At 34.2% G+C, this 60,948-nt stretch overlaps 3 protein-coding genes across 3 annotated transcripts; all 3 read right to left on the bottom strand.

The window, feature by feature from the left end:
• Positions 1-1,323: 1,323 nt before the first annotated feature.
• On the bottom strand, positions 1,324-2,972 carry LOC112030187 (uncharacterized). Its single transcript, XM_065762530.1, has 3 exons — positions 2,695-2,972; positions 1,870-2,040; positions 1,324-1,627 (listed from the first exon to the last, which is right to left on the bottom strand). Exons 1-3 carry the CDS (start codon positions 2,887-2,889, stop codon positions 1,559-1,561), a joined length of 435 nt encoding a protein of 144 aa, XP_065618602.1. The 5' UTR covers positions 2,890-2,972; the 3' UTR covers positions 1,324-1,558.
• A 2,767-nt stretch (positions 2,973-5,739) lies between these two features.
• Positions 5,740-6,450, bottom strand: LOC112030204 (uncharacterized). The gene has a single exon (XM_024062896.2). The coding sequence runs from the start codon at positions 6,389-6,391 to the stop codon at positions 5,924-5,926; it is 468 nt and encodes a 155-aa protein (XP_023918664.1). The 5' UTR covers positions 6,392-6,450; the 3' UTR covers positions 5,740-5,923.
• Positions 6,451-19,074: 12,624 nt separating this feature from the next.
• On the bottom strand, positions 19,075-24,078 carry LOC112030199 (uncharacterized). Its single transcript, XM_024062890.2, has 3 exons — positions 23,944-24,078; positions 21,693-21,963; positions 19,075-19,494 (listed from the first exon to the last, which is right to left on the bottom strand). Exons 2-3 carry the CDS (start codon positions 21,931-21,933, stop codon positions 19,340-19,342), a joined length of 396 nt encoding a protein of 131 aa, XP_023918658.1. The 5' UTR covers positions 21,934-21,963; positions 23,944-24,078; the 3' UTR covers positions 19,075-19,339.
• Positions 24,079-60,948: the final 36,870 nt, after the last annotated feature.

Below are 60,948 nucleotides of genomic sequence, written 5' to 3'. Positions count from 1 at the left end.
AAAGCGGACAATATCTACACAGTTGGGGTGGGGTCGTTATAGATGGTATCAGAGTCATGCCCTAGCCGAAAGTGTGGGCCCCACACGCGAGGATGCGTGTGCCCGTAACGGGGGTGGATTGTAGTGATCCAAAAAGGGGGATCTTGCATTCCATGAAATCCCACATCGCCTAGGGAAGCACATGAAAATGTGTTTATAAGGAATGACCTTCATTCAATGTGTAGAGGCCTTTTTCCCAGCGCAACCTGGGAAAGAACAAAACTGTGAGGGGTATGGGTCTCAAAGCGGACAATATCTACACAGTTGGGATGGGGTCGTTACAGATGGTATCAGAGCCATGCCCTAGCCGGAATTGTGGGTCCCACATGCAAGGACGCGTGGTGGGCATATGGGAATGTGTTTATAAGAAATGACCTCCTTTCAATGTGTAGAGGCTTTTTCTCCCACTGCTGTGTGCTTTGGGAGAGAACAAAACCGTGAGGGGTATGAGTCCCAAAGTGGACAATATCTACACAGTTGGGGGGATTGTTACATGTTCTCTATCTAAACATGGTGCTAAACACACTTTTTTATATTAGGAATACTCTAAATACAGTTTTTTTTTTTAGCACACTTCTTAAAAATAGTTTTTTGATTATTTTGAAAACAAAAATACTAATCCCTTACCAAATGGACCCTAATCTCTTCTTTTAACTTTTTCTTTTTTTAACCATTTCTTGTTCCATCACACATTGTAATTTTTTAAATTGACATAAATAGAATATTCATTTCTAAATTGATATGATATTATCACTGAGGCATGAGAGCTTTTTTAATACGAAATCCCGCTTCCTTTGTAACATGGAAGTAGATGTCATTTTACCAATATCTGTTACAACAACATACTATCACTTGGGTATATTTTGGGGAACACTTAATATGCATGGTGAACAAAATCAAGACATTAGTGGAGGATCACCCATGACGGTCAAACTTTTTGGGAGGAAGCAGGAGAGAGGAGCAAAGCAAAAGCAGACAAAAAACAGTCTAAATGTACAACAAAATTTACAACTGTTGAACAGTTGAAACGATAGCTTATATATTGTCTGTAGCACATATTTAAGCAATATTCCAAGTGTTCAGCCAAATAAAATCAGGAGGAGAAAGATATTTAAGCATACAAATGAAACTAAATGCTTTATTTGAAATTACTTTATTAATTGATCTCTCAAGTCTCAACACATAAACCTACAAACACTACGTAGTATATGTATCAATTTTAATATTGAAATTACTTACCAAAGTCCAAAACTATAAAAGTTCTTCTCAAAAAAAAAAAAAACTATAAAAGTTCAATATTGAATTCGAAGATTCAAACAGTAAAGAGAAGCAATCCTTAAAGGTTTATTCAAATGAAACTAAACCAACTGGGACAGCAGACACCATTTGTAGTGCCTACAGATAAATAGCACTACCTTTTCCACAGCAGATGAAAGCACTCACATACTAACCACCCACTAGGCCATATTAACATATCCAAGAATCAATAAAAGTCATCATCTCGATACATGGAAGTGAATTATTGCCTTGGGAAGTACATTCTTTGCTGAGCCAGTTTTAGTTGTGTTGTCAGTTCATTATTTTCCACCTGGTAGTACATCATAAAACCAAACAATAGTCATCAGACTAGAGAAAATTTGAAAAACAACACGAACAAAGTGCAGGGTTCCAAATCAAAATGAATGAAGTGCACAAATTTTATGAACATTTTCTTTCAAATGCAAAACAGCATATATAGCCATGGAAAACCCTGCTGCTGACATGGAAAACAGGTCGAAAATTCTGTCCAAACATAAAAAGTCAAGAAATTATGGGGTCTGTGAGCTTAACCCGAAGTGCACGCAGCCAATCCTCGTACTGGGACACCACTTGCCTCTGACGTTGCAAGTCCAAGTTCAGATGTTCTTCATACTCATTCAGATGTACATTTTTTGCATCCACTTCTCGCTGGAGAGCAAGAGCTTCATGATCATATCGGTGATAATTCTCATCCAATTGCATCTGTGAAAATTTTAAAACAGCAGAAGAAATTAAACTATATATCTCCTGCTAATGTTGCACAAATAATTTGCGGAGAAAATTACAGAATAAAATACAGAGCTCTTCAAGCCTATAGCTTAAATCCTTTGATGGACAGAAGTTTCTTCCGACATATTAGGGGCCATTGAAATTTAAGTGTAGTCTCCTTTTTATAAACTACTCCTTCCATCAAGGAATTTTCATTAACAAGTCTCACTATATACCTATTCACAAAGAAATTCCTAATTGGATGAGTTTTTATCTATTTCTCACTCTAATTATAATAAAATAAATCTCTTTTTTTTTTTTTTTTTCAGGAATGAATATGATAAATCTAAGTCTAAATGTACCCTATATATATGTGGGTCACATCACATTTTCCTAAAATAGGGAAATTCACAATAAGTAAACAAAGCCATAAAAAGAAACAAGCCAATATTAGAATTAAAGGAAAAATGAAAATTTCTCACTTTTAATCCACAAACTATCAATTGCTACATTTATAACCTATGAAGTTTGGACTGGAATGAAATTAGTAGGGTTACTCTAACATCTACATTTTAATCAAAACTTTAAATGGTCAAATGTAATAATAAAAAATTTGTTATAAGAGGAAAGGAAAGGAAAGAACAATACATCTTTGGCTAACTGAAGATGACTTTTCTCGACGGTGTCTGCATTTGTTTTGATCTCGTTCATGAGAGTCTTGAACAATCTTGTACCATTAACTCTGGCATCACGTTCAGAGTGAGCATTCCATATCTCTCTAACAGAGCAGTCCACCCAATAATCAAGAGCTTTCATTGGAGCGTTCTGTAACCTCTCACTCATGATAGTTTCTTTTTCTTTCTTCAGCTGCCTTCTCGAAAACCAAACAAGAAGTCAAAATTTTAAGCCAATAAATAACATGTACTCAGGTTTTCTTGGACGTTTCTAATAAAATCAAGATTAAATAAGCTACAAGAAAATTATAAAGAAAAAAAGCAATTGATATATATTTTTTTAAGAGAATTTCAACTAACAGCGTCCGCTTTTAACAATAGCTTTTTATCATCAGACCAAGACACCAATTGATTTTTGGAGTAGACAAGGATTAACTCCAAATCACTTATTCAATAAGGAAAAAAAATAAAAAAGCATTAAAGCAGTTGATATAGTGCAAAAAGATTTGCATTCTTTATAATTGGTGGGTGACTTCTACTTGTGAATATAAAATATGCAATTGCTATAAGAGAATCAACAAAAAGTACCCACATGATTACAATATTGAATTAATACTCAAAGAGTTGGAGAGAAATTTTAATCAAACAAGTAAGGAAGAGAGAATGAAGAAAATGAGAATACCTTGAGAGAGAAGTTTGGTTTTGAGAGATTAAGATCTGAGTGCTAACAGTGACTCTGGTTTGAGAATTGAGAAATTTGAGAGCTCTTCGTTTGAGTAGCGGAATAGAGGAAAAAGGTGAAGAAAAGTGTGTCTACACTACAATGCTATAGGCTCTTATAAACCAATTTTTATATGCTGTACCCGGCACTGTACCCGGCTATATGCCGGGTACAGCATATAACACCTCCTTATAAACGGTCTGATCAGTAAATTAGTTAAGTCAGTTATTTTCCGCTCCTTTGGGTTTTGGCTATTTTTTTTTCAGCTTCGGTCAGAGTAAATTAACGGATTGTTCTAGTACAGTGGATTGTGGGTCTTGGTTGGTAGATAAAATGAAAAGGTGAAAAAAAAAAAAAAAAAAAAAAGATAATCACCAATGCTAGGACTAGTTCCCAACAAAATTAGCAATTTTTTTTTCACTTGTTGGGGCAGACAAATTGTGATTTCAAAAATGTTACTTTCACATGGGTTATCATTGAAATAATTTTTATTGTAATTCAACCATAAACTGTCCACTTAATAGTTGTAAAATTGTAAAATTGGGCTTATAGTTATTGAAAGACAACAATTTTACATATCATATACTATTTGATATGAAGGATATAATAATAATAATTCAAAAGCTCCAAACATATTTAGAGCCTTAGGCTTTAACTCCTAATAGGAAAATGATATGTACCCTTAAAAAATGGGTCAATCAAAGGATTATTATCAATGGGTCTATCAATAAGTCTAGTGTAAAAAAAGAAAAGTCATATTGGTCGAAATGACAAGTTATTCTTTTGTAGGTAAAAAAATCGTGTTAATGGTAAATCCAAATGATAATCAGAAAAAATTATCAATTCAACTATTCTTAAAAAATAATTTTGTAGAGTTATTTAGGTATGATTTGTAGTTATGCTATGTTTGTTTTACCTAAAAATCATTTTCAAAAAATCATTTTTCCAATTTCAAGTGTTTGGTGCCATTGAAAATTTTGTTAAATGAAATTTGGGGTATTGTGGTATAAAATGATTTACACCTCTATATTCAAGCAAAAAAATTTACACATCACACAACTCATCAACTCCAACCTCCATCCCACGTCACCACTCGTCTATCTCATCATCAACACTGATTCTTGATTCTCTCTCTCTACTTACATAATTTTTTTGTACTTTTTGGGTTGGAAATTGTTTACATTTTTTTGGGAGCAGACAAAATGTGGGAAAGTAGTAAAAAATATGTTTTCTAAAACACTTTTAGGGACACATATTTAAGCAATATTAATTGTCAAGTATTCAGCCAAAGAAATCTTTATCAAGGTATATTTCTATAATTACTTTATTTGATCTTGAAGTCTGAACACATAAACCTCCTTAACCATTGCGACTATAAAAAGATTCTATTAACAGAAAGAACCAAACATTACTGGAAAACACCTAGTCTGGGAGAGCTGAGATGGTCACGGGCCCCCATGAGACAAAGAGAGTACTAGTAAGCTAGATTATGGGCCCAAGGCTTAAACTATCCGTTTAATAAAGCAGTGGCCCAACAAGTAAACTTAGGCAGTACAAACTTAATATTCCAAATCAATATTTTCCATCCCCTAAACAAAGTGGCTAAATCACTTTTTCAGGTTAAGAATTTATTCTTTTTCACAAGGAAAAATCAAGGTTTAAATCCTCCCTCCCCTATTGAATTGTCAAAAATTAAAATTAAAAAAAATGAAAATAACATCGTCAGACTTGACTAACAATTTCAAGCCTAGGATCTCCACTCCAAATCTTATATTATTTATGTCAGTTTGCTCATTTTTGTTTTAGTCAATAATGCTTCTTTTTCGTCATAGCTTCCCCTTCAACCCATTTTAGCAGTAGTCAAAACCATAACTACAAGAATTTTGAAAAAAAAAAAAAAAACAAACAAACAAACAAAAAAATGCCTCATACCCATTGGTAAGTACACTCATACACTAATTGTTCTCACTAGCTGCATCGATGCAATGGCCAGTTCATATTTTTAAGTACTCATTGATCATTATAATAAGCGCACGCGCGCGCACACACACAAATTTAAAAAAAAAAAAAAAAAAAAAAACCTTCATCAAATGACTAGCACCCATAGCTCCCCCCCCCCCCCCCCCCCACCCCAACAAAAAAAAAAAAAAAAACCTTCACCAAATGACTAGCACCCACAGCTCAATGAAATGATTAATTGCTAAATCATTGAGGCATTAGCCTAAGAGCCTGTGATCAACAAGAGCTAGATAATATCCATTCAAGCAAATTAAGCAATAGTAGAGAAAATGTGTCAAGAATGTAAAGGGCCTGCAATTTGCCATATAACCTTGAATTTGATTAAATTAAAAGATCTTCAAACAACACAGTTAATTCAAAGAATTTTATCATTTCCCGGTAAAAAGTTTGGGAAAAGATGAAAATGAACTATATACAAAACCCTATAAAATTACATAATTTACATTCACGAAATCAAACCATATCAACCAAGATGAATGGCAGAGAAGACACCATTGGCCACCTCCATGAAATGATGCACAACCATGACCGTCGACGCCGGAACACTCATCGTGATGAGTGCAAGCATCCCAAGAGCCAAGCAAGGCCTTGTGTTCATCAAATGTGATTGCAATAACCCCACTAGTGTACAAATATATTCATCATAACATGTGTAATACTGCTTCTCCCACTCCATCCAATCCTCTGGAGGTTCATAGTTCCTTTCAATCATCTTCATCTCATGTATGCGTTTCCTCAAAATGATCATACTTTCATCGACCAAGCATCCTCCATTATAATCTGCAGGCTCGTACGAGTCTCTTCTAGCAGCAAAAACCATGGCTAAACTTGATCTTCTCCCATGCAAGAATCTCACACTCTTACATTCTGATTTGCTAAAGGGAATTGGCTGAATAGGAAGTATTGAGGAAAGTAAAGAAGTAGTTTCCATTGCTAAACAAAAGTGAATGATATCAAAGTGGAAAGATGGATGAGGAAGAGGGACTCTGTTTTTCAGATTTATAGATAAGAATTTCAAGATCTTAGCATTGCAAAACTTTGATGGGTACTCGACACGTGTCCTTTCAACGCCGCCCTTTTAATATTATTTATATTTATTATTATAATTATTACTACTCAATAATATTTTTGGAGCCAGGTGCTGGTTTTCCATTGGCCCTTTGTGCCTTGGAAAGCTGGCTAGCAACAGGGTCGGCGTTTATATGTTATTTAATTGACTAAAACATTATAATAAAAGGAAGACCGAACCGTTTATCAACTAAAACATTATAATAAAAGGAAGACTGAATCGTTATAACTAAGTTGAGTTATTAATCCATATTTGTTGTAGTCTCTGCGTGTGTCTAACATTAATATATGCCACTATTATGCCACTTTACATGGAGATGACATGTGGATGTGGGTACCATATACAATAAGAAAGTGACAATAATGAATCATTAGCACTACCAAATTGATAAAGTTCAAAGTACATGTGAATCAACTTCCTCCCCCGCGCCGCCCCCTCCGGGAGTTGAAAGGACAAAAAGTTTATTGGTAGAGTTCACTTTGATTCCCCTTGAATCTTAAAATTCATTAAGAAAAACCCCAATATATATATATATATATATAAAATAAAAAATCAGTTAATTCAAAGAACCAAAAAATAATAGCACTCGCTCATTGTTTGGGCTAATAACTCTCCCCATTTTCCCTTTTTGTATAAAAAGTTCATTCAGAAACCAAAATAAACTATATTAGGAAAAGGAAAAACAAAAGTTCCCTTGTAAGATCTTTTTCTTTGTCAAGATCTTTTTGTATTTTGAATCTTTGATTACACGTGAAATAGCTAGTAGACTGATAAAAAGCCTCTCTTCTCTCTGGTAAAGGAGTGCTTGCTTAGCTTTTAGTAAACATGGCAAAATGAGCAGGTCAGGTCAGGTCAATCGAGTTGCGGGTCAAGGCGGGTCACAAGTCAAAACGGGTCATTTTAAGCGAGTCAAAACGGGGTCAGGTCGGGTTAACCCGTATTTTTCACATGAATTTTTTTTTTAATTTTTTTTTTTTTTTATAAAAAAACAACATGTATTTGTCATTTGAAAAGTTATGCAACAAATTACTTGATGTAAAATGCATTATTTTAAATTCATCACTTATATTAAGAATAAACTCAGTTAAACTTATTAATACTTATTCAATAATTTTAAAATTATACAAATCCTAACATTGCTATCTAAAACAAAATAATACAAAGATAAGTAAAACAAATACATAAGTTTTATTTCTACATAATATCAACATTCTAAAATATAAAACAAAATTATAAATGACTTATTTGATAACTCATTTGATAAAAGATAAAAACATATAAGAAATTTATAATCTTGAAAATTAATTTTATAATCTATTATCAATTGTGGTTGGCATTCTATTTCAATTGAGATATACATTAAAGTTTGATTGCTTACTTATTTATACATGGACTATTTTATGAATATCATATCATTATTAAGCAACACACACTCTAGAAAATGTCATAATTTATTTTGAAAAGCCGTTTATTTTGGGCATAAACTGTTAAAAAAAAGGTCTAAGCATTCATAATTTATGCTAATTTGATACTTTGGCTTCACTATTTTCACACTTATGAATATTTCTCACACATGTCTACAATTTTAAATTTATGTTCTTAACTCTACTATAACCAGATTATTTTGGCATGTACTTTACCATTTGATATCTAAAATCTTTACTCATTACAGAATGCTCAACCATTTATCTTTCAATTAATTTGCATGTAGTTATGTAAATGTATCAATTGTTTCCTTAAAGCTCACAATAAACAATTAAACCAATATTGTCTTAATTTTACTATTTTTTTTAATCCAAAAAAAAAAGTTTTAAAAAAATGGTTTGGGTTCGGTTAGGCTCGCGAGTCGGGTCGGGTCAGGTTGGGATGACTTGCAAAAAAACATGGGTTGGGTCACAAGTCAACCCGTATTTGCTTCGGGTCAAAAAATCGGGTTTGGGTCATGTATTTTTCTAGTCAGGTCAGAAAATTCTGACTCGTTTTGCCATGTCTAGCTTTTACCTATGGGTGTGCATGAGTTTGATTGGGTTGGGTTAAGGGAATTTTTTGACCCAACTCACCATAGTGGGTCAAAAAAAATTCAACCCATCACATCAGTTCAACCCAACCCACATGGGTTGGGTTGAGTTGGGTTGAACTCATGGGTTGGACAATTTTTTTTATTACTATTATTATTATTAAATTGAGCAAAAAAAAAAAATATCACACTTGCGGCCACTTGAGTTGATAAACAAAACATAAACGAATTAGAATCATAATTCACTTATAAACAAAATATACATAAGTTCCTAACTTAGTTATAAACAAAATATATCTAAAATTTTAAAATTTTTTTATTAATTATATAATATATTTAACTATATATTAAAAGAACTAATAGGATTTTATATTATATATGATAGTAGGAAAAGAGGAAGTGCTCTACAGTTGGTTTTTTTTTTTTTTTAATTTTTAAATATATAATACATTTTAAATATGTGGGGCCAGAAAATCGAGTAGCCAAGGCCTACTTCAATCCAGGCCCAGATGGCCCACGCCGAGGACGCACGATGGGTCCAAGGATGACCCTATCCTCGGTCGTCTGAGACCTCAATACGAAGAAGGGGCAAGCCCTGGGCGAACCGTCACCTTGGCATTGAATACGTTCACCTAACCCCTCTGACCGCATTAATGGGGATGTAACCCCTTGCCAGGGCGACATCGATCAGGGTGAACCACTTGAGCACGGATATGACCTTTGATGGGATAGGTCGTCAGGAGAAATGCCAATAGATGATCAACAGGAGGAAGAAGATGAGCATATATAAGAAATGTGAGCAAAATGTATGGGGGGTCTTCTTTTGAAGGGGGAGAAAAGCCTCCTCGGCCATGGGCCGAGGAGCATCCCCCAGTTGTAAACGGTTCTAAGTATTTTTTCAATAAAAGAGAAAGGAGTTCATGCTTCGTAAACGCCGGCCAGTGCCTAAACCTTCGATCCACTCTCTACAAATTCATTATTCTGGGTTCGTTGGGCCTTTAACCCATATCCTTTGGGCTTAGGCAACAAAAACAGACCCCACAATTAGCGCCGTCTGTGAGAAGGATTAGCGCTCTGGCCGGCGCAACAGGCGATGGTTCTAAGTAGTCGTTCTATGAAAGATTGGTGATGGTGCAAAAAAAAAAAAAAAAACTGTAGAAAGATAAAAGTTCAAGACAGAAGATTCAATAGCAAAGAAAGGAAGCTCGATATTATTTCATAAAAAGAAAAGTACAGAATACAATCAGAGGCTCAGGCAAGCGTGTTTTAAAACTATTCCTACAAGCTAGTCCTACAATCAGAGGCCCAGGCGGACCCGTCCTAAAACTAGCTAGAGGGAAGTGTCAACCCGTACCCTTACTGGCATTAAGAGAATGGGAGAACTTGACAGTAAGGGGGCGGAAGGGGGCTGAGGCTGGCTTGCTTCAAGGCCACCAACAACTCCTTTCTCGGAGCGGCGGAGCTTGAACAAAGCGAGGAGCAGATGCAGGGGCTCCGGGACACCCTCTCCCGTGATGTTCCCTTGATTTTCTCCAATCCCCACGAGTGTTGGCCGTGGGAGACGGCAACACTCGAGCACCGCCCATGACATGAGTTCGCACGTCTCCTCCGTCGGGGGTGCGCTCCGAGGAGAGACATTAGGTACTTCAACAACATCCCTCCGGGCCACCGTGCATGGCGCCATCGGGGTTACGCCTAGACTCTGTCGCACCGGAAGCCCAGTGGGGGCTGCGGCCACAACGGCTTTTGGCACGGATGTCCTCACACCCGCCCAAAGCCGCCCCATATCTACTAACTCCGGTCACAATTCTGGCGGGGTTATTAAAGGGAATTGGGGAGCTGAAATGGTGTGTTCTTTCTGTTTGTGTTGGGAGATTCATGGAGTATGGAGAAACCATCCCCCCGGAAAGCCTTATATAGAGGATGAGGGTTGGTGAGAATTAATTCACGCAGAATTCGAAAAGAGAGTTACCAACGGGGCTAATAATGAAGCTACCAAATTCCAAGGGGGCCGTAGACCGTTGGACTTGTGTTAATTCACGAGGACATTAATGAAGGCGCGTCTCGCGCACCAAAGCATCAAGCGCGGAACACGAACGGTCAAGGGACGCTTCATAAATAAAAAAGATGGGGGCTCGAATTGGAGGCGAGATCAACGCCACGTGTAAGATCATAGTCCGACCCAAGGAGGAATTGTCTCCAGTAAAGCGGTCCGAGGACAAACCCCTACTTACAGAGAAATGAAAGCGTTAGACAAAACCAAGGCACTGCATGGTCCTCGGACTCAGGCCTATGGGGAAACTACTCGCTCCCCTACACCTGGGTACTAGACAGAACCAAGGTATTGCATGGTCCTCGGACTCAAACCTATGGGGAAACTAGATACTTACAGAGAAATGAAAGCGTTAGACAGAACCAAGGCCCTGCATGGTCCTCGGACTCAGGCCTATGGGGAAACTACTCGCTCCCCTACACTTGGGTACTAGACAGAACTAAGCTATTGCATGGTCCTCGGACTCAAACCTATGGGGAAACTAGATACTTACAGAGAAATGAAAGCGTTAGATAGAATCAAGGTACTGCATGGTCCTCAGACTCAGGCCTATGGGGAAACTACTCGCTCCCCTACACCTGGGTACTAGACAGAACCAAGGTATTGCATGGTCCTCGAACTTAAACCTATGGGGAAACTAGATACTTACAGAGAAATGAAAGCGTTAGACAGAACCAAGGCACTGCATGGTCCTCGCACTCAGGCCTATGGGGAAACTACTCGCTCCTCTATACCTGGGTACTAGACAGAACCAAGGTATTGCATGGTCCTCGGACTCAAACCTATAGGGAAACTAGATACTTACAGAGAAATGAAAGCGTTAGACAGAACCAAGGCACTGCATGGTCCTCGGACTCAGGCCTATAGGGAAACTACTCGCTCCTCTACACCTGAGTACTAGACAGAACCAAGGTATTGCATGGTCCTCGGACTCAAACCTATGGGGAAACTAGATACTTACAGAGAAATGAAAGCGTTAGATAGAACCAAGGCACTGCATGGTCCTCGGACTCAGGCCTATTGGGAAACTACTCGCTCCTCTACACCTGGGTACTAGACAGAACCAAGGTATTGCATGGTCCTCGGACTCAAACCTATAGGGAAACTAGATATTTACAGAGAAATGAAAGCGTTAGACAGAACCAAGGCACTGCATGGTCCTCGGACTCAGGCTTATGGGGAAACTACTCGCTCCCCTATACCTGGGTATTAGATAGAACCAAGGTATTGCATGGTCCTCGGACTCAAACCTATAGGGAAACTAGATACTTACAGAGAAATGAAAGCGTTAGACAGAACCAAGGCACTGCATGGTCCTCGGACTCAGGCCTATGGGGAAACTACTCGCTCCTCTATACCTGGGTACTAGACAGAATCAAGGTATTGCATGGTCCTCGGACTCAAACCTATAGGGAAACTAGATACTTACAGAGAAATGAAAGCGTTAGACAGAACCAAGGCACTGCATGGTCCTCGGACTCAGGCTTATGGGGAAACTACTCGCTCCCCTATACCTGGGTATTAGACAGAACCAAGGTATTGCATGGTCCTCGGACTCAAACCTATGGGGAAACTAGATACTTACAGAGAAATGAAAGCGTTAAATAGAACCAAGGCACTGCATGGTCCTCGGACTCAGGCCTATTGGGAAACTACTCGCTCCTCTACACCTGGGTACTAGACAGAACCAAGGTATTGCATGGTCCTCGGACTCAAACCTATGGGGAAACTAGATACTTACAGAGAAATGAAAGCGTTAGACAGAACCAAGGCACTGCATGGTCCTCGGACTCAGGCCTATGGGGAAACTACTCGCTCCTCTATACCTGGGTACTAGACAGAACCAAGGTATTGCATGGTCCTCGGACTCAAACCTATGGGGAAACTAGATACTTACAGAGAAATGAAAGCGTTAGACAGAACCAAGGCATTACATGGTCCTCAGACTCAGGCCTATGGGGAAACTACTCGCTCCTCTATACCTGTGCGCTAGACAGAACCAAGGCACTGCATGGTCCTCGGACTCAGGCCTATAGGGAAACTAACCGCTCAATTAGACCAAGGTGCCGAACAGACAGGGGCATCGCATTGTCCTCGGACTCAGACCTACAGGGAGACTAACTACAAAATACCCCAAGTTAGGAAAGGATCAAGCCCCACCTGGCCCTTGAGACGCAAGAGAGCTGCCCATGTATACGTTCTCTCTCCTTATCATCGTTACTGGCGCAACTGGCCGACATACAATTCAAGCTAAAGTCATACAGATCTAAGGAAGAAAGGAAAAGCAGGCAGCATGTACACAAATAAGCAATTCAAATAAAGGGAAATCAAATTCGCATTACAACAATGAGTTCGTAAAAATTGCATGGCAAGAGCCACAGTACATAGAAGAGAAGTATAACAAAATAAAATGACAACGTGAAAGTAGGACGAGCCGAGACGCCGGGGAGTCTATTCCTCTTGCTCAGGCTAGACAGGGGCAACCCCGGACCCCTCCGAGCCCTGGCCTAAGGGGATGGCCTGCGGGGGTACGGCGGGAGCAGCTGCTTCCTCAGTAGTGGGGGTTGGATCATCGGAAGAGATCTCCACTACCTCTTGGGGCACCTTCTCGCTCGAGGGCTTGCCCAGCTCGGCTGCCCGCACCTCTTCAACAATCTCCCCAACCTTAGGGTCCTCAGGGGCGGCCTCGCGGATAGCGGGGGGGTAATACACGTTCTCTGCCTTCCACAGGTCGGACATGGCCTCCACCCCAGCTTGTTTAAGAGCCTCAGTCCAGACCTGGGAACAATATCGCCTACACACCCCCGGGACTTGAGCCTTGTAGGCGGCCTCTACCGCAGCCACCCCATCAGCATAAGCTGCAATCTCAGCCTCCTCCTTGGCGCGCTCGGCCATCTCCCTGCCATGGTCAGCCTCGTCCTTGGCTCGTTGAGCCTGGTCTCTGGCCCATTCTGCCCCCCTTTAGGCCCCCTCGGCCTTGGTCACCTTGTGCTGCAGATCAGCGATCAGATCCCTCGCGATCTGCAATTGGTCCTGCACTTCGCCCAGGCGCCTCGTTTGCTCATTGGCCTGGTTCTGGGCGCCCTCAAGACCGGACAGGGCATTGTTCCGCTCCCTGGTCACCGCCTTCAAATCCTCTCGGGCCTTGGCCAGGTCAGCCTCGGAACTCTTCAGAGTCCGAGTAGCTTGAAAGCGCCAGTCACGCTCCCGTTTGAGGGTCTCCTTCTGGTCGTTTGCCGCCCCCTCCAACATAAAAATTGCTTGGACAGCCTGCCAGAATAACCAATGTACTATAAGCCCAATAAAAGAAAAAGAGTGGGAGAAGAGTCGAGGTTACAGTGCTTACCATCCCCACATATCGCTTAAGGCTGAGGAAGACCTGCTCGCTCGTCAAAGTGTTAAGATTAGCCATGTCCGCCGGGAGCAACAGGCTCCTCTCCAGCGCATCAGCCACGCGCACACCTTCACCCTTATTGAAGTCCATGAGGGAGGCGTTATCCCTCAAGGGCTCCCCCGGAGCATCGGGGCTCGGAGCCAGGCTTGGACCTCGGAAGAGGTGGTGTCGACGACCTGCCTCTCCTGGCTCTGGTCGCCTATCTTAAGCTACTTGGACGGCCACAGGGTAGTTTCCTCCTCCTGCGAGGACACCGTCCTATCCTCCACGATCCTTTTACCCTTATCCTTCTTCTTCTTGGGGCCAGCAGGCACGGACCCAGAGGGTGAGCGTGTCTGAGAAGGAGAATGAGGGAGCTTCTGCCGAGCGGAAGTCGACCTAGCCTTCGGAGGTGGAGTAGGAGGTTTCTGTTGGGACTCCCCCGGCTGGCCTTCAATCAGGTCCAGCAAGTTGGTGGTGGGCTTCCTCTTGTAACCCATTGACGACTGAGGAGTGGCTTCTGAAGCAAGGAGGTCTGCTTCGGTCAGATTGGGATTACCCAAGTCTCCGGGAAGGTCCTCGAACTGATCAGGCTGGGCGAAAACGTCGAACGCGTCCCCTTCCCCCACTAGAGCTTCCTCGGCTGCCTCAGTGAACGGTTGGGAAGAGGAGGGGACGACTATTGTGACAGCTTCCTAGTCGGAGGGCTCCTCAGGGAACAAAAATCTGTCCTCGGTCACGGTAATCCTCTGAAGCCGAGAATCGTTGGCGAAGATGACGTGCTTCGGAACCGGGAACAATTTCTGGGTAGGTGTATAACCCAAAATTATGTGGGCGGCCCTAACCTGGTTGTCGTCCTCGTTTATGTACACCGGCGCCCTCAGCACCTTTTGTAAATCTTCCCGGTTGACTAGATGGAAGTGACGCTGAAAGGCGTGCGGGTCTGCAAACGAAAAGCACCACCGCGTTAGTAAAAATAAAATTAAAAAAAAAAAAAAAAAAGACGAGAACTTGAAACCCTATCTGTCTCCCATTGCCCCACCTGGTATTCCCTCTGTTGTCGGGCAGTGAAGGCCATCGTGCCACTCCCCTGACACAATGAGGAAGTCCTCGTAGAACCCCTTGCTGGACTCGGGGAGGCACTGAATGAGCCGCACCCTGTCGTCTCTCGTCTTCAGGTAATACGACTTGCCCTTAAGGAGCTGAAGGTTGTAACACCAGTTCACGTCGTAGTGGGTCAACCTCAGCCCCATCTTCTCGTTCAGGGCGTCCACACAGCCCAGAATCCTAAAGACGTTTATCCCACACTGGGTGGAGGCCAACCGGAAGTGCATGAGGTAATCCCTCATCACCGGCCCCATGGGGATCGTCATTCCCCCTTCAAGGAAGGCGACTATGGGAATTACCACCTCGCCCTCCTGCCTGTGTATGCGCCACTCTCCGTCCTCACAATGTCTCAGACTTACATTGCCGGGAATTTTGTAATCGGTGATGAATTTCTCCATCCTCTCCTCAGTATCAACGTATTTCTTAAACCTACCCATCCCGGTAGACGCCTAAAAGAACTAAGAAAGAATAGGCGAAGTAGAAAAAAAAAGGGTAAAAAGAAAGAGAGGCCAAAGAGAGACAGAGCGACTTACAGGAAAGAGGAAGGGCTCTTCGGACAGGCTTTTATGCTGGAGGTGCTAGTAAGAGTGTGGCTGAACTCAGGAGGGGCGCACGAATGTTCTTGATTACAAATGAGGAACCGGAAGAAGCAGTTCGTACGGGTATTTATACCCCAAATCGAGGAACCATACGGGCTTTGCCGCTCATAAATGCAAGACGAATCTCCACCGTTGGATGGGTAACGCCTCATTGGACGTGGGGAGCACAGAGCCGCCTGAATTTAATGATGGACACGTTACGTGCTCCAAAACGTCAGCGACGTGCCCTTGGCAGGTGAATGGACCCCAACACTGACGAGGGGTGGGGGGGTGAGGCCGAGGATGTCAAAATCCTTCTCCCCGCCCGAGGATGCGTGCAGCAAGATTTTGAGGGGCTATTGTGGGGCCAGAAAATCGAGTAGCCAAGACCCACTTCAACCCAGGCCCAGATGGCCCACGCCGAGTACGCACGATGGGTCCGAGGATGACCCTATCCTCGGTCGTCCGAGACCTCAGTACGAAGAAGGGGCAAGCCCTGGGCGAACCGTCACCTCGGCATTGAATACGTTCACCTAACCCCTCTGGCCGCATTAATGGAGATGTAACCCCTTGCCAGGGCGACATCAATCAGGGTGAACCACTTGAGCACGGATATGACCTTTGATGGGATAGGCCGTCAGGAGGAAGGCCAATAGATGATCAACAGGAGGAAGAAGATGAGCATATATAAGAAATGTGAGCAAAATGTATGGGGGGTCTTCTTTTGAAGGGGGAGAAAAGCCTCCTCGGCAATTGGCCGAGGAGCATCCCCCAGTTGTAAACGGTTCTAAGTATTTTTTCAATAAAAGAGAAAGGAGTTCATGCTTCGTAAACGCCGGCCAGTGCCTAAACCTTCGATCCACTCTCTACAAATTCATTGTTCTGGGTTCGTTGGACCTTTAACTCATATCCTTTGGGCTTAGGCAACAAAAACAGACCCCACAAAATATATATTAAAATATGAGTGGATTGGGTCGAGTTTGGCGGGTTTGTAATTTTATGATCCAAACCCAACCCGACCCGCCAAAAAAAAAAAAAATTGTAACCCAACCTAAACCACCAAGCCCTAAAAACGGACTCAACTCAACAGGTTGGGTTGAATTGGGTCAGGTCTGGTTTTGCGGGTTTTCTGCACATCCCTACTTTTACCAATACTTCAGAATATTAACGCCATGTACATGTACCACACACAGAATGAGGCCACTTCATGTACCACATGTCCACTGTAAGAGATAAGTTGAGTTTATTATATTTCTTTACTTTATGCTTTGGTTGTTGTTTTGTATTTTGTTTCTTTTTTATACTTAATGCTTCTTGTACATAGTATTATATGCTTTTGTTTGAATGCACATAGACAATGTTATACACTTCTTTGTGTGAAAAAAAGATAACAGTACTAGTTTATAAATTTTAATATCCATGATTTTTAAAGTGTGAGTAATTTAATGATGAAAATATATATATTTTAAGGAAAAAAAAAAGTGTTCAAGATTGAGTTAATACTTTTGTTGTATTTGGTTGCCCTAAAAAAAATTCTAGCTCCGCCAAAAATAATAGCATTCACTAATTCTTTGGGCTAATAACTCCGATTTTTCCATTTTGTATAAAAAGCTCATTCAAATCCAAACACCAAAAAAAACTATAACAAATTCTCAAATCAGTATTGCTCAAAGAATAATTAAAACTAGATAAACTATATAAGGAAAAACAAACTTGTCTAGATATTACTCATAGAGTCTATAGAATTGATTAGACAATGCTCAAGATGCTGGTATTTAGTATGCAAGAACTGGAAAGAAGTTCATTCAAGAACATAATTTTAATCAATTTTGACCGATTGAAAGTTGAATCTATAGAATCAGTTTTTCAATCCATCAAACGTTTAGGGTTTCAAACTTATTTCACTAAGTATATAAAGAAAACTATAAGGCACATTTTAGAAAACTTTGGAGCTGCTTAGTTTGAGATCTAAAAGGTTTTGTGCATTCTCCTTTCAGATTCACTACTAGAAATCAATCTACATACAATCTAAACTAGTAGATCTGAAATTGCTACAAACCAGTCATCAAATGTGCTAAATCTAAACCTTCAAGTGGGTGATCTTGGAGTTGTAGACTAGAGGTCTATGTTGGAGTAAATCTTCAATGGGATTTTGAAGTGCATGGATTAGAGGTTTACATTGCAACAGATCACTGTAAGGGAAGTCTGTGAGATTCAGAGCTCAGTTGGGTAACTAAAGTTAGATTTATTATGAATAGGGTTATTCTTGTTTGTAAATCTCAATTGTTGCCTTAGGATTGATTAAGTCAAGCCCCCCCCCCCCCCCCCCTGACCTTAAAATTGGTTAAATATTAGGGGTCTAAAACTAATATATATATATATATATATATAAAGTACATGTATTATGTTTTACTATTACATATTTATCAAGTACTTCTAGATGACCTCCTACAAGGGTATCCATATAAGGGCTCATTGGTCTTAGGAGCGTAAACCTAGTAGTCTCAAATTCAATTCACCATATTATTCGTCCATAGGGTTTGTGGGATATCACATAAGCAAGAAGTGAAACAGCCCAAACAATGGCTAGAAGCCTAGAACACCACTTATATCACACACAAAAAGGGTACTTCACTGGGCTTAAGCTAAGATCAAGTATTGTAAATTCTCAAAGTTTTCATATTGCACTTTCAGTCAGAACTCTCAAACTAGCACTTTCAACCTCCAAAATAAGATTATTTGGAAACGCCTCTCAAACAAAGAGACACCGGCTAAAATCAGTCAACAACACAACCTTCTGATTTGTGTCATCTGTTGTCATTTTTTTTTTTTTTGAGCAAGTTATCTGTTGTCATTGTTATTGCTAAAGAGAGGGAATTAATTTTGTGTTCTTAAGCTTATATCAGGGTCCCATTCTAAAAGCTGCTGCAAATCCAAAGGGGCCCAATCCTAAGGAATCCGGTTCACATAAAACAAGATACAATATACGCAAGTCTAAAGGTCATGATACACGGGTTCCGCCTCTCAACCAAGTTTGGTATTTCAAACCCTGACGTAAATTTAACTTGACAGTGCATGTCGATTAAATATGGCTAGTTTTAGTGCAACCAAAACCTACATTCAAACTACTGAATTAACAAAAATTGACCAACCCAAAGTACAAGATACGAAAAAACAAGCAAGAAATGACTATTTTATCTTTTTCTCTTCTTACCAATTGTAACAAACAAGAGTTAGGAACGATTTCTAAAGATAGGAGTAAAAGGAAACTGCAACACAGTTACATCCAATGGGAGAATGGTAACAGTGAATATTAATGTAATGAAATGTAGTGATATCATATGGATAATGCGATTTTATGTTTCTTCTGTACATGTCCGTTGTCAAATTAAGGAAGGTTACCATGAAGATAAACTCTTTCACAAAGCTTTCCAAACTTTTCATATTACATACACCACAACAGCAGAGCAACCAAGAATATATGCCCCAACATTTGGGTTTTACTTTTTTTGAATTTGAAAATCCAATTTAGTAGTGTTACATGATTGAAAAAGAAAAGAAAAACATATGAAAAAATATATATATACCATATACATATTACAAATAAAACATATTAGGAAACAATTGAGAATCTTGGGGTAAAGAAGTGAACCATGTATTCATTGTGAAAGACTTTACTGCATCAGTCATCATAAGAGGAATGCGGAGCAGCAGTACATCCAGGGTCAAAGGGGTCTTCAGAACCACAGCAATGCCAGTATTGAAAGACTTTTCCGGAGTCAGGAGAATCCATGGTGCCTCCTGAGTAAACGCTCTCAAATTTCCTCCTTGTTTCTCCTGAGTGAGCCGGGGATGAAAATGTATGCAAATCAAACTAAACTTCAAAAGACAAGCAAAAGTGAACACCTAAAACAGCAAACATAATATGTATAGTACTAATCAAAAATAGTACGGAAATTTTTTTTTCTATATTATTGGGAAGTTACACACATACCCAATAATTCTTTAACCCAAGACTACACATAAACCATTATTATGAGATGAGGAAGTGTCATTTGAGCTAGAGTTCATTGGCAAGTTCACATTTGTCCTAAACAACTTTTTTTTAATAATTATTTTGGCACAATTTAAACAAAGGGAGGAGTAAAATTCATTTTTAAGGCTAAAAGCCTTTTGCTTACCAAGCTTTCTGAAACAATTCAAGAAATCCATACAATTCTACTACTCCAAACTTCATGTGGAACTTAAGGTATATGCGTGTCTTTAAGTACCACAAATGGAAATTTTCACATTTAGTAATACATCATGAAAATCACAGAAGTGTAGCATAAACAAATTAACCTGTATACTTCTCCTTTCTAATCCCATCAATATTATATGATCACTTAAATTATAGCAATATGTGGATATCACAAAAAGATATGACTCATGACAATTCAAACCATAGCTGCATATACAAAGCCAAATATTTTGCTTTTATCAAACACTATAAACGCTCTTGTCAATTTCTCACATAAAGTTTTCTTCTTTCTTTTGAGGGGTGGCAACATATTTTGAGCAATAAGTTGACAACAAAAAGAATTAACACGTGACCTTTAAAACAAAGTTTTCTCAACTCCTATGGTGCATAATTGTAAATGAGTACACCACCACATGACTTGCTTCTATTGTACAAAAGTATTTGCCATATTCTAGCATTAGAAATCTACTTTTTAACAACATAAGAATTTCCAGTTAGTATGATAGAATAGCTTCATGTTTAGTTGACTCATCATCGTGTTGAAATTTTTCAATCCATTGAAAACACCTTTGAAATAGTCTATTTTCTCAAGATTACTTACCTAGAAATCCGCAACTCATATTAGGAAAAAAAAAAAAAAAAAAACAAATAAAGAACTGGATATATTACAGCACCCAACAACTATCATGTTCATATTTTAACACCTCTGAGTTAATAAATTAAGGAAACATCTTTTGTTGTACATGATGGAGTATGTTATAGCAACCAATAACACGCTAAAAATTGATTGTTATTATTGCTCAAAATATGTAATTTTCAATCACTACTGCATTCTTTTTCACCACCTTTCTCAAAATTGATTGGTAACTCCAAAACACAAGAAACATGGATTTCACATTTCAGTCACTACTTCATTCCTTTTTTACCATGCACCTTGCATAATCTACGCGTAATTTTCCTCCAACCTTTCTTTCTTTGAAATTAAAATTTTGGTTTCCTCTACTTACATCATCAAACGTTGATACTAATTCAAAAGTTGTCACCCACACTAGAAGTATATAGCCTAATACCATAGATAAAGCCTTAGAAAATCTATCCCTGGGAAATAAAATGAAGATGTGACACTCTGTACACTGCCAGATTCAGGAAATAAAATCCTAACTGTGAAATAGACAGTCACTCTCTCCATTTTATGTGAAATGGAGAGATAGAGGATGCCAATTCCCCTATTGAGAATGCATCATCAGGCCTTTACTTAAATCTCTTGGGAGTCTTTGTAACAAACTTCTCATTACCTTGTGTTTAAGGTGAATCTAACACTATTTAAGCTTCAACTATATATATATATATATATGTGACAAAACTTAGGTATAGTTCTTTAGGCATTGTACCTAAGGTCCTAATTGAATTCAACTATGTAGCTGTATTGACTAATGCAGCATAATTGAATTCATTTGTATGGTTTATTGCTCAATGAGACTGCATCACTGAATTTATTTGGGAAACCTTCTTTAATTTTTCATATATATATATATATATATATATCAATTAAGATTTAAAGGTCCATTTCATAAGACGTAACAAGAAAATTATAGACTATATAGACATTTCCTGACTAACAAAATCACTGATATTTCATGGACTAATAATCTTTTAGCAAACAAAGGAACAAATAAATAGTTCAAATGAGTTCTGCTTATGCGTGTGCGTGTGTACACGAAATTGCAAGAAAAAAAAAAGTGAAAAAAAATTAAAATAAAATAGAGCAGGAATGATAATAAAGAGAGGTACTTACCACCAAAGTGAGCAGTGTGGTAGCGACAAGAGCGAGGGTGATTGAGGGCTGGGTCGTATTGGGTCTTGCAATTCTTGCATGTTCTTAGGCTATATTTCTCATTATTATTGTACTGTGTTGCTGCTGGTTTCGTCGAGCATTGAACATTAACGGTTCCCCGCGGTAATATCTTCGTTGCTAGTCCTTGGACTTGAGGAACAATCAATGGGTTTTGATGGAACAATCTCAACCCAACAACCATGGCTCTCTCTCTCTCTCCAAGTCACTGAGTCTGAGAGTGAGAGAAACAGCGTTTCAGTGATAACCAACGGGGTTTGGTTTGGATCAGGACAAGAGACTTTTGATTTTGTATCTTATTAGGGTTCAAAAATTTAACGGGTCTGGTTTCACCTCAGGTATGCCTTAGATTATGTTTTTTTTTTTTTTTTAACCAAAAAAAAAAATATACAAGACTTCCATTCTATAATTATTTTCTCTAGACATTGTTTCTGCAAAACTATTTTATAAAGCAATTGCTAAAAGCAAAAATATTTTTTTGATAAGTAATAAACTCCATTGAAAATAGATATATGGACAAAAAGATAAAACAAGGCACACAGGCAGTGTACCAAGAAAACTAAATACATGTTAATTTTCTCTACAACCAAATTGACAGGAAAATCAGAAAAACAGAATATAATGAAACCATAAATATGAAATTTGAACTCAAAACCCTAAATATGAAAAAATTTAGCTCTAAAACAAGCCCAAAGTCATGCCATAACAAATATTGTCATCTTCATGCCATAGTTGTCATTGACATCAAATTCACAGACCACATAGAACTATAATCATTCCCACAGCCACTTGCAAATTGCCATCCTAGATCTTCACTTGTGGTTGCTCTCTCTCTCTCTCTCTCTCTCTCTCTCTCTCTCTCTCTCTCTCTATTAGTAGAACAGTCAAAATGGCAACAACAACAGTAAAAAATACTCCGCAAATTTAAAATAATAATAATAATGCAAAAGACCAATCCATACTAAAACTCACTCTAGAGATTTTTTTTGACAATTTCAAAGCTAGACTTGGTGCACTTCTGGTGAGACACTCCTACATCATTGATGTGGGTGTCTACTGAAACTCATCAAACTTCAAAGGGACTGTCTTTTTGTAATTTCTTTTACTGGGTCGAATTTTTTGTGTTATTATTATATTTTTTTCTGGCTTCAAGTAGACCTTTCATTCCTGTGTTGCTTTATACTAGTATATATGTTTGGTTAATTTTGATTATGAGCGGCATTATTCTTTGGTGAGTTCTTTTGTTTGGCATAGATAATCCATGAGTTCTTTAATTTTTACATTTTTACTACATATATTTCAAACTGCTACTTAGTGAAAAAATGAACTGTCTTCTTATAATAATGGGTCATATTATCAATAAGAATCCAAAGCCACTCTACTTCCACTTGTTTTCCTTTAGAAAATAACACGGTGATTAAACAATTCACCAGTCACATTGAAGAGTAGAGACCTGGAGCTTTTTAATTTGCTACACAGTAGATCAAAAACCCTCACAAGCATGTGGGCTTATCATAATTGGGGGGAAGAGTGAGATTCATAAAGGGGCTAATTTGTTTGGACTTATAGTCAAGCTCAGATTTATAATCCTATTGTTAGTTAATTCAACGATTTAACCATTCTTGCTTAGGGATTACTAGAATTTGTAAGTTACCCATGGTTTGTTCAACAATCTAGTCCAAAATTTCACACTCTTACGCAGAGTTTGATTAGAACTTTTGAAGCATTGGATTTTCTTTTGAAAGACAGACTCACATTCTTTTAAAAGTGTTTAGTGGCAGACTGGCAGTTGATTAGTTCATCCAAAATTCAATTTTGTGTTTCTTTATTATTTGACTGTGTTTCAAAGCTAGACTTTGAGCTTCATTTATTCATAAACTTTTTATAAGAATTCTTAAACTTTTTTACTGCCACATCTGTCATCAAAGCTTATAGCATTTACATTAACAAACAACAGAAACAGAAACCCAAATACCCACATAAAAAAAATAAAATAAAATAAAATAAAATAAAATAAAATAAAATAAGAAGCAGCAGAAACCCATCAACCAAAAAACTAATCTAACACGCCAAAACAAATTGGACCTCTAAAATCAGCTAAACAAAACAAGACAAAAATGAAAATGAGTACTTCAAAAATATAGGCAATAAAAATCAAAATATTAAATTGAAGGGTTTGAAATTGAATGCTAACCTTTAAACAAACAAAGACAGTCACCCAATTTTCTTCTTCCACTTTCCTTACTCTCTCTTTCAATCTGCAGTGAAAAAAGACGAACTCCGTTTAAATCGAAAAGCAAACAAAGAGATTAGATGGAGTCAAAACAACTCCTTCCGCTTATTATAAATCAAAAGTTTTTAAGGGTAGAAGAGTAAATTCATCTTCACTCAATAAGCAAACCCCAAATGTAGTCCATTCCTGCCGTTTTAACGCTTCCACAGTCGTTTTGCCAACTCTCCTTCTCTTTATATGCGTGTGTGTGTGTGTATATATATATAAGACAAGAAGAAAAAAAAAAAAAAAGAAGATAATCAGCAATGGTAGGACCCAACAAATTTAGCAATTTTTGCTTACTTGTTGGGGCAAACACATTGTGATTTGTAATATATTACTTTCAGTTGGATTATAATTGAGATCACTTTTATTATTCATCAATCATAATCTATTAACTCAATAATTGTAAAATTGGGTTTATAGTTATTGAAAGACAACAATTTTTCATATTATATATTTGATATGAAGGATATAAAAAAAAATAAAAAAATAAAAAATTGGCTCCAAACATTTTTAGAGCCTTAGCTTTAACCCATAATAGGAAGATGATAGATGCTTTTAAAAAATGGATCAATTAATGGATTATTATCGATGGGTCTATCAAAAGTTTAGAGTAAAAAAAAAAGTCACAATGGTCGAGATTTCAAGTTAATCTTTGTAGGTAAAAAAGTCATGTTAATGGTAAATCCAAATGATAACCAAAAAAAACTTATCAATTTAACTATTGTTAAAAATTATATGAAAATAATTGTGTAGTGTTATTTATGTATGATTGGTAGTTAGGCTGCGTTTGTTTTACCTAAAAATATAGAATTTTTTTTTTTTCCAATTTCAAGTGTTTGGTGCCACTAAAAATGTTGGCCAACTTGAAAGGTTGACCATAAAATTTGGGGCATTGTGGTATAAATTGATTTACGCCTCTATTATCAGGCAAAGCATTTTACACATCAAACAAAAGTTATCAACTCCAACCTCCACCCCCACATCACCACTCCTCAATCCTAGAACTCTAGTTCAAGGATTCCTAGGTTTCTAGTCATCATTGATCATGACATGAGAAAACTAAAATCTCTCATCTCAATAGATCGAGTGGTGTCAAGCTTATAGTCAAGATTTAAAGAAGCTTGACCAATTGAGTTGCAATCGAAGCATTAGAAACTCATCTTTTTGAGCATATTCTTGAGCCAATTCTTGTGTCTCCAACATAGATCTTCAAAGCCTAAATTAAACAATAAAAGTACAATTCAATTACATTGAAAACATGGTTTTGGAAATAGTTTTGGCAAAACCATTTCCAAAACCATGTTTTCAGTTGAACAAAATGTTCAGTTGAAAAAATTTTAATAATCAACAAAATGCTTAAGTAAACAGGTGTCTTTAGAGTATTTGTTAATAGATTACTTTAGTTAATTTGTTAACTAATTTCATGGGAAATATATAAAGTTGTAAAAAAAAACCAGTTGCTTATTTCCCATAAAAAATATCTTAAAAAATTTCCTAAACCAATGCTCTTAAGGTGGACGGAAAATGACCGAAGTGGATAGAATAACTCAAATGGGAGTAGGACCAATGTGGATTAATAAGATTAAAATGGACCGAATAGAACGAAAGTGGACTGTATGGACCAAATAAGACCAAATGAACCCAATAGAACCATTGTGGATTGAAAGGACTGAAGTGAACAAAATGGACTGAATAGGACTAAATTGAACCGAATAGAAGAAAAGTGGACTGAATAAGACCAAATAGACCGAATAAGATGAAAGTAGACATAATGGACCGAATAGAATCGAAGTAAACTAAAGTGGACTGAATAGGACCAAAGTAGACAAAATGGACTGAGTGGGACCAACATGGACCGAATAGGATTGAAGTGGACTATAGTACACAACAAAAATATAAGAGAAACACATTTTGTAGTGGTAAAACTTGATTTAAAATCAAATAAATAAAATAATGATGTTGTAAAGCTTTCAAAGTAAGGTAGAAAATATAAGTAAAGAATACATCTTGTAGTGGATTTGGGTTTCGATGTATCTGGCATTATAAAAAAGGGTGCACACAAACATTGTATATGTGATTTTTTTTTTTTTGAAAATATTTTATTTCAAAACAAACTCAGCATAAATTGCAATTATTAGAATTGTAAGCCCTAAAACTAGTAAAATTTCCCACCATTTTAGTATTTCTAAACATTAAGAATTAAAAGTTGAGATTCATAATTTAGGTGAAAGAAAAGAATACTATTCGCCTAATATTGAATTATTATGCAATTGAGAATCAAAATGGTCAATTAAAAAAAATAATTATCTTCATATTATGTCATCTCATGAGTTGTTGAAAACACCTTCATTTTTGGTTCACCACAATTACTTAGTGTGCTTTGGTTTGCATAATAAATGATAAATCTCTCCGTTTATTTTTATTTTTTATTTTTTTGAGAAAGAATCTATCCTTTTAATTAGTTCTTGGTAGAGCAATTCTTTTTATTTTTTAACCTTTGCTTGCTCCTTTAACACATAAGTATCCTATCATTCATAAATGGTTTAAATTCTTTTTATTTATTTTTTTACCTTAGTTTGGTCCATCATGCATTGTAATTTTTTTTAATTTGATATAAATAGATTATTCATTTTTGCATTTTCCATTTTAAAAAAAGATTATTGACTTGTAAATTAATATGATATCAACGCTGAGACATAATAGTTTTTATTTTTATTTTTAATACGAATATCCTACCATCCATAAATGGTTTAAAATCCATGCTTCCTGTGTAGCATGGAAGTAGAAATCATTTTGCCGAGATCACTAACAACGCACTATTAATTGGGTAATTTTCTGTGCACGCTGAACACAACCAGAGCATGAGTGAAGGATAACCTTTTGGAGGTAAGGAGGAAGCATTAGAGATATTCAAAGCAATAACCAAAAAAAAAAAAAAATGTATGAAAAAATTCATTCAGATGATATGTTATGAAATAGATGTATCACAAAAGTGATATATTGTGAAATAAGTTGTAAAAGTGATTGTTTATAGCGTTATTGAAGCAATTCTGCCTTGTATTCATCCAAAGAAAATCCGAAACAGAGAGATATTTAAACAACACTAATCCCTTTATCAAGGTATATTGCTACAATTGATTTATTTGATCTCTGAACACACAAACCTACAAACACTGATGATTCGTATCAATTTCAATATTGAAATTACTTACCCAAAAAAAAAAAAGGATTCAATATTAAAATCGAGGTCGCAAACAGTAAAGAGAAGAGTCTAATAGGGGAAAGCCCACACAAACCAATTGGGACAGTGGACACCATTTGTAGTACCTACAGATAAATTGCACAACCTTTTTCACAGCAGTTGAAAGCTCTCACATACTATTCAGCATTTTTTTTTTTTTTTTTTTTTCGAGAGTGTTAAATTATGATTGTACCTATTAGGCCAAATTAACGTATCCAAGAATCAATAGAAGACATCAGAGTGCAGGGAGGTCGCTTAGCAAAGTGGACATATCAATCATCTTCTCCTGGTAGTGCATCATATAATCAAACAATGGTCATCTTTAGACTAGAGAAAATGTAGAAACAACAGTAGACATATAGTTAATTAAATCATGGAATGGATGTAAAGAAAGCAATGATCCAATCCAAATGACTAATGAAGGAACACTCTGCTGCTGACATGGCAAACATGGCTGAAATTCTATCCAAACATAAGATCATATACTCTTGAGTCAAGAAATATGGGATTTGTGAGAGAGCTATACCTCTAAATTACTCAGCTGATTCAGGAAATAGGAACCCACTTGTTGCTCACGTTCATATGCTGCCCGAAGAAGTGCTTCTCTTTCCTGTGGAAATTTTAGAACAGCTGAAAAAAATTAAACCATACCTCCAGCTAAGTGATAATGTTGTTCGAATAATCCTTAAAGAAAAGCACAAAATAAGATAGATCGCTTCAAGCCTAAAACTTGTCCCCTTTGAAAGCACATTGATGGACACAAGTTTCTTCCTGTGCATCAACATCAAATTTTTCTAGAATTGGGAAATTCACAATAAATAAACAAAGCCTCATAAGGAAAAAAACTATTCTTATATTTAAGGGTAAAATACAATTTACTACATTGTAGTTCGACTTTATTTCAATTGTGACATTTGAACTCCTAAAGTTTGGATTAAATTTGAATTCCTAAAGTTAATTATTAGGATTCTATCCAAATTAATGGATTTTGCATTTTGTGGAAAAAATTTACATTTGATCTCATCTGGTGTAGATGCATTGCAAAAGTCTTCATATGTAGATATTTTCTTGCCGATATAACATTCTCCTTCTGGTACCGCATCATAAAATCAAACAATAATCATCAGACTAGAGAAAATTTAGAAAGATTTTTTTTAAAAGAGAGTAGTCATATGGTTAATTGAAGTCATGCAATGACTGTAAAGTATCAAGGATCCAATCACAGTGACGAATGCAGGAAGAAGTGCGCAATTTTTATGAACATTTTATTCAAATTACGGGATCTGTGAGCTAAACCTTTAATGTTCTCTGCCCAATTTGGTACTGAGTCACCAGTTGCTTCATATGTTGCAACTCCAATTTCCGTTCTTCACACTTTTTCTGAAGTTCTTGTTGGATAGCCGATGACTGCCTGAGAATTATACATTCCTGCAAGAGTGTTTGTCCTAGTTCCACCATCTGTGAGAATATGAAAACAGTGGAAGAAATTAAATAATTATTAAAAAAAAAAAAAAAAACTCTATATAAACTGGTCACATATTTTTTTTCCTAATAAAGATAATCTTCAATCAAATTCACATTCACATTTTGTCTAGAATAGTGAGATTCACAATAAGCCTTAATAAGAGAAAAAACAAGCCCTTATTATATTTAAGGGTAAAATACAACTTACTTCCTAGTTTGACTTTATAAAAATTTAATACACAAACTTTTAATAGCTACATTTGAACCACTAAAGTTTGAATTAAAATAAAATTGTTAGGATTCCATCCAAATGAACGGATTTTTCATTTTGTGGGTAAGTAATTTACCTCCTTATGATTTGACCCACTACTCACAGGCGTTTTTAGTTGTTATGTTTTAACTCCTAAGGTTTGAACTAAAATGAAATCATTAGGGTTATGTTGGATGGAATTATAATGATTTCGGTTTAGTCCAAATTTTAAGGAGTCAATGTAACAATTGAAAATTTGTGCAATAAAATTGTGAAATGACTAAACCACAAGAAGATAAATTATGATACATTGCAGTAACAGAAAATTGATAGCAAACTAAACAACCTGGTTAATCTCAGCTTTTGCACTTGCACGGATGGATGACTCAAAAGCCTCGAACAGTCTTGAAACACGAGCAATAGCATCGTCTTCATTGGAGGCATTCTTCATTTCTCTAACCAAGAGCTTCGCCCAGCCAACACGGTCCACAGGAGTATTCTGTAACTCCTGTTTATGTAAGAAAGGATTAATTAGTTGCCTATAAGAAAGAAAGAATTGAAGAACAATTCATATCCAGAACATAAATCATAGAAACCCCATAATAGATAATCCAAAAGAAAAGAAAAGAAAGTCTTGCATGAATGTAAAAATTGGAAAAAGGTGCTCCCTTTACGGTATGTTTGTTTACTAAGAAAATATTGGGTAAGAAAAGAAAAAGACATTTAATACTTATTCTCTCTTATTTCTCATTTGGAACACAGTAATTAAAACCAAGTACCCCACACATGACACAACCAGTTTCTTTTTCTTTCCTCAGTCTTCTCGACAACCAAACAAGAAGCTACAAGAAATGATAGCAAAAATATCCTACATGGTTAGTCTCAGCGTTTGCACTTGCACCAATGGATAACTCGAACTCCTGAAGCAATCTTGAAACACGAGCTTTAGATTCTTCTACAGTATTAATTTCTCTAACAAAGTACTCCTCACAGTCATCATGTACATTGTCCATGGGAGCGCTCTGTAACTTCTGTTTATGTAAGAAGGATCAATTAGTTCGTGTCAAAATCATGCTTTTATAGCAATACATGAGTAATTGCCAAATAGAAAGAAACAATTGAAGAACAATAATATTGCAAATCAAAATCGTAGAAACCCCATTAGAGATCATCTAAAATAAAACAAAAGAATGTGTAGCATAAGTGTAAAATACAAAAAGGAGCTTCCTTTATGCTCTGTTTGTTTACTAAGAAAAAGTTATTAGATAAGAAAAGAAATGACATTTAATGTTTAATATCTAAAAACTCCATTGAATACATATATTTAACCCAATATATAACAAGCTCTCATCTTTTCTTGGACGTTTCTACAAAAGGTCAATATAGTGGAAAAAAAAAATTGCATTCTTTAAGAGAATCAACAAAAAGAACCCACATGATTTTGACTGTGAAATTTAAAATCAAATGCTATATTGAATACTAAATTAATTTTAGTGTTGGAGACGTATATTTAAACTAGAAAAGAAAAGAATGGAGAAAATGAGAGTACCTTTGAGAGAGAAGTTGGGGGTTAGAGATTGAGATGTGAGAGCTGACAGCGACTCTTGTATATAAGAGCAAGAGGGTGAAGAAGAGTGAGTACTCTACAAGGCCATGACTCTTGTATATAAACTGATCGAATAAATTAGTTAGTTAATTAGTTAGTTACTTTTTGGTTTGTTTGGCTTTGTTGTCACAACGGTCTAAGTTTTTCAACGATGGAAAGTTTATTAGATTGTTTTCACACGGAGTTTGGGTTCTTTTAGTAAGTAATATCCCTTCATGGCAAAATTTAGATATAGTATCTTATGTATAGTTTCTTAGGTACTCCTTCTAAATTACTACCACCTTTAATAACTCCACTAACCACTGTTAACATCATCTCTCCTCTGTTTATTTCTTCTTCTATTTTTCCCTAGTTCAAGAGAAAATTTGAGAGCTTCAGATTTCTCACACAATCAACAGTAACCCAATTTCTTCATTCCTCCATTTTGTTTGATGTTTGAATATTTATCAGTAGCCATATAGAAAATTTTAGGGTACGTTTAGTAATGTTATTCTAGTAACGTTATTTGTATTTTTTAAAAATACGTACTAGCAAAAAAGTGTGAGAAAATACATGTAATGTTGTTTAAACACTGAAAAAAACTATTCTAGCTATACTACCAAACAGCCCCTTATATTCTAGAATTAAACATTAAAAAATAAAATAAAATAAATTGGGTTTGAAGTTAAGTTAAAGCCGAAAGCCGACCCATACATACCCAAACAAAACCACCGCATACCTATATCTCTTAATATGGGGGAAGGTAGATGGTGTTTTTGCTATATGTCGCGTCATATTCATAGAACCATAGTTTACGAGACTTATACACCACCAGTGGGATTTACACATTACAAGTGTGAGTGTGATGCTACATTTAATAGAAGATGGAAACACTATACTTGTTCTATTCAATGGAGCAAGTTACTCTCAAGCATTTGAATTGGACACCGATGGGACACACAAGCTTATGAGAGGCCTACCCCATGGAGTGGACCCTTTAGATGATTTTTTATTATACTGGGAGGATTGGGAGGAGAGAGAGAGAGAGAAATAATTTTCTATTCTATGTGTTTGGTAGGAAAGATAAAAAAGGAAAGAAATTGTGATTTGTAATAATTTACTGTTATATCTCTATTATATTAAAAAATAATAATAATACTTACTTTCAAATGGGGTAAAAAAATATAGTAGTTGCGTTTCTTCTTCTCTTTTTTTGTTTTTTTTTTTTTTTGGTAACCGATCCATCACAGGTTGTAATTTTTTGATGCGAAATCAACAGATTATTCATTTGTAAATTGATATGATATTGACTCTGAGACAAGAAAGCTTGTTTTCTAAATAGGTATTTGGTAGACTATTATTATGGAAGTTTAAAAATATCAAGATATATTAATTCTCACATTTTTTGGGTTCTAAATTGCATTTATTAGAATTGTCTTTAGGTTCTAAATTGCACATATTAGAATTGTCACCCAAAAACTAGTAAAATTTCACACCATTTTAGTATTTCTAAACATTGATATATCAAAGCTGAGACTCGTAATTTAGGTGAAAGAAAAGAATATTATTCTCCTAATATTGAATCATTATACAATTTGAGAATCAAAATGGTCAATTAAAGAAAAACAACCATCTTTGTTTTGGGTCATCTCGAGAGTTGTTGAAATTGCCTTTCATTTTTGGTTCACCACAATTACTTAGCATGCTTTGGTTCACATAATAAAAGATAAATCTCTCCTTCTTCTTTTTTCTTTATTTTTTTTTATTATTTTTTTTTTTGAAGAGATTTTTAAGTAGTTGTTGGAGGAGCAATTCTTTTTATTTTTTAACCTTTGCTTGCTCCATTACGCATAAGTATCCTATCATATTCATAAATGTATAAACTCTACAAGGCTGACTCTTATATATAAACTGACCGAGTGAATTAGGTAGTTACTTTTGGTTTTGTTTGGCTTTGTTGTCACAACGGTCAATGTGTTTCAACGGTGGAAAGTTTATTAGATTGTTCTCATACGGAGTTTGGGTCCTTTTAGTAAGTATATATCTCTTAATATGGTGGAAGGTATATGGTGTTTTTTGCTATATGCAGCGTCAAATTCATAGAATTTTAGTGTACGAGATTCATACACCACCAATGTGAGATATACACATTATAAGTGTGATCTTACATTTAATGGAAGATGGAAACATAATATTTTTTTTTTTATTCAATGGAGCAAGTCACTCATAAGCATTTGGATCGACACCAATAGAACACAAGCTTATGAGAGGCCCACCCGAAAGAGCTAGGATTGGGAGGAAAGTTGGAGAGAGAGATTTTCCATTCTTTGTCTTTGGTAGGAAAGCTTTAAAAAGTGGGAGTTGGAAAATATGTTTATCTTTCCTTTATTTGGTAGGAAATGAAAATTGGAGGAAATAAATAGTGATTTGTAGCAATTTACTGTTATATCTCTTTATATTAAAAAAAAAATTAATACTTCCTTTCGAATGGGGTAAAAAATATGGTATTTGTGTTTCTTCTTATTTTTCCCTAACCTATGCTCAATCCATCACAGGTAGTAATTTTTTATGAGAAATAAATGGATTTGTTTACTTGTAAATTGATATGATATTGACTCTGAGGCATGAAACCCTTTTTTTTTTCCTAAATAGGTATTTGGTAGACTAATATTATGGAAGTTTAAAAATATCAAGATATATCAATTCCCACTTTTTTTTTTTTGAGTTCTAAATTGCACTTAGAATTGTCACCCCAAAAAACTAGTAAAATTTCTCACCATTTTAGTATTTCTAAACATTGAGATCTTAAAGCTGAGACTCATAATTCAGGTGAAAGAAAAAAAATATTATTCTCTTAATTTGAATCATTATACAAATTAAGAATCAAAATGGTCAATTAAAAAAAAATCATCTTTGCAATGGGTCATCTCAAGAGTTGTTAAAATCGCTTCATAAGGCTCACCAAAATTACCTAGCATGCATTGGTTCGCATAATAAATGATAAATCTCTCCTTTAATTAGTTTTTTTTTTTTTTTTTTGAAAGGAACGTCATTCATTCAATCATAATAAATCAAGTTCTGATACAAAGCTTCCAAAGCTAGTGGGAGAGAGTCCTCCAACCAATACAAATCATAATCTAAGTTCCTAGCATGTTGAGCTAAAGCATGTGCTACCTTATTGCCGCCCCTTATAATCTTACTTCTTGTAATCCACTGTAAACCAGACATCAAATGGCGAATATCATCCACCACATTGCCAAGAAAGGAATAGTTAGCTAGCCACATCTGAAGAGATTGCTTGCATAACATTGGAATTATCTCCCTCTATCACTAGTCGAGTAAAACTAGCATCCACAGCAAATTCAATTGATCGCCGACACACAAGGAGCTCAGCTTCTTCACTTGTATCCACCTTCAGCCCAATAGCAGACATACCAGCCATGACCTCATCCTTATCATTCTTGATGATAGCGCCTATACTAGATTTCTCCAGCCCCAAAAAAATTGCTGCTTCAAAATTTAACTTGTATTCCATAGACGGAGGTGGCTGCCATGCATCACCAATTATTTGCTCCCTCTGACTGCTATCCAAAGACACTTGTGCTTGTTTAAATTCCTCTAGAAACTCCTCTGCCCTCTTGTTAAGACTGGTCGGATGCTTCAGCTGACCTCCATACAAGACGCAATTGCGCTGATTCCAAATCAGCCAACAACCCAAAACAACTCCATCTGTTCAGTTGAAAGCCAACCCACCAAGTGCTCCATGAGCTGCATGAAATCGCTGAATTCAAAGACACCCTTTTGCGGTTTCGAAATGCTCCCCGCCCACACATCCTGCACCGCTGTTGGTCGAGATTTTTAATTTGCTGTTGGTGGAGCAATTCTTTTTATTTTTTTTTAACCTTTTCTTGCTCCATTACTGTTAGGATTGGTGCCCTCAAATCCTATTGTAAGATGCTATGTATAATATTAAGTGTGACATTGTGTTTGACATTATGTATGACTTAATATTATATTTAATAAATTTGTTTTATTATTATCTGAAATAATGGTAACATGAATATTCAGACATTATCAAATAGTCCATGAGATGCATAGTATGTGATTTATGTGAAGAGTCACAGAAGATATAAATCACAAGTTCTTTGTAAACTCAGAATTATAGTTCGTAGTCGGTGATGAAATTGGGCATTTCATCTGCGAAGACTATAACATATCAACTACGATGATTTGTCTTGATCATGGAAGTGGAGACTTCTAGTTGATGTGTTAATATGTTTTAAGAGTTAAGACATATTGAACAGGACCGCTGTGAGATTTATTATTCTCCTAAAGACTGTCAAATGAATAATAAATTTCACGACTTGTATTTGCATGAACTCTTAATCCTGAGAGAATAATGAACCTGATCATGAGGTGTAGGTTGCTTTGATATATCAGGAGTGAGATCTACAGTTATGGTCAAAACCTCAGTATGTTGGGCAGCCACATTTAGTGTTGATGGAACATGTATTCTCAAGATGGAATTCATAGTCTCTTAACGGAGATATAAAGTATTCCCTTGAGATAAGTTTAATGGGTTTGTTATTCAGAGAGTTAGGCCTAACCACTTTAGTAAGACTAAAGTATATATTTATGGAATTGGATTTCATAAATATATAATGAATAACATTAAAGGATTAAACCGGGTACTCAAGGATTAAGATGTAGTAATTTACAAAGTGGCAGTCTAAATGACTTTGTATTACTACGAATATTTTATGAAGGGGTTGCATGTATAATAAAGTCTTGGGATATAATTTATAGATAAGACCTAGAGTGCAACTATTTTTATATAGTGGTATTAAAAATAGTTAATGGTAACTTTGGACTTGTCAAGAGTTGACAGAAAAGCCCAAGGCCCATTGGAGCTAGTGTCTTATTGATCCCTTTTGGTCCCACTCCAAGCCACACACTTAAGCCCAATTGGTAAGGCCCGAAAGGCCAGCCCAATTAGATAAATTGGTTAGATACAAAGGGAAAAACGTATAGAAACATTTGTGACAAGAAAACATCATTGAAAAGTGGTGTATGAGAGTGTAAGTCATTTTTTGGTCATCCCTTTGTTACCAATCAAGAGACCACACATCTTGGGCGTTAGTGGAATTGGAGTGAAGATTAAAAGCAGTCCCAAGTGCTTCAATCTTTGTTTTGAAATTCACCGCTTCAAGGTACGATCTCTTGTTTCTCTAATTCTGAAATTTACTTTGTACGTGTTATCAATATCGAATGAAGTAGATCCGTTTAAAACTTATTTTCCGCTGCATTTATCTTTATATCCATCAGACAACAGACCTCACCCTAACTCCACAAGAAGGCTAGTACCATTGGGCTAGCTACAGGAGGGAATTCCCACATTCCGCCCATTGGGGTTCGAACATGAGACCTCCAGCAGCACTGCACTCTTGCATTTTCTTTTTATATTCTTCATACTTTCAAAATTTTCACAAAATCAAAGATTAATAGTTATATTATCAATCAAATGTTTAAATTTCACGTTTTTTAGTCTAAAATTATGCACAAAAATAAGTTAATGAATTGAATAGTAAATAATATTTAATTGACATAAAATTTGAGATGTGTGTTGATAACATAAAAAATGTGTAATCTAATAATTAGACTTTCAAAATATGTAATTAAGTTAATTTTTTAGTATTTTCAACGAAAATGTTTAGGATTTAGATCTCACTTCCCTAAACTATTGAATTATCAAGATTATTAATCTCACTTTAATTTAGTCTTTTTTAAAATTAAAATTAGTCCTAAAATACATGCCAAACACTTTGAAGTTAGTTTTTATTCAACACAAAATATGGATTATATAGTTACTTACACCATTAGAGCATTCACATAAGCTTGTGCAAATTTTTTTTGTTTATTTTAGCTTAAGAACCTTTTTTTTTCTATCTTATATACTATACAGTCACCAAGCCCAAAAGTAGGGCATACTAGATGTGCTTCATAATGAGCCAATCCGCCATCACCACATGTCCAAGGCATTGCAGAATAATAAGAAAAGAAAGATAAAAGGATATGTATAAAGGAGAAAACATGTAGCCATTAGTTGTGGTCCACATGTCCAAGATAGTGGGTAAAAGTAATAGCAAGATCAGTCATGGACTATTACAGCTTTAGCAAAAAATCTTAGCCGCATGCTTTAGGTTTTGGGCATGCTTTAGGTTTTGGGCATATTACAGTAGAGGCTAGCTTGTTGAAGAAGCATTATTGCATGTAGTACAAGCACAAACACACTTGTCAAAGAAGCACCAAATGCATGTGGTCCATTTTGTCAAGACTCTACCTTGTACTTCTCCAATGGGAAGATAACGCCTTACCCATTGGGAAAGTGACACATGCCTATTTCCACCATTATTAAAGGATATAGGACTCAGTGAAGAAAAGACATACTTTAACACTATGATGGAAGCCTTCTTCCCACCTCTTCTTTCTTTATGATCCCATTGTTTCTTTCTCTCTTTCTCTGTTGTAACACAATACCCCAATAGTAACCATTTTCAGAAAAAAATAGTGGAATATTCGATTGGCTAGTGTTCGTGGTTTTCTCCCTCTCCCAACATAGAGGGCTTTTATGTTAAAAAAACTTGTGTATATTTCTCTTGCAACTTTACTCTCATGTTTTTCATTGTCTTACAAGCACAAAAACATTGTTTTTAACAAAGATGATGTTTAAATGTACTGTTAAGGTTTTAGAGATTTTTACAAAATAATCTCAGAAATCTAACTTGCACGTATATACACTCACTTTTCAAAACAGTCAACATCAGATTATTTATTTTATACTATTTCATTAAGATATTAATTTTCTTGATTTTTTTAATTGTTTTTCTTTCTTTACACATAACAACTATCATTCACTATATTCTTTCATCCACAGGATACATAAAAAAATACCTAGTGTAAATTTACATAGTTACTACAGTACATAACCATGTTTTTTTACAAAATTTTGCATAAATTGATATGAGTGAATTTTGAAATTTGTTAAACAAATATTGATGCGCGTGCTGATAAGAATTTACTATTCCTATACTAAACAAGAAATGAACAGAGGATTTAGAGAATGAATGGAACAGTGAAGAATTAGAGAGAAAAAGGAAGAGAGAGGTTAGGGAGGGTAGAGAATTGGGAATTGCATCAGATTCTTCATTCATACCTTCCCTAAATCCATTCCTCCCCTTTATACACGAGCCTTAACAGAGCTATAGTACAATGGTATCACCCTATAACTACTTCTAACTAACTAACTAACCACCCTATCATTTAACAGATGTCACTAACAGAAAGGTCCCTAATAGCTACTCAATTAACTAACCACTCACTTGCTGCCACTGTTACATTTTAGCTTAGAACAGATTATACTCTCATCAGCACATGGCAGCAACAACACTTGATCACAACCAAAGCAGCCCTTAACCACATCAGCACCCCAATGCACCAGAACATTTACACTGTGTTTGGTTGGGGTGATTTTAAGGGGGATGGAAAACATAGAATGGAAAACTGAGTGGAAAACAGTATTTTCCACTGTTTGGGAAAGAGAGGAAAATAGGGAGAGAGGAAAACCCAGGAGAAAATTTTCTCTCCCGAGCCCACAAATTTCGTCTCCCCAAATCGAGAGGAAAAGCCTAAGTGGAAAACTGATGAAGAGCACTTTTACACAAATGCCCTCCCGTTCCCAACGGTCATAGCAACTCAGCAAAGAAGAAAGAAGACAATTTTCCAACCATCAACTCAGCACAACCCAACTATCACCACCGCAACCCAAAAATAACTCAAAATCAACCCAAAACAACTTAAAATCAACTCAAAATCGAACCCAAAATCCACAAAAAATCAACTCAAAATCAAACCCTTTTGTTTCAATCATCTTCATCTTCTTCATCATCATCATCATCTTCTTCTCTCTTCCTTGTAGCTTTCGAACGATAAAAAAAAAAATGCAGAGACTTGAGCGATGAGAGAGTTGTAGCTTTCGAACTATCAAAAAAAAAAAAAAAAATAAAAAAGATGCAGAGAAGAAAAGAAAAAAGAAAAAAGAAAAGTGAAGAGAGTGCCAGTGGAGTTGACGAAGAGAAGAAAAGAAAAAAAAAAGTGAAGAGAGCACGAGTGGAGTAGACGAAGAGAAGAAGAGAATAAAAGAAAAAAAAAAGTGGAGAGCACCAAACGAAGAGAAGATAAGAAAAGAAAAAGAGTAAAATGAAGAGAGCTTAGACCAAGTGCCAGAGAACAAAAGAAAAAAGAAAAGTGAAGATTGAGATAAGTGAAAGGTGTGGAGGAGAAAAAAAGAGAAAAAAAAAAGAAAGAGAAAAGAAACGTGTGGATAAAAAAAAAAAGATAAAAGGGAAAAATAAAATAAAGAAGAAGAAATTAAAATTGAGAAATGTCACTACAATATTTTTACAATAAATTTTAAGTGGTGGATTGTTACTAACTAATACTGATAAAAAAAATATTTAAGTGATGTGTTCAAATTAAAATCAGTAATAACTTATCACATATTATTTATTGTGAAAATATTGTAAAATTTTAAGGACGTAGCACTTCCTCTTTTTTTCTTTTGTTTTTCAACGTGATCTGATCAAGTTGTACATTATTGTAATTTTTACATTATAATAATAAAAATAATAATAAAAATTTATATATATGATGTGATAAATTTTATATTATGTAATGGGGACAAATAAATCTATTTCTTATATATTATGTAACAATGGTATAATAGTTAATTTATATAAATTACATTTTTCATCTTTCCCTTTTTCTCTCTAACCAAACAAAAAAGTTTTCCACCCTCCCACTTTTCCACCCCTTCAACCAAACACACAAAAGGGAAAACTAAATATTTTTCATGCTCCCACTTTTCCATCCTCCCACAATTTTTCATCCTTCCACTTTTCCACTCCTCTATCCAAACGAACCCTTAAGCAACTCCTATCACGTGCTCACAATGTAATTTACAACAAAATGTGGAGGTTCCTCTCCATTCCAACCTTTGCCACATCTCAATAGTCTATCATAGTTTTGTACAGCTAAAAGCATAAAGAGCCTAGTTACATTTTTCATTTACCCATTTAATATGCGTTTGGGATTGCTTAAAAAGCCAACTTTTTTTACTATTCAATTTTTTTTGCTACTATTCATAGGTTCTATTACACATTTTGGTGCTATTCATGGACCTTACTATACTATTTCAGCTACTTTTTAACTTTATCTACGGTACTTTTGCTTGTCCTCTAAAATACAACCCTCACTAGATCTTACTAGCCTGAGCTAGCCTAAGTGTGCGTTTGGATTAAGATTAAAAATTAAAATTATTTCACTATTCAGCATATTTTTGCTACTATTTATGGGTCATGCTGCACTTTTTGGCACTATTTATGGCTCCACTATATTATTTTAACTAACTTTTACCTTTATTTACAATACTTTTAGTAATAATTTTTCAGTTTCAGCAAAATAAGCAGTATCTAAACACATCATAATTATTAGTCTATAATTTCTTTAAAGTAACGTGGAATAATTGAAACATGCCTTTGAATTCTTAATTCATACTGACAAGTGACATATCCTAATTAATCCTAGTATAATTTTGAATTTTCTAATAATATTCCAAACTGACAAACAAGTGACACATAATATATATATATATATATATTTATTTATTTATTTATATATCCTAGTATTATTTTTCTAATGATAACAGTGGGGTAAAATATTGCGGCGATGGCTCAATTATAATTAGCATGATAAAAATGTTGACTCGCTAATCCTTATGCCAAGAACACATGCAAAGATGTTGAATATATAAATTATAATAATACCCAACTTCAAGAAGGAGATTATAATTATGAGACTCAATCTTTACTTTTCTACACGTTTTACCGAAACACGTACAGGCATTTTCTTGCATTAAACGACATTAATTATTCATATGCACATGTCAATGTCAGTATGTTACTTAGCACAAAATAATTAACTGTGCTTTACAATACGTAGGTCTTGCATTAAACGACATTATTCACATGCTAATGTTTTTTCAAATGCTTTCTAAGAATCATGATTGTTGTTCAAATGCTTTACAATACGTGTAGGGAATTGGCTTGTAGAGTTTCTATAAGAAAATTGAATGTTATCTATATCTATAATATTTAATAATGAAAACCTTTATGTCGGTTTGTTGACTTCTATCGTTGTAACATAATGTTGTCAAAAAGAAGGTTTTTCACAAAATTTAACTGAAAATTTCGATTATAGATTTTATATATTTTTTATTTTTTATTTTTTGAAAACATATTATAAAATTAAAACTATAAAAGTTCAAAATGTGTATAAAACACCCTTGAACGTTTAGACCCCAAATTATAAAATATCAATTCAAATTTATAATCAAACAATTAATGTGCGGAACATGAACATAAGCCAATCACAGAATTGATAACTAATCTAAACCAAATATAAACACATCCACAGCAGTAAATATAAGGTAAAGATAAAGGAAAGAAGATGCAAACACATGGACAACACGCGATGTGTTATCGAAGAGGAAACCTAAGCCGTCGGCGTAAAACCTCTTCGCCGCCCTCCAAACGGTAAATAATCCACTAAAGAATATAGTTGGGATACATGAACAGCAAAAAACTCTCCAAGCCTAATCTACCCAAGTACTTAAGCCCTCCAAGCTTCTTGCTCCAACGAGGTTACGCCAAACCTATTTCTTCTTTAGCTTCTTGGATTCCGCTACTATACCATAGCATCAACTAATGTATATTGGTTCCTTCCAAACTGCTTCCCTTAGCACCAAATGAACCTTCTCACAGACGTGGGTGTGGTGAGATAAAGATTTGGTCAATGGCCTCTCAAGGACATGACAATGGAGAGAAAGAGAGTAGAGGAATTTGTAGAGTCTCTAAGGTAAAGATTGAGGATGAGGCATTCTTGTTTTTCTCTAGGGTTTCTCTCACAAAAATTCTCTCTGGAAGCTCTCTTAAAATCGTGGGTATAATGGTCTATATATAGTGGGATGAGAAAGGAATACAAAGAGACAGTTTTTGCCAAACAGGGTAAATTGGCGGCTTGGTCTCGCGGCTTGTCCAAGTCGCGAGTTCAAGTCGCGATGTAACAGCCTGGCCAGCCTGGGACTTTTGTCCTGTAGTGCAACAGCTGGCGCGACCCTTCAGCTTCCCTGTGTACATCTCACGTGCAAACATTTGGCGGCTTGTAGCCGCGAGCCACCCGCGAGTCCTAGCCACAAAACTCTGCTTCTTTGCACATACTTGAGTTTTTCTTCACATCTTCTCACACACTACCCTTACAATAATCCCACCTAAATACAGGGTTACTAAGTGCTAAATTACAAGCAAATTGACACGGAATAAAGCCAACAAAATGGTTGATAAATTTCAACCTTACAAACTACATAGCAAAATCAACTTCATTCTTAGAAAAATGAAGGGAAACAACAAACATTTATCATTTGAAAATTTGGGCACTTAAACGATTGAAACATCAAAAACTTTTTAAAAAAATTATATTAAAAATTCAAATCATAATAGACAATTGTAGTTTAGAATTGCATTCAATATTGTTCCAAATAAAATATTTTGATTTGTTTTGGTGTTAATTTCAGTCAATATTTTCATAAAACTATAGATCCATAATTACAAATGGCGCCATTAATATAACTAATATGTAACCCATGCTACCGCATGGGAATTGATATATTATTAATCATGAGTTTATTCATGTGTTAAAAGGCTCAGTTAAGTCTAAATTCATATTATTAACCATAAAATTTTATTAACAAAACTTAGTAGTATATATATATATATATATGTATAAAAGAAAGTGAGTTGAACCACAATAGATTGATATTGTATACAAGTTACAGTCACAGTTATGCGTATATTGAAAGGGTAATTAAGCCCATACAATTAATTGGTTCTTAAGTAAATAAAACTTTAGAGACATTTGGGACATCAATCAAATTTAAGTAAAAAAATGTTCAAAAGTAGCATAACTATAAGCCAAAATAGAGTAATATGAAACTAAATTGGCAACCATGAAGCTACTAAGAGAGAGGTGTTTGCCATAAAGGGGACTAATTAATAGGTTTAAGAATTACAAGGTTGACATTGGATATTCTTCCCATGTGCTAAATATTGTTTTCAGTAAGGTCACACCAAATAGGTTGAAAGCCATCTTCGTGCAAGATTGATAGCTGCAAGAGAAGTCAATCATCAAGTAAGGACTAAAGGATTTCAAAAAATGTTAATATTGACTCAATGTATGCGTATACACACAAACCCATCACTATATCAATTAAGGGAATCAAAACTAAATGGAAATATTACACAGAAAGATGAACCTTGGTAACGATATTTATCCAAAAGATCCATTCACGCTTTTGAATCTTCAATCTCTATTGGTGATTGAAATTTTCGTAGCTTAAAATATTTAAAATTAAAAAATAAATAAATAAAATAAAATAAAAAAACCTCAGAGTTGTTCTCATTTTGTAGTTTTACGATGAGTCATTTTGTAACATGATGGGCATTTGTATGAAGAAAAAACCTCTGAAATTGCATGGCTGATAAAAGAAATTCTCTCCAATCTCTTTTTATAGAGAAATGGATTTGTGCGTGTTTTTATACATCCTTTATAGTTGTATTATCACAAAACAAGTCCAATAGATTTAGATTGGTACTACCGATTCCCAAAGTATGAGTGTTTAATGTGTTATTAATTTCATTTCATCTCATTACCAAGTCCAATGAATTTTAATTGGAATTCAATTTTTCCAAGTGGTGCATCTCTTGCAATATTCTTTCATTTTTTATTTTTAATTAATTTTTTGAAATTTATTTTCAATTCTCATGGCCACTTTCCATATTCAGCTTCTTGTTACAGTTCCCTAGGTACTTTGAAGTTTGAACCAAGAGAACAATGAACCTACGTAAAAATAAATAAAAATAATGAATCAAAATAATGGTTCTCTCGAAAACAACCCCAAATCATATTATATTCTTCTGATTATTTTCTTTGTATACGTGTATAGTAAAATTGGACTCCAATTTCAAATTCTAACTGAACAATTGGAATGACACATGACCCAAAATTGAAACTCTAATTTGAAATTCTATTTGAGTTTCTCTCTGCTTCACCTATTATTATATATATATATATAGATTGGAGTTACATTATGATTGATTATAAGGACCAAGAGGAAATATTATAGGGACTCTTAGAACACACTTACTCAACTTCTTCAGTTATATTTCTTTCGGGGCGGGGTGGTGAAAGATTATTATTTTTAGAATATGGAAGATGATAGATTTGAATTTTATTACATCTTTATTGTGGTAAATGAATCTATGTGAAATTTTAATTTGACAGTTAAATTTGAATTCCGACTGTATTGACTATTATAGGCCGAGCCCATTCAAAAATTTACTGGGCTCATATATAGGCCGGCCTAGCATGCGATGGCTCATTTGGAGTATTTCCTATTCTATGTACCACACAAGAAGATGAAGGTATATCTCATTTTAATAATGCTTTGTTTGTTTGGAGTGAAAAATTTTGTGTAAAGATTTTTTTTTTTTTTTTTTTTTTTTTTTTTTTTGAAAAACAACTCTATCTCATAGCAATCTAAATAAGGAAAATTAGGAAATTGTTTTTTAATTCATTTAAGAGAACATAAGAAAATCAAATAGCTTTATAGAAAATGCTTTTTGAAAAATTATTCGTTTTCTAGAAGATATCATCGCTAAAACAAACATAGCGTAAGATACATATATATTCTCTCTCTTATAGTACATGTGTTCGGCATAATTATGAGGTCTATGAACTATAAAAAGATCACTGTATATATTTGATACATGAGAGTAGCATTACTTAGTCTTTTCTTGTTCTGTTGACAAACATCATGTTTGGTGTGTTTAATGCAATAAAATGGTTATATGTTGTATGCAAGTAGATGTAATATCATAATTACAAGATTCTAAATTTTCTCTTATTTATATGTTAGCTCTTATTGTATTTTCCAGCAACGAAACCAAGTTTTGGCAATTTAGAATGTTCCATTTAATTATGTTTTATACAAATGAAATGATGGTATGAACTATGAAAAAAACATGGTTAGCTCTTATTCGATTCATACAGTGTTTTTGGAAGTTTGGAGTGAGAAAGGAATAGATGGTATATATGAGCGGATGAAGGGCGGCCTTATTTGGATGTTTTAAAAATTAAGTAGGGAGAGAAAAATAAATACTCCTATCCTTTATTTAGATGTTTTACAAATTGAAAATGGGAATAAAATGAAATAATAAGACATCATTTAAATTACAATTATACCCCTCTTTTTTGTTTCCATTTAATGGAATAGATATAAATTGTCAATATAACGGTAAAATTGAAAATTTATTTATTTTTAAATATAATTGGAATTACAAATTTCCTCAATTTGGGGGAATTAAAAATGATAAACCTCCAAATCCCCTCTAATGCCTTCTTTATTCCTTTTAAAACACATCAAAACAAGGTTAATTAACACCACTCTTCCCCTCAGGAACGGACCTAGGATTTCAAGCTAAGAGGGCTGGAGATAAGCAAAAATAAAAATAAAAAATAATTCAAATGCACATCTATATAGTATTAAGAAACTTTCAACCAAGTCAAATACACAAAAATAATTGTTTCTTAATATATTAAGATGCAATCATCTATCAACAAAAACAAAGACGCAAAACGCTATTATTTCTTAATACACAAAACACTATTGTTTCTTTACATTTTAAAAAGAAAAAAAAAATTACATGGGTTGGGTTAATGATTCATGATTTTGAAGGGGGGGCCCAAGCTACAAAGTAAGGGAGCCCAAGTCTAATTTTTTTTTTTTTTTTTTTATTGAAAATTAAACTACTAAAAAAAAAGTTTTGGCCCAGGGGGCCTAGGTCCGTCCTTGCTTCCCCTCCTCTCAACTTCTTTCTCCTCCCCCTCTATTCAAACACACTATTAGGCAATTGGCTAAGATCATAAAAGAGGAAAAAGTATCTTATGAAACGATCTCAGAAGACCTTTTTAGATAACATGTGGATCCTAGACACACGCGCGCGAGTGCGAGAAGTCTATATACATTTTCACTATTTTTCTCATCAACTTAAATAAAACTATTTGCCTCATTTACCCCCCCCCCCCCCCAAAAAAAAAAAAAACTCTCTCTCTCTCTCTCATTTACTAAAAAAACAAAAGTCATGAGCAACCCACTATTTTTCTATTATCTCTAAACTTATTTTCACAATTTACATTTAAATAAATAAGTTTATTTATTTTATATATAATTAATGAGAAATTTTTTGAAAATCCATTTTTGATTGTGAATGTTGAGGTTATGAGATGAATGAAATGAAGTTGCAAAGAAAATAGCTTCTTTTGTTCTACATTTTTAAATTTACTTATGGAAAATATTATTCTTTTATTTATAAATACTTTTAATTTTAAATTTCTACATGAACATATGATTCTAGTGTTGAGAAAATAAATCACCCACCCAAATGACCCAACATGAGAGAGAGAGAGAGAGAGAGATGGAGAGAGAGAGAGAGAGAGAGAGAGAGAGAGAGAGAGAGAGAGAGAGGAAGTGAACCTCATAAAAGATTTTTTTGGAAAATTTGTTATTAACAATAAAAATATAACTTAATTAATTAGTAATATTATTTTTCAAAAATTAAGAAGAATAGATTTAAAATAAAAACTGTAATCTAAATAATTAAATAAATATTACTTATTACTTATTTTTTCTTTGAGAAATACTTATTACTATTTACATATAATAAAATATTTCGCTTAAATATATTATCTTAGACATCAAATTATATCAAACAGATCCTTGAAAACAAGTTTAATTTTGGAGATCACAAGTTGACAAGATTAATTTTGGTCTTGTAAGCTACCTCGATTAGGATTGCGATTGAACCATGGATATATAAATCCAATCCAACAAAAGTTTTTCCCCCTAGAATTTTCTTTAGTTTGAAGTTTGAACAGAAAATTTTGAAAAGTTCTTTGAATTTATGGTATCAATTATTTTAATTTATTTTATGTATACTTATTGCAAATGTTCAAAGTTGTGATCTCAAAGTGAGGACTGGAGTGCTTCACAATTGCATTTTTGTCAAAGAAAACAGAAAATTCTTGTTTTGTACACTAACTAAAAAGGGCCAAAAGAGATTATTGAAACCATTAGTTGTTGAAGTCTTAAGTATTAGGTTTCAAATAAATTATAGTAGATATTGGAGGGAAGACGATTTCCTCCTCATTCCCCTAAGAACATACAAATGCATGGTCCAAGAAGAATGAAAGAAAGAAAATCTACCTCACAGTTTGTAATGGCAAGACATGTATTACCAAGGAAGTGGTCATGTTTTCCACAAGCTTTACTGTCATCCATTAGCATTGAGCAACAATTCCAACAATTAATCCCAGTTTCTCTTGGGTGAGCCTAGCTCAAGCAATTACAAATCCTTTGCATGCCTTTGACCACTACTACGTGTTGCCACTTGCCAAGTCATATTTGAGTGTTGACACATTTCAATGTTTTCATATTACTTTTAAAAAAAAATTATTATTTTTTGTTAAAGGGGGACCAAGATTTTATTTATAATTGAAGGTTGACCAAAATTTTAATTCTTTGTCCCGGCCGTCCATGCATGTAAAGAACCGCTTATCAACGTTTAATTCGTTTCATTATCATGAATATTGATTGTAAAACTAAATCACAATTTTCACTACTTTTGGTGGTGCTGAAAAATACTAAGTACAAATAAAATGAGCCTATTTTACCTTGGAATTGGATTACCCAAGTATGGCATTTGAAGTTTTGAACATACTGATGAATTCTATTACAAATGTTTACCAAAAATAAAAGAGCTCTATTACAAATTAATAATACATATTCTATTTGTAAAGTAATATGGGGCCATGGAGGGTGATAGATATTATTAGTATAAAACCCTATTAAATGCCTAAAATTAAAAAATAAATAAATTCCACATCCCGTGGGCTACCTACCCTACTAGGAGAAATTCCATATTTTAGTTTCTGCCTTTTACTTTTTCCAATTATAGTGTTAAATTTGTGCAAGAAATTTGATTAAAAAAAAAAAGTCCTTATAAAATGTAAGAGAAAAATCCTTACACGGTCTTATATATATATATATATATATATGTGTGTGTATATATGTATATATATTCACGTTTGTAATGTATGTGATGATATTTAGGTTAGTTTCTCGATCAAAAGTTAGTGCATTCCAAACCCAGTCCCTGGAAAAAGCTGACACGTATCAAGAAGTAGGGTTTTTAGTTGTCAGTTAACATCTTCCACTGAATTGCCTAATTATTACAGTAGCTGACTATAGTGGCGGCAAACAAACCAACAGCCTAATTTCATCTTTATTATTCTTCATAGCAAATTTTTTTTTTCTTTTTTCTTTTTTTGTTGGCTGAAAGCAACAAATGTATATGATACTATCATATTTGTTTTATTAACTAGCTAGCCCCTACTCTTTTTTTTTTTTTTTTTTAATAGTGAGAAATGCTATGTTTATAACATTTTTTAGTAAGAAATGTTAAATAGTAGGTTGTTATTGGTTGTTATGGATAGAGAAAAAAGTAATTTAAGTTTTGGATTCAAATTAAAATAAATATCAACTTACTACCTATGATTTAATATGAAAATGTTGTAGACACAATACCTTTTTTTTTTCATTTAAGGAAAAAAAAAATGGAAGAAGTTCTTTTGATATGATACCCAAGGCTGGTGCAATGTATTTGAGACCTAAAGTGACAATTTTACTAGGATCTTTTTTATATTTGAATATTAATTAAATCATATTATTTAACTTTTGGTATTAATTTTTTCTTTACTTAAATTTTTATTTATTTTTTTCTTTTTGAGATGCAAAATAATTAATTTAGTTTTTGTATTCAAATTCTACTCACATTTTATTTTTTATTTATAACATGACTATTCTACTAGTGTATTTCTACTTTTTTTTCTCACTTTTTCAAAACACAAGTATAATTTAGCACTCTTTTCAAAAAAAAAAAAAAAAAAAAAAATCTTAAATTTTTTTTTTTTTTGAGATGCAAAATAATTAATTTAGTTTTTGTATTCAAATTCTACTAACATTTTATTTTTTATTTATAACATAACTATTCTACTCGTGTATTTCTACTTTTTTCTCACTTTTTCAAAACAAAAGTATAATTTAGCACTCTTTTCAAAAAAAAAACATAAGCCGATATCAAACACATCATATTATGTGTATTAAGTTAAATTACAAGGAAAAAAAATTAGTAAAGTAACAAACTAAATGTCACGTGGGACGCTATGCTAATATGATGTGAATAGTTGATGTGATAACTCATGCTAGCTGCAAAGAGGGAAAAGTACTCAAGGAAAAGGAAAAAGTAGAAAATGTCTATTAACTTTATTTGGTTTGGGGGATATATAGGACCTAATTTTGTCTTTTTACCTGTTGATTGTAATAGACAATGCATTTTATTGGTCAAAAGAAAAAAAAAAATTTCTAAGTGAGAGAGATTCCTTTTATTAAAATATGCATTAGCAAAACGGATAAATATAATATATTTTATTGATAAAAAAAGAGGGTCTTTTTATTTTATTTTATTTTATTTGAGAGTCTTAATTAGTTGCCTTGTTTACCTATAGTGTTAAGTCGACACTAATGATACCATCTAGTCTCACATCGGCCTAGTTGTAACTGAAATATGAATAGTGACTCAAAGAAATATCTATATGTACTCACAATTTTCTAAGCTCAGCTTCTTTTGGCCGAAAATATTATTTTAAAATTAATATATTCACTTACAAAAAAATTGATTTATCATTTTATTGTGACCTGAAAATGATCTGGAATTAAATATTTTTTGTGGAATCATTAGCATTTTTTGTAGTGGTAAATAAACATTCTAACAAAAATTTCATTCACAAAACCAATTTTATACAGAGAGTGATTAGAAATTCAACCATTTTTATTTTCAAATACACCATTATTAGTTCACAAACAGTTGAATATATATACACACACACATATAAGAATAGCCACCTAAAATAGTTAAATATATTAAATTATAGTAAATCATCTACATAATCATTCCAAATAATTTAACATTTTACATGCCTATACGGAAAATGTTTTAACTCGAGCAGCTTCAATTTTAATGGGAAAAAATGTTTTCCACCTAAAATCTATCGTTTTTCATTGACCAAGAAAAAAATTTCTATTGACTAGACTCACTAGAGTTTTATGACATACCAAATATTGGAATATGTTTTCCACCAAAATAAATGGATATGAATTTTCAATAATTTTATGAAATATATTTTTCTATGTGAAAGCCTAATATTGAGAAAGTTAAAAAGAAGCTTTTTGTTTTTTATCAAATATTTTATTTGGTCATGTCACTAATTTTAGCGGGTAATGTAAAGCATTAATATTTTGTTTATATAATTAGTGTTTGCTAGGTACATTTTTAAGAGACAGAAATGGTAGGTTGATTGCAAAGAAGAGAAGAGGAAATGTACTTTGTTTGGTTGAACAAGTGGGAGAGGAAGAGAAGATAAAATGGTAGAGGAATGAAAAAAGGAAAAAAAGAGATGAGGAAATGATGTACTTTTTTTGTATGTTTGGTAAAAGTTGATTCTAAAATTATATGGGTAGGACTTTATTATTATTATTATTATTGTTGTTGTTAGATTTTAGTTTTAGGTTGGCAAATGATGAACAAAAGAGTCTTTTATAGCGCTTTAAAAGTCCTTATGAATAGTGAAGACTGCTACCCAAGTTATGCAAATTACCGTGCTCCATTAAGCTTTTCTATAGCTTTATATAGTTGTTCAATTGATCGAAAGGCCCAGTTTTCAGTAGATCAATCTTTAGTTGGATCAATTGAGTTATGTGATTTCAAAAATGTAAATTCAACCCATCAAGTATTTAGGGTTTTGTGTATGCAAACCAAAGGTATTTAAGAATACCCTAATACATGTGAAAAAGACTTCTAGGGCTCTACTAATTGTAAATCTAAAGGTATTGTGTCTCCAGCTTTCAAAAACCTCTACTGGTGATCAAAGTAAAGCATATTCAAAACCAATGATGTTGAGGTTGTTGTAATTCTAGTTTTCTTAAGTGCTGGACCAAAATCTTCAAGTGGGTACTTGAAGTCATGGACAGGAGGTTTGGGTGCAATATCTCCATAACCAAAGAAGTCCATAGATTTGGATTACATTGAGTAACATTAGTAAATTTTACTAGAAATAGAATTATTTGATATTGTAAAACTTTTATTCAATTAGTATATTTGTTTTTGCTTTAGGGTTGCCAGGTTAAACCCCCCACCCCCCCTCTCCCCCTCCATTGGCTTTAACTTTGGAATTTATATTTCATTGGTTTTTTTAGGGGCATATTGTTGTGTTATGCATTTTTCACTTTACTTTTTATTTGAACAATATTGGTGATTATTTGTATAACCAAAGACCATTCATAATATGACTAAGTAACAACTTGACTTTAATACATGATTAACATGGATCTAATAACCAACTGTGATTGTATGTTTAATAAAAGCAAGAAGTAAAGAAAAGGAGCAAGAATTCCTTTATTTGTTTTTGCCTCTTTGGTTTTGTATAAGAATAGGGAAGGGAATGAAATATTGATAGTTATGGTGATTTAATTTTTAATTATATCCCTCAAAAGTTATATTAAAATATTTGATAATAGTTGGTAAGTTGTAAGGATATAAAAGTAATGGTGTGCAAAAAAAAAAAAAAAAAAAAAAAAACTTTCTTTTACACTTCAGCTTCAAATCAAAATTTTTTTTATTTAAAAAAAAAAAAAAAAAAAAAAAGATGTGGATCCTAGTTTCGCAATTCGCATTTTCTAAATATAACACCCCCACCTCCCTCACCTTTTTGTTTCCTCGTTTCTCTCCCACATAGAAAAAAGGAAAAAGACAAAATTAAACAAATCTACTTTTTTTCTTTCCTTCAAAGTTCAAACCAAAGGCAAGTGGAAACCTCAAAATTGACTAGAAATCTCTATTTACAAATTTGAAATTTCCACAAAAAAGTAGTGTTCGTATGTGTAAGAGAGAACAACCATTGCGGCCGCGCGTGCGTAGTAGTACTATCCACGCCCAAAAAGGTCGCTGCCATTACCATGCCTCTAAAATGGTTTCAAAGGTCACAAAACTAAACAAATACATTATACGAGTGACACCTAGATATAGTCCAATAGTTGACTAAACTATCACTACAGCGCCACAATTTTTTGTACTGCGTAGAGTATATTCCACAGGCCCACAAGGGAATGATATATCATACATACCTCGACAATGGTTTGAGACTTTTGAGTTTTCAGTTTTTTTACTAACAAAATCTGATGACAGAGTCGGCACATTCACTGCATTCTATAATTGACTGGTCAGTGTTCATGCACACATTGATTCAGGTAGATTAGGATTCATATTTTAGGGCTGACATCTAACACCGGCCATGCTTTTGTGATCATTTCTGCAATTTTTTTTTTCTTTCACACCTATCTTTATCCGTACATTTGATGATGATGGATGATAATTTATATTTGGCTGCCATTTCGAACAGCATGCTGCATGCATATACAGTTATCAATATCCCTTCCCTAGCGTATATCTTACAAAGAAAACATATGGCAGGTAGGATTGAATTTCACAATTATTAAAGTGTCATGCGGTTTGGCTAAAGTCGTGAGGTGATATAGACACAACATATATCTTAGAATAACAATATGTAGGTCCCGAATTTCATCCAATACTCCTTAATTGTGTTAAATAATGTTTAAATATAAAAAAACTTTTTGACTATACCTAATTTTTGAAACATTTTTCAAAAATTGGAAAGGTAATAAATCAGGTACAGTTGATGCATCTAGATTGGCCTTTTACTTAAAAAAACGTTTATTTTTTATTTAATAAAAGTTGATAGAAGTACAGTTGTAAATTAAAATAAAAATAAAACTTAAAAAAATTACAAAAACAAATAAGTTAAAAGAAAACCTATAACAGTTTTATATGTTGAACTAAAAATAGAAGTATTTTTAGGATAAATAATAAACAATAAGTCTAGGGATACATCCAATTTCAACTTGTTGAAGGTATTTTCAAAGTACAATGACGTAATACCTTTTTCTCTTATATTTACAATGAATCTCACAATAAATTTAACTAGTGAGATTTACCATAAATGTGAGAGGAGAGAGTATCATTTTTCGTACTCTAAGAGTACCTTTTTTTTTTATTAACTCCAAGTCGTAATTTAGGAGCATCTAATTATTACTATTGAAGTGATCAACTATGAGTTGGTAAGTGACAAAAAAAAAGAGTAATTATTTGTAAAAGTGATTTCCACCACTTTACAATCAATCACTTTAGCAAATGTGAAATTAAAGCTACATTTTTTTTTACGCAAAATATTTAATGAAAAATATCCTCTCTAATTGCGGGTGTTTTGTGCGATTGAAAATGTGGCCAATGTGAAAATATTTTCACGTTAATCGTAAAATTTTGGTCACCCCAAAATTTTTAGAAATCATTTTTCCATCATTTGTTGGAGGATATAAAAACCCAAAAAAAAAAAAAAAAAAAAAAAAACCACATCCCAAGATCCCTCGCCCCACCCTCATCCAACCTAAGAACCACCCCCAACACTGAGATTGGACAGAAAATGATTGAATTGGACCACCAACGACGAGGTCCACAACTGCCACCGATCTTGGACTACTTTTCTATCTCTCTCATCAAACCCATGCTACAACGATGAGACCCAGCCACACATATGACGATTGAATTGTTGATGACACCGCCTTCTCACCAATTGATATGTTTTTCTCTCTATATTTCTCATGTGATTACCAATCTAGGGCCCTGTTGGTACGTGTGTTTCTACAATAGTTTTCAATTTTTTTGGAAATATATGTAAGTAAAATAGTGTGTGGAAATGCATATAATGTTATTTAAAAACTGAAAACACGTATTTAAAATAATGTACCAAACAACCCAAGTGTTCTCTTTTTTCTTTTTTGCATGTTTAGTATTTTTATTGTGGATTTGTTGGTTATGGATTTTTTTTTTTCAGGATTTTGTGAGTTAACGGTGAACTTTTTGTTGAGGGTTTTTTTTCTTTCCCAAATGGGTTAAACATTTGAAAATTTTTTTCGGAACATTTTTAACAGAAATAAATTATTTTCTTGAAAACATTTTTAACTGAAAATATTTTACAATCGAAAAATATTTTATATCAAAACAAACGCGTAGATGTGCAATTAGGTGTACCCTAGATTTGTTGGGTAATAAAGCAAGATTAAGTAGCTACTTTTAGAATACTCATTTCATTGCTAGAATTTTGCATAGACTACTATTGTCCTTATATTAATTTGGCATTCTTTTTTGGGTTAAATTATTGAATTAACATCTTAATGGGACAATATATTCACCTTTAAATTTCTTAATTAGCAATCATGTACCATTAAATTATTTAAATCTCTTCATTTTTATTTTATTTATAGATACAATATAATTTCAATTAACGATGCATTCCCTTCATTTTAAACGCATAAACGATGGATTAGGGTTTAACTTTTAAACATGCGAAAAGAAAATCAAGTGAATAGCCTAAAAATCCCTAGGGGATTGTGCCATGCAGCATCACCTCGCTAGCTAGCTAGCTAGCTAGCTAGCTCTAGGGGTAGCACCAAGTACACTTCCTAAATGAAAAGAGTAAGACAATATGGGAATCAAGTCAATTAATTAACCCTCCATCTTGGGTTTGTAGTTTGTACTCCCCATTCTAGAAACGAATGCATCAGATTCACGTTTGTAATGTGTAGTTTTTCAAAAAAAAAAAAAACACGTTTGTAATGTGTAAAGTTTATGGCAAGAGAGCCGCAAGACTCCTATTTTTACGGGGTAAATTAATTTTTGTGGTGAGGTTCAGTGAATTGAATTCCCAATGACATCTTTTTCTTTACTTTCCAATTCAAGAAAGCCAAATTTAGCATGCATTATAAAGTAAAAGTATATATGCTCCGTACTGAATAGAGTCCAAATCTTCCACCTAATTAAGAAAACTAATAAAGATTTATTATTTTTCGAGGAGAAGAAGGCCAGAAGTGTGGACCACGCCCAATACATCTCATATTATATGAATTTACCAAAACAAACCCCATAAACATTTGTAAAAATATTTATAGAGTCACAATTTGTAGCCCAAGCCCTGAGGATGTGGGATATAGGCCCAATGAGCTCAATACAATAAATTTGTAGAGAGTGGGTGAAAGAGCTGAGCTTTTTCTGGATTGGACAACGGTTAGTAATGATTTCCAATATGAACAAACGGGAAACGCACGTAAAACTCAATGAAATGATTATCTGAGGAGATAGATTATGAATTAAACCAATAGTTCTGAATGTTACTACAGTTTTTATTACTACAGTAATTCCTTTCTTCTTTTTCCTCTCTTCTTTTGTCACTCTTCTTTTGTCTCTCTTCTTTTGTCTGCCCCCTTCTTATAGGAGGTTTTTTACATTATATAGTTTCTTTCAGGCCATCTTGATTGTACACTTGCTAATCATCTAAACTTTCACTCGAGTACATATCCCATCAGACATCTTCTTTGGCTCTCTGTGAATGGTAGTAGCTGAAACTACACTGTTTAGGGGTCTTCTCCACATAAATGCAGCTAGAAAAGTTGCTGCAGTGCATTTAATGCGGAGGTAGCAACTTTTCTTTTAGATATTTCTAAACTCTTATCGTCTTTGTATGTGCCTGAAGTTCATCCTTATCGTTGGAATTTCATGGAATGTCACCTACACCGCCTAAACACAGGTTTGATCGATGCTTGTCGTATCTGAGGAGGAGATTCTCCTCGGACAATACTCCTCCATTCATTTCTTATGTGATTCTTAATTTTGGAGTCTTTACAAATCATTTACTCCTTCTCGGACATACTCACATCTTCGAACCAAGCCTAAGGCCCAATATATAAATTTGGGCTCTTATCCCTACAGTATCAATTTTTTTTTTTTTTTTGGGATTTTGGAATGTTAAGAACAAAGAAGACAAGAAGTTGAATTATCAAAAAAGAAAAAAAAAATGAATGAAGAAATTGGCAACTTAACTTAGCATACTCCTTATTGTATTCTTTGATGAGTTCTAAGTTTAAAACCTTGTTTATTTATTACTAATGGTTGAGTTACTTACTACTAACTCTTACCCAGAAAGTGGGTTCCAGTTAACTCAACTGGTAAAATATCTGATGGTTGTATAAAAGATTTGGGGTTCGATCCTTACCCACACCAAAAATTGATTGGTGTTTTGGTTTGATAATAAAGAGCTATCATCAGGAGCGGACGCCGTAGGTTGAACCTCTCTCAAAAAAAAAAAAAAACTCTTACCTAAAAAAGGAAAGGGGGGAAAAAACAGTCTGGTTGAGGTGGTACTTAATTAGTGCTAAGGGACTTCGTAGTGAAAAATGTAATTTACATACCTCCTGAGATAATCATTTTATCCATAACGCATATTTATATTGCTGATTTTGAATATAATTATCATATATCACAATTGGATATGATATTAACAATGCAAATGGAAGGCATGCATGGAAGATTTGAGTGCTCAATATTTCCAAATTGTATCTTAGTTGATGAGAAGTAATTAAGTGAACTAGGTTTGTTAAACAAACAAACCAAGTTCACACTTAATTACTTCTCATCAACTAAGCACATACACACAAAGGAAAAGAAAAAAGGAATGCAGTTCTAACACAAAAGGCACACCACAAACTCCATAACAGATGCCACACTAAAGCTTTGTACTTAAGACTTTTTATCAACACACATTGAGAATATATATATATACACACACACTACCAAATTAGGGCCGGTGAAATTGGTTGTTATGATGTGTCACCAATAAAATCAAATGTTGAAGTTTCTAAGGAATTGTAAATTTAATAACTTAATCGTTGTTCTAACATGGTCAGTCAAGAAGAAATTTCAATCAAAGAATATTTCCTCTCATATCAATTGGAGGTTTGCAGAACTGCTAGTGCTAAGTGGTAAACTCAAAAATACATGTGTACCACATCGAGCTTAAGTTACACGACTTTGAAATCACACTTACAGTACCCAGTATCACCGACGACCCATACTTTCTCATCTGATTGAGGTGGTACGTCAAAACACAAAGTGGTAATTGTACCCTTTTGCGGCGGAGGCATGGAATAGATGAAGAATTGAAGACAAGCCCTTGGTGAATTTCAACCTCTCTCTTCCGTTCCTCTCAACTAAAATACCAAATTCAAAAAAGTACTCATTTTAATTACGTAGTTAAACAAATTGCTTTTGGGAGACTACGACCCTAGGTCTTAGGTCAAATTTGTAACAACCCATGTGTTTAAGGTTCAAAATTTCCCCATTTATTTTGAAAGCTCTTAAAATTTTCGGTCAAAGGTTTGCAAAATTTTGCCAAAAAAGGGTTGTTTCTCACATATCTTGTGTTCTTCTTATTGTTATGAAGTTTGAGCAATGGTTAAGATTTTGGAAATTAAATTACACAAAATTTTCAAGTTCTTTTTCTTAAAACATATAAAACACTTAATCCCTTTTGTCATATTATTGTATTTAAACTAAAGAGGGTTACGTATTTATAAAAGAAAAACATGAGTTTTTTTGTTGAGTTTTACTTGCGGAAGGCTTGCGAAAATTGATGCAACAATTTTGGTCAATGGGCATTGCCAAGTGGCCTCTTTTGGTTTTATCAAAGAATAGAGCTCGAGGCATCAAGAAAAACAAGAAGATATATCATGTAGCTTCTCACACCATGTAGTGTGTGAGAAGGTAGATGACTAAATGCATACACATGCATTACAGCATAAATATACTTTTTTTCGTGAAAAAACCAATCCCAAACATTCACCTAATTGGGCCCCACTGCAATACAATGTAAGGTGTGTGAGAATTTTGATTTTTTTTTCAGGGGCAAATACACTGAACCTAAGATTACCCTTTTTTGTCTATCTCTCGTAATCTCTTTAGGTGAATGTGAAAAAGGGTTAAGGCAAGTTTCTAGCAGATTTCTGCTGTGTTTTTAATTCCTTTGAGAAAGTCTAGACACAATAAAATTTTACATATTTTCACAATATTTTTGTTTTGAGTTGTAATAATTAATAATATATATATATATATATATAATTTCATTTTATTTTTACTTTATAAACTAACATTTTAGTTTGTTATAAAAATATTTTGAGGTTTTATTGTGGCCTTGGAAAGAAGTCTTAATTTCTTTATTTTCTTCTTCTTTTCCATTTAGAGAGAGGTTGACGGAGCAAATTAGTTACGGACCGACCACGGTTAAGTGGCTTAAAAAGGACGAGACTTAAGCATGGAGAGAAACACGTGGACCCTTCTTAGGGTTTAAAATTTGCAATTGCAGGACAATCTTTTCCAATTAAGAACAAGTTGCCTCTGACTAAGCAAAACGAAATCAACAAATCATTCTAATATCCTGGCCAATAATGCAAGTTCAGAGATTGACTTAAGCTAAAACATGATGATGATGTAGTATGAGCTTGAATTTCATGAATTCTAAGTATGAACTTGAATTTGAATCAAATCATGAATTTTTATTAATTTTCTCGTAGTGGGTTTTACAAACATAGAAGATAGAACCCACGTGAGCTGTACTTACGAACTTTTCAACACTAAAAACCTTCTACGTGATTTGTATGCGGTATTTTGTTAGTGTGTATACGATATTGTCTTTTTCCTCTATTTTCTTAATGCGTTATTATTTTCCTTTATGTTTATTTGATTAGGTTCTTGACGTGAGAAAATTGTTATATGTGTTGGCCTTTTGGGCACTACGAAATACGATTACGAATACCCTCATACGAAAGATTTTTTTGGCACTTTTACTGGTTTACAATTATTCCATGTCTAGCTAGGCGAATGGGGTATAAGTATGTCATTTTCAACTAATGGAGAATTATTAATTAAGGATTATATTCCTATGATTAAAATCTTGAAATCATATGATGCCATCAAAGTTTTAGGGTTTGATTTGACATGGGGTTTGATTTTTACAATTCATTTTATATATTTAACTAGCTATAGTAATGATGTTATCGTGCAGTACCATTTTTTTTATATAAAAAAAGTCACTACATGCCTCAACAAATTAAACAGTTGTGATGACAACTTATTACCTCACTATTAGGTTGAAAGTGTAGGAGTATCTACTTCTTCACCTTACTGTATAGCCCAAAGTTGTATGCAAACATTGCATGCTAGCATGAATGTACTGATGTACAGTTTAACATGCAAAAATACTAGCAAAATATTCATATGATGCATAGGCTAAATAACAAAAAAAAAAAGGTCTAATTTAATCATATTCGAAAACATATGTACATAATATAACTATAAGACTATCTAAAAATTAAAATTTTAAAATAATATGTAATATTTTGCATTTAATTTTAAGAAGAATATTAGTTTATTTATAGATGTAATATAAGTTTTATTTTAAATTCCTTAAAAGGAAAATACACAACTCTTATGTTTCCGCATAAATTACAAAACCCCTTTAAAGTTTTGACTTTTGAGTGCAACAGTATTAGATTTTGTTATCTAATATAACAGTGAGGACTAGGATATACAAATTGTAAAATTTATTAGACAACATAATAGATTGCACATAGTTAGGGATCTGTGTATATCCCATGTTGATTGGATATTTTTTTGAGTGTTTGTTATATGTGTGGGTGTATGTGAAGTCACACATCAAACATTTACTCGGCTGAATTGGGATTTATTAACCATTATTATAAGGAGTTTCAATTGCTATTAAACTAATCTTTTTGAGTTCTAGACACAAATGTGATTTGTACGTGGTTTTCCTTGTTACACTAGTCAATTGGTTGGCTCCTTTGTGGAGTGAGGACTAGGTTCAAAACCTTTATGTAGCCATTCCAAAAAAAAAAAGTGATAGCATGTAGTGATTGCAGCTAGAGAGACCTATAGTTTAGCATGGCCCTTACCTTCAACACACACGGAGAAGAATAATATAAAATAGTAAGAACAATGCAGAAGAGTCAAAGTGTCAAGCCTCAAGCTTTGACATTTGAAGGTTCAAATCCTTTTAGTTACTAGTTGCTTCATTTAATTAACAGCATAAGCAATGATCTCATTTAGCCCGCCACACACGTTATGATACCTAATAATTTTCACTTATTTGAAATCTGCTTATTTTACTGAAATTGAAAATTTTTTCTTGAAAGTATTGTAAATAAAAATAAAAATTAACTGAAAAAGTGTAGTGAAACTTATAAATAGTGCAAAAAAATGCACTTGATTTTATAAATAATAGCAAAAATAAAATAAATAGTAAAATAAGCTGACTTTTTAATTTAAAACCAAAAACATTCTTAACAGAAGAGCACTTGGATTAAAACTTTCCAATGTACATAACTAAAATTTCGTTGAAAGGTTTTCTTTACATAGTTTATACATATATATATAAAAGAAACTTTTACTTATTCCGCCCACCCGGTAGCTGAGCAAACAGTCAAAACACGTCCTTTTTTGTCTGTAAGTCTTTTATTCCGTCAGCAATGACCTCAGATCTCACTAAGGAATAATTCTGTAATAAAATAGAAGTGGAAAAGCCATGGTGCTGAACTTATTATACATAGGATAAGAGATTTTATAAGTAACATGGAATTTTTATTCGAGTTGTTATTTTCATCAACGTTATAGGTCGTAGGTGGGAGAAGAATAATTGTGCACTAGTCCATCATCGTCTTTGAAAGTTTGAAACGTGGATTACTGTTTGTATTGCCTATTTATCTATATTCCAAACACGTGTTTTCTTACTTGAGTTTCTCGTTGATTATGAATGATAGTCTAGGTCACAACTTCGGACATAACTTGTTAGAATAGTCGATTACAAGCGGTGACAGTAATGGATATATATAAATAATCAACGATTTTAACAAGTTGTGGTAAAATTTGTGTCTTTACACTTTTCGTCTTGAGTGTAGTTGTTTCTGTGAACCTTATTTGGTATTTTAAGATATTAAGTTTATTATAAGGATGGGCTCTATCTTGTTTGTGATTCTCACATATTCGTAAGATAATTTTAACATAGAATTCTTAAAATATATTTATATACAGCGGAATGAGGGCCAAAATAGGCATTTACTCA

The sequence above is a fragment of the Quercus suber genome, unplaced genomic scaffold (assembly GCF_002906115.3).
Source record: "Quercus suber isolate HL8 unplaced genomic scaffold, Cork oak 2.0 scaffold_461, whole genome shotgun sequence".
NCBI classification, from domain to species: Eukaryota; Viridiplantae; Streptophyta; class Magnoliopsida; order Fagales; family Fagaceae; genus Quercus; species Quercus suber.
Note: the sequence above shows the minus strand (reverse complement) of the source record. Positions and strands in the feature narration are given on the sequence as shown.

Coding starts and splice junctions, on each gene's coding strand:
- LOC112030187 (XM_065762530.1), bottom strand. CDS start 2,889: ATGAGTGAGAGGTTACAGAACGCTCCAATGAAAGCTCTTGATTATTGG. Junction 2,041..2,694: donor ATCTTCAGTTAGCCAAAGAT/GTATTGTTCTTT, acceptor AAATTTTCACAG/ATGCAATTGGATGAGAATTA. Junction 1,628..1,869: donor ATTGGCTGCGTGCACTTCGG/GTTAAGCTCACA, acceptor ATGTACTACCAG/GTGGAAAATAATGAACTGAC.
- LOC112030204 (XM_024062896.2), bottom strand. CDS start 6,391: ATGGAAACTACTTCTTTACTTTCCTCAATACTTCCTATTCAGCCAATT.
- LOC112030199 (XM_024062890.2), bottom strand. CDS start 21,933: ATGGTTGTTGGGTTGAGATTGTTCCATCAAAACCCATTGATTGTTCCT. Junction 19,495..21,692: donor CCACACTGCTCACTTTGGTG/GTAAGTACCTCT, acceptor CGGCTCACTCAG/GAGAAACAAGGAGGAAATTT.